General features: G+C 38.3%; 1 protein-coding gene across 1 annotated transcript; it reads left to right on the plus strand.

The window, feature by feature from the left end:
• Positions 1 to 34,243: 34,243 nt before the first annotated feature.
• On the plus strand, positions 34,244 to 50,144 carry LOC121944658 (LIM/homeobox protein Lhx2-like). The gene is given in 8 exon segments (XM_042488524.1): positions 34,244 to 34,443; positions 35,946 to 36,148; positions 37,567 to 37,937; positions 42,044 to 42,079; positions 42,082 to 42,137; positions 42,139 to 42,181; positions 42,184 to 42,248; positions 49,412 to 50,144. Coding segments are annotated over 8 exon segments (1,248 nt in total). The 5' UTR covers positions 34,244 to 34,260; the 3' UTR covers positions 49,703 to 50,144.
• The last annotated feature ends 21,945 nt before the right edge of the window (positions 50,145 to 72,089 follow it).

Genomic DNA, 72,089 nt, shown 5'->3' on the forward strand with positions numbered 1-72,089 from the left:
GCAAGGCCGCCTTCAAAAGGGAAGAAATGTGTGGCAAAAGCAAATTCAGCATCTATTGGAATAACAATAGAAGTGATTGGAGCTAACAATCCGAATCACTAGGCGCAGGGATTTGAAACATATGTCATGTTGTTGCGCATCAGTGATGAAAACTAATAACAGTATTCCCTGACTGCACTGTATGAGTGAGAGTCAGACACAAAGCCCTCGCAGAGTGCAGCCCCCCCCGCCACCCCTTATCCTGCAATGTCAGATATATCAGCAATGCTAATGCCCAGGCAGCATCCTGCGCTGCTCGCCCTGAACCACCGAAAAGACAACCATTTAGGCTTTAAAAGACACACATAAACAAAAAAGGAAGGAGGAGATGAAAAGAGAGGGGGGAAAAGGAAAGACAAGAGAGGGAGAGGAAGAAAGAATGAAGGGAGGACTGGGGGGTGGTGGGGGGGATGGGGCGAAAGAGGAAGTCAATTATGTATTCTGAACCTGGCCGATGTAGTCCTCGGGGATCTGCCTCCGCACCTCAGGATCTGTAAATAATTGACAGATAATATTAATTGGCTTTGGATTAGTGAGCAAGCTCAGTATCACACATTAATATTTGATCAGAGGATGATAGGGACCCTGGCAGGGGATCCGAAGGGGCAGCTGAGGCTGTTTTGTTGATTAGGCCAGAGACGGGAGGAGACAGAGGCAAGTGGTAGCAGCAACAGCAACAACAGCAGCTCCAGAAACAGAAACACACACACACACACACACACACACACACACACACACACAAACACACACAGAGGAAACACACAGCCGTGGTTTGATGCTCCCGTTAGCTCTAGGCTGCTAAACCTCCTACTGCCAGCAAACTGCCTGCTCCTTCTTTGCCACAAAGAATAAGGAAAGAGAAAGACAGAGAAGGACTTCCGGAGACATGCCATGATCGACGTATATTCTGCTTTGATTCAGATTTTCAGTTTTAGTGTCCCATAAATGCTGACTGAGAAGGTACCAGGCTACCAGAAAGTGGAGCAAATATTTTTGAAAATATTTTTGATTTATTGGGAATATTTGCTTTTGTCTTTTTATTATTTGTGTAATTTGCTCATAAATCAAGTCAAGTTAACTCACAATTACACATTTGTCTGGGAGGGCTTCTAAACTAGAGATGTACACATAAAATGTAATACAATTAAGGCCCAACTGCCCAACCACACATCTGTAAAAACAGACTGTTCTCATTCTGAAATCGTCGAATATCGGCGCTTGGTCATGATTTTCCCATCAGATTCTGACAAAAAAAAGCCATCCTTTCAGGGGCAGCATCAGTTGAAAACGCTGCGGGATGACGTTGGTTTGAAAATCTGCATATGTTCTAGGATGCTGCTACTGTCAACACAACCACATGGTGGGATGATGCTGCATGTGGTTATATTTATGCAACAAAAGCACATGGCAACCAATGCTGAGACATCAACAAATGCACATGCTGGCAGGGATGGTTAGGATTAGGCAAAAGAGGCACATGGTAACATGTAGGAAAAAAAAAAACTCACATTCAGATGGGAAGCAAACACTGGACTCTCTCATGAAAATCTGCCCTTCATGCACCCATGTGCTCCTTATTTTATGTAATTCCTGGCAGCGTTTCAAACTGACATTGTCCAGCGGTGTATCATGTGGCCGCATTCTCAACTGATGCTGACCGTCCAGGAATCATGCTGCTGTGGCAGGACATTTCATAACACAGTGACCAGTTCTGTCTGACCATGTTGACCAGTTGACGATGTCCAGCGGCATATTATACAGACGCAAAAGGTGGCTTTTAGTGTTGTGATCTTATGCTGAAAGCACTGCAAAAGTAACGGTATGAAAGCAGGCTGGAAGAACATATTAAGGTACTAGAATAGGGTAGGTAGTAAGAGTGGTGGATGGATCTAACAAACACCAGACATTCACCCAGGAGGCCATTGTTCGCTTCCCCTATAAGGTGTTTTTTCTAACGACGTGCTTTTCTTGCACCAGAAAAAAAATTAAACACAAGTTTTTTTTTACCTTTGTAAGTTTATTTTGAAAGAGACTGTATGCAACAGGCATAATTTGACATGCCGTCCCTGAATGTCAACAACAGACGTCCTCAGGATACCTTGTGCATCATTCACAGAAATCAAAAGTCCACTGAACAAGCAGCAAAACGTGACAAGCTTGGAGTATGAATATGTTGGAAAAACAGTTTAGCAGGGGTATTTAGAATTTCAGGGCACTGGGGTCTTAGCTTGGATCTGTGTGAGGGAGTCCAGGGGGATCTTCCTCTGTGACTTTTTTTTGATGAACAAGCTAAATTTTTGTCATGCACTATGGCATCTTATTTACCCTTAAAAGTGGTTTGTTTTTCTGTTTACTTTACAGATTTATTGTGAATTGTGATGTTAACAATATTAATGGATGTAAGTAGCCTAACTAGTATTACTGATAGAAACAGACTACTATACTTTACAACTGTTATCATTAAAAAATGCATGAGTTACAAAAATTGCAATTTGTGATATATTATTTTAAACACTTTAAATGCATGAATAAATGACATATTAGGGTTTGGGGGCTTTTTTTATTATAAGGCCATTTCCTTATTTTGAAATATCTTTAGCCCTTTAAAACCTAGATCAATATCAGTCCTCTTTTATTCAGATGCCTTTCACAATGAGTTCAACCTCTAAAACCTGAGAAAATTATTTTGGATTGATTTCTTCCAGCAACACAGGGAAAACAACTTGGCAAGAAATGTCCCACAAACTGCAAAAAAAATAGTAAAATGTGACAAGAAATTGATCTGAAAATTAGCTGGAAAAATTTTGAGAGAAAAAAATTTTCAGAAAACTTATAATTATAATAGTTATAGTTATAAGTTACTCATTTTTGTGGGGCATTTCCAATTTAAGGTGCTCATCACCCTCCACTGTTTTAGAAATGCCAATATGCTCAGATATCAAAGGATTAATTTATATACATATCTTGATCCTGGGCAATGAAAGAGACTGGCTAAACGTCCCTGCACTTTAGGAACAAAATTTAAAAAACTAAATGGATCAAATGACACTGAAAGGACAAATCTGTCAATAGTATAAGATCAAGGATTCTGTAATCAAAATGACATGAATGTGGAGAGAAATTTTCCAAAACATCTTGCAAAAAATCAGGCATTTTTGAAATCACGCCAAAGCATATATAAGAGACTTAAAATGAGCCATCCCCTACGGGCGGTAGAATGCACAGAGCCATGCAAACCTTATTTGAGTTGTAGAAATGAACAAAATGAAATAAGGCCTGAGCTTGAAGGTGCACAGTGTGTCCTGCAGCAGCAGCAGCGGCAGTAATACTCAGAGAGGGAAAAAACAAACAAGACAGATTTACGCAGCAAAACAAGCTGGCAGACATACACGCACAATTAAACTCATGGAAGCTAATTAAAGTGTTACTGGAAGCATGCAGCTAGAGTGTGACAACATAATGAAAGATTGAAGAGGGGAGGAGAGACACAGGACCCCCCCTCACCCCGCTTCCTTTCTCTGTGAAAACAATGCCACCTCTCCCTTTCTCCTCTCGCCTCCTCTCTCTCATCTACCATATGCTGCCATTTGTTTAGTCAAATCCCCTTTAAGCAGTGCAGATCTATGGCTCTGAGGCAGTGCTTCTCTACTACTTGGATCACTCTCCATAGACACATCGGCAACTCGTATCCCTCATGGCCATGTCACTCGGCCAGCTAGAAGAGTCTCCCGGGAGCGCCTTTTTATTGCTTTTCCACATCATTTGTCTGGCGATTACAGCTCGCATCCCCTGAGCCTGGGGAATAATCACAATATTTCAATTTAAAGATAGCAAGGGATAGAGAGAAGGGCTAGTTTTACTTGGAGATTGTTTCTGCACCATGCTGTGAAGAGGGCACCAATAGGACAAGTTATAGATCATCTGCTGACACAAATGACTGCTTAACATTAGCAGGAAACTGCACTGCCTGTCCACAAACATCCTCAGAATCGGCTTGATTTACCTGCCTGCAGGAGGTGTCTGTGATGCCTCTTAATAAATGTTTAACTAATGTTAGAATGTGAAAATCATTTGCAATATTTCCATGTTCTGTTACATAGATGTATATTTCTAATCAATATTACAATGAGTCACTTAAGTAGCTTATTCATTTATTAACTTCATTTCAATTTAATTTACCCATCCCAGTTTCATGTATAAATGATAACCACTATGTATTATATTGACAGTACATATTTGAATCATTTTGGTTTGTGTGCAATAATTAAATATATATACCACTTATCAGGGGTACTAATTACTAACCATGTACAAAGTACTAAAACAAAAACATTAGTCACCCAATCTGCAACTCTGAATCAGGTTTCTACCTTTTTTTTCCCCCGGTACAGGGGTTCTTTTTCGGGAGTTTTTCCTTGGGTGATGTGAGGGTCTAAGGGCAGAGGGATGTCATACACTGTAAAGCCCTCTGAGGCAAACCCTGTTTTGTGATAATGGGCTCTATAAATAAAATTGACATGACTTGACTTTTTTCACGTTCAAAAGTTTACATTTCTCTCAGTCCCTTTTGTTGTCTTCAGACCAAAGCAATGCAAACGTTCCACATGGTGAGATATCATCCAAAGTCAAGTCGAAGATACGAATAGATGCAAGTTTACACTGGGTGACGCAATGACATGATGGATGTGAAATAAGGACTTGGTCTGGCTGCGTTCCATGTGTATGCAAATGTTCCTTTTGCATGCACCCATTCATACATTACGTGTCACATTCGCCCATTCACACATACATACATTTGTTACTCAGTTTGTTTTTTAACTTTATACACAATCACACTGCAACTGCTGACAGCCATCAGAACTGCCAACCTCCCGATTAGTAAACAAACTAGCCCGTTCTCATTACGAGCTCATCAAATAGGTCCATTCTGTCCACCTGAAATGCAGCTGGATGGCGTCAGATGAGAGCACCGGAGGACAGAACCGATGGCGTTGTAATTACACCTCGGTGGATGGCCAGATAGAAGCAGGCATGTCCACATGATACGTGCATGGATGGTGTCACTTGAGAACGTGGCCAAATGGAACCAGCCACGTGTGTATAAATGCAGAAGGATGTTGTAAGGTAGAAACACTGCCGGTGACGTAATATAATGAGTGTTAGTGTGCTTCAGGGGTGGATGGTCAGGGAGGTGGATGGGTTTCACAAACCACGGACTTTAATGCGGAAGTTCGGAGTCTGCTTTGCGTGGGTTTTTTTTTTTCTACACCTTACCATATGCCTCTTTTGCCTAAACCCAACTGTCTGTGACTTTGTTCCATAATCCTAACCATTGTGGCGGTCCACGTTGGTTTCCATGTGCTCATGTTGTCTAAACATAAGGAACTGCTGCATTATCCCACCATGCAAATTTGTTGACATCAGAATAGCAGCATCCTAGACCGTAAACAGCTGATGCAGAAAGATACCTAAAACGTCATAGGTTGATGTGGAGGGTCCTGACAGAGCAGCACCATGTGACAAGTTCGGAGTGAGAATAGGCTGCGTGACTTTACCTGCCTAAATCTAACCTACGCGACTTTACATTCAATATGGAACTTTATATTAAATATGCAATGTTATTCATAAGGCACTAATTATTACTAATATCATACAACCCCTTTTATGAGCATATGTTGTCCCGATTACATGGTAATGAATTTTGGTGTATTACTTTTTATAAATATTTAAACCAATAGTGCATGACAACAGCCTGTTTAACATTACACGTAATGATGATATGTTCATTAATTTCTTCTTTTGCCATTTGAATATAATCCCTTGACATGACAGTATGAAGCTCAGTAAAAAAAACACAAAAAAAACAACAAAAAAAACAAGCAGCATGTGTCATAAGAAGCAGGTCACTTCTGTGGGTGAGGCTAAGTGATAATGAAATAAGAATAAGGTAGACGGTAGATTTATTAGTAATTTTTTAAACATATGGTATGAAGTGATCTGAAACAAAGTTAAAAGAAGATTGCATGATAAACTGATAATCTGAAGCTGTGATAAACATGATTTTATGCTGCTGAAGTTTCAGTGTAAGTGATGGCTGTCTTTTGCTATAAAGAGCCAAACAGTTACAAATGTCTAAGAAATTTAGGAACTCCCTGTGACCAGTTATTTCACTAAAAGTATTTCCATGATATGCTGTGCACTAATTGCCCATTGAAATGTTGCTTCTTTTTTTTATATGTGGCTCTTCAGACAAGTCCCTCCATTTGAGCAATGTCCCAGAAATATCTACAGGGCATTTAAATACTGTGCAACATTTTATTCACTTTGAAAATGTAGTTATTGTTGGTAATTTTTAATATCCATTTTGATTAAAAAACTGTTATGTTCTTGATAACTATAGCGTTACATAACTCATACGACTCACACTCACTAAAGGTACTGGACTTAATCATCTCCGAGGGCTGAACATTTCTAAGGTTGTGGTGACTGATGCTGCTGCCTCTAATCATTTGTGTGTTTTTATTGAGAGACAAAATGGTATATTTCACCTGTGAAACATTTATTCAGGTTTTCTGTTTCACATCATGCCTCTTTTGAGTCTGAGTCAATGAGCTTATACTTTACTTTTTACCATTTACTCCAACAATAATTAAGTTATTGAGCTCTTATTGGGTCAGTTATTTCCATGCTATTCATATGTTGAAAAAATCAGCAGGATGTCAGGTGGCTCAGACAGAGGGCTCAAACGATAATGCTCACTGTGCAGTATCCAATTTTATTTAGTAGATATATGATTTTAAATCTCTGAGCCCTACACCATGTTTGACCATTTTAGTTCACCTTCATTTATTGTGTAATAAAGCTTGTATAACCTTTACCCTGTTTTCAGGACAACCTGGGCTATGATAATATTTGTGCTGATCAATCAATTAATCAATCAATCTTTTTTTTTTTCAAATTTATATAGCAGCTTTCAAACAAATCAAATACAATTCAAAGTGCTTTACAGTTTGAGTGATGTCACCTGAATTAAAAACTAGTGATGGGACCAGAAAGACATAACAAAAACCAAATGAAAATTGAATATCACCAACTTTTACTGAAATAACACACACAGCAATACGGAAACTACACTTTTTTTGTCCCCTAAAATAGTTCTCCTGAGTGTTGGTACTCAGAAAGTTAAAAAAAAAAAAGAAACATTAAAATGAAAAGATAAAATCACATAATAAGCTATGTAATTTAAAAACAATTTCCATTTATTACAAAAAAAAGTCCAAACATCTTTTTCCCACTTTTTGTGTGTGCCATTACTTATGCCATTCTTCAAAGCAGTTTCTGCCTGCAATGAGACAGAGGGTCATGTCACAAGATCTGCACTATCAGGGGTTGAACTGAATGACCTAGAGCAGGCATGTCAAACTGGTCCACAGGGGGGCCGGTGTGGCTGCAGGTTTTTGTGCCAACCAACCAAGAGCACACAGTTTGACCAATCAACTGTCTGAAGACGGAGATCAGTTGATTAAATGAGTCAAGTCTGGTGTGCTGCTACTTGGTTGGAAACAAAACCTGCAGCCACACCGGCCCCCCTGTGGACCAGTTTGACATGCCTGACCTAGAGTAACTTTCCTGGAGTTCACACAGGAACTTCTGATTGGTCAAAAGACTCTTTGCAGAGCATTATGGGAAAACAAATATGGCCGTTAGCTTCAAAGCTAGTGATGATATATGACTGATTATGGATAAAATATGGACAAACGGACAATCAATATCAGATCTATGAGTATGGATGTATTGTACAAAGTTTCAGGCTGGACAGGGAAGCTTCTGTTAGCGCTACGATTGCACCTAGAGCGGCACTGGAATGGTACAGTCCAGCAGAAAAAAAAGGAGCTACAATTTAACGTTCAAACTTTATGAAATTAATTATAAAACATGAACATCTTTTTGTCGCATGCGACGAGCTCAGCTTCAGATTGACATAGATACAGTAAAATCTACCAGAAACACAAACTTTTTCTGAAAAAAGCCAACAATAACAAAACATTCCACTCAAATTACATAAACTTGCAACATACCACTCACATAACCACCTAACAAGCCAAACAGCACTTTGATTAAGAGCGTTCTTTTTACATTTGTACTTGATTGTTGCATCACAACTAGTTAAAAATGATGTCGATGTTTCAACTTAGTCCCTCTTCAGGCAGCATGGTCCCACTCAGCTTATTCATGAATCTGACCACTTTACTGCTGTGGAATATCATGAATACCTCTGTGAGCACTCTGGCCTTAAGTAGATGCTTTTGTTTTAGCCTTTCTTTCGTATAAAACCACACACAAAGCAGGAAATGTAATAATGTTGTGCACCAAATGTGTATGATATGTGTCTGTATGATTTTTTTTTCATTAAATGAATAAAGAGTTTGTGACTCAGACCAAGACTAAAATATTTGGATTGGGTTGTTATGCAATCTTAATGGAATACTTTGGGCACATAATGATTGTCTGTATATCTGACCTTGAGGTGTTTTATATTGTTTTAATGAAAGTGCATGTGTTTGTAAAGTACTGAGTGTACAACTGGATGGATAAGACTAAGGATTATACTGCACGAGTTGTGAGAGAGATTTTAAACAGATGCTATGATGAAGTTTGTTTGCCTCTTTTGGATTCTTCATTCGCCTTGAACGCTTGACACCAAAACAGTCTTGAATGGAAACAAACAGTGAATGGATATACAAATAGTTCATTTGTGGCTGAAGTTTTCTTCAACACAACATGATCGGTATGTGTATCTCTGCACAGGTGAGACATTCTGCCAATGGATCCATTTGTTGATCAGAGTTGCAGTTTTTATTGAGAAGCAATAATCTAAAGTGATTGGTTCAGGGTAAAAATAAGAGATAGCACAAAGAGATGAAAAGCAGACGTGAATAAGGCCAATCTCTTTTAGAGGGGATTGCTTGAGACTTGTACACGGACCCTGTAATCCCATTGCTCCATTTCATGGAGTTTTACCCAGAACAGCTTATCCCCAGCATCTAACCCCTCACATACTCCACTCGGTAAGATGGGAACCAGACTGAGGAAAAGCAAGGGACTGATGGGAAAGATCCTCAGGAGGGCTGGAAGGCTAAATCAAAAACTGAAAATATCAAATTGGATATGCTTAGGGGGGTGCTCCAATGGCCTGCTGACCTCAAGCTTTAAAATATATCAGGTTAAGGTGTGGTTATATTGTAACCCTAATTTATATATTTCCACAGAATTCAGAGTGACACTTTTAAGGTTCGCATTAGTATTATAATGTAGAACACATAAATATAGTGGAAATGTGACTTAAAAACGACTTAAGAAAGACGAATTATTCCTTTCAAACTTGACCTTGATTTCTCTCTCAAAAAAACAACAACAACAAAAAAAAAACACCAGAAGAAGGCAATGGAAATTAGCTACAAATACAAGAAAATTACCTGAAAATTAGCTTTTTAAAATAAAAAGGAAAAAGGAACAAGAAAGTAAAACACAAATAAACCAAGCAATGATCTGGGAAAAGTGCTTAAAATATATTTTTATTCTGTAAATAATTTTAAATATGTAATTATGGTACTCATTAGTATTGTATCCCTTGCTTTTCCCCCACATATTCTTCCCTCTACCCTTTCCCTAGCTTTAAAAACAAAGAAAAATCCCCAAATCCACTCATTTCCTACAATTTGTGAACATTTCTTTAAAAAATTACTAATTGCATTATCACCCATGTTTTTGAAAAAATCATAGCAATTTGCTCAGGGGTCAAAGTTTAAAGGCGTCTGAACGCAGCACAAGAAAAGTGATGTAGCTCCAGATTTCAAAGGGTTAATGGTCAACTTACCCGTTTAGGAATACACCATTGTTTTGTTGTTGTTGTTGTTGTTGTTGTTGTTGTTGTTGCTGTTTTATAATGAAATTATCTTCAATGTCTAAACAAAGGGAGTACAGCAATGGACATATGACAGCTAGGTACAGCACAGGAATCAGCCTTCCTGCCAAATTGTGTCACAATAAGTTGGTGCACTGTTTCAAATAAGGTAAAGGTTGAGGTAAGAAGAAAGATAAAGGAAAATTCATGACATGGTCCAGCTTTACAGCAGCCAGATAATGTTCGGTCTCTGAGGAGAGTTTGATGTCGAATCACCGTGATAACGTGAGCAACAAATCAGAATTGAAATGCGTAGAAATATCTTGCCTCTGGCAAAGAGCACAGCAGGGCATAATCCATCCGAGAGAGGTAAATGAAGAAGCTGTCAGAGAGGAGGACATAACTTTCTATCTGTCTTCATCCATCCACAGAGAGTGTGTGTGTGTGTGTGTGTGTGTGTGTGTGTGTGTGTGTGTGTATGTGTGTCTATGTCTGTGTGTGTGTGTGTGTGTGGAGGGGGTGTAAGTCCCTGGACCAGAGGGAGGGATGCTGCTGTGATCCAGTTGTAGCCTTTGATCCCTGGGATGACCCAAGCCACCGCCTGGACTCTGGAAATGAACACACCAGAGGCCTGTGGGACCGAATCCATCACTGCTCAGTCCTGCACCTAGCTCTGCTGTAGTGTGTACATGTGCATGCAGCAGCAGCACACACACACACACACACACACACACTCCTATACGCACACACACACACACACACACACACAGAAATTATTTGGAGCTAAAGCATATAAAATGGCACAGTTTGCAGGCCTGGCATCTAACTAATATGTAGTTCAGTGTGACAGGATATTAGAACTCCTGTATGGTACTGATATTCAGGCCTAATTCCATTTCTTGTTTCAGCCCTACTCTTGATTTTCAAGTGCCCCTGCCCCCTGGAACATATTTACACAGGCACCAACACATTCTCATCCTAAGTTATCACATTTTGCCACCTTGAAAAACCTGAAAAACCTCCATGTGGAGGGCCATGTAGCCCTTACATTTTGCCCAACCCCTCTATCTCAAAAAGAATCGGGACACCCTACCTTTAGACGTGAATGTGCAAAACGGAGGTAAGGGCTTAATCAGGGATACTCAACAGCAGCCCCATACTTTAGGATGTAACTCAGATTTTAGGACATTTCTAGGATTTTAGGATGTTTCTTAGATTTTGAAATTGGATTTCAGGACATTTCTAGGATTTCAGAACATTTTTAGGATTTTAAGACTTTCGGGGCTTGGCCAGGACCTCTGTCTGGGGGTGAGGGGGATCCTCCACTGGCACATTTTTTTGACCAACATGCTCTATTTTGTTTCTGTTTTGGCACCTAACAGTACAAAAACTATTCAGTTCAAATCACTTTATTTTTATTGTGAATTCGAAAATGGTTTGGGGACCACAGGGCACCCTTTTGGGGGCCACATTTGGCCATAATTTGAATATCAGTGTCAGGGGCAAGGGGTACATTGGGATTTATATTTTTAAACACATATGCTAATGAGCAGGTCACACACATGTGTGCTGTGCAATCACAATCTAAAAATACATGCACATAACCCACACATTGCACCCACAACATATAGTCATGAACACACATTGCACCAACATGCTAGGCACACACTTAATCACAAAGCCACCATTACTATCATGAGGAAAATCAAGTCTGATGCAGCAACAAGGAAAAAAAAAATAAACCTCCATGATGTGACAAATTAAAAGACATGCTGCGTTATAAATGAACAGAGGAAATTATGTCTCTCTTTCCAAAAGACGAGTGTTTGAGTGGTGCAGTTGGGAGTGCATGCTAAATCTCATTAGACAGAGCAATACCCAGAGCAAATTAAACCATTAGCCTCCGACATGTTTAAAGGAACACTTTAAGATCACTTCCTATTAAGGCTTGCCAGTAAACAGGCCTTTGAAATGGAGCCCTCAACTCGGAGCAGAGCAGTGTTGCAGACATCTGCCATACCCAGCCAAGCCCACAGTAAACTACAGGGGAATGCTTTCTGTGCTGCACATCGTTCTACATAACACTCCACATGCTTGTACAAGGGGGGAAACAAACCCTGGGGATTCATAGTCTCGTAGACGGCATAAAAACAACTTGTAGTAGTTTGATACTGATGTCTGCTGTGGGTTCCATGGAGTATATTATTAGATATACATTACATCTGCATTCATCTGTAGCCTTGGTGGCCTCATTCACATTGCAACCCTTAACCTTGGCAGTGTTAAGTGCCTTGTTGCACCCATTTACCAAATGGTTAAACTAATATTAACTGAATCAAACTTCAGTCATTGCATACCAAGCTTCGTTTTAATTTTAGGCCAATATTCTGACCAAGGTTCAGTTAATAAGCTAATATTATTTTTTTCCATCACCATCAACCCGTCGTCTTCATATCAAAGTTTTAAAAGGATTTGAGCATTCATCTGTACTTGTGGCATTTTGACACAGAAATACCATTACAGTGTAAACTCTGCCTGTAACACAAAGAGTAGGTTTCTGTAAATGACTTCCATCTGCTGAAGTTTGCATAATTCACAACGGAAATGGAGACACACCCCCTGAGGTTTACTGAGAGGAACCCACTGGGAGTAAACCCCTTAATCACCGTGTAAAAACACCATATTTTAGGTGCAGGGCCATTTTAAAATTGCTAACATTTCTTCAGAGCAATTTTAATACATTGCCTGTACTTGTTTTCAGCCCCTCTTGTTATTTGTGAAAATCGTTCTCAAAAGCAGGAAATGCTGATGCTAGCTTAACTGATAAATCCACTCATATAACATTGTGACATACAGTTTGAGACAAGTTTTTACTGAGGAAGATTTGCTTTGCTGGGAAAGGAAGTGTTTTAGCGAAATGGGTTCTTTGTTATAATTCTAAAGGAAAATTAGAAAAAATTGAATTGTTAGAAAAAACAAAACAATTTATTAAATGTTCAAAGAACGTTTTAGGGTGTGTATCCTTTTCATTCAGTCATTTTCCGTCACCACTTGTCCTCTCAAGGGTCGCAGGGGGTCTGGAGCCAAACCCAGCTGTCATCGGGCGGACGGCGGGGTACACCCTGGACAGGTCGCCAGACTATTGCAAGGCCAACACATATAGACAGACATCCTCTCACGCTTAGGGTGTGTATCATTTCAAATATTGTTCCTATAAGGTTAAACACTGACTAAGATGTAACATTCTAAATGCAACATTCTGGGGATGTTTTGGTGATGTTGAGCAGGCCCCCAGGAAGTGCGGCACACTCTGATGCAAAATTTACATAGTGGGTGAAAGTGGAACTACAGCGTCACGTGATGCACACTGGCCCAGAAAGACTTTTCCCCATTTGCTTAACATTAGGAAAAAGACCTCCTTAAATCACTGGATAATTTTTTTTGAGACATTTTGACTTTTCAGTATGCATTTTTTTATAGCCATTATTAAAAACATTAAGTCCTTAAGACGTAAAATGCGCCATTTTTCGAGTATAGAGATATATCTCCAGACATAAAATAAACGTGCATCGGACCCGTGGGACTCCACTGTATGCACGCACATGTAACTGTTGGAGTCCCTGACACAACACAGGCTTCGTGCTGGCCATAGTAATGGATATTTTTTATTACTAATTCATCATTTTTACCATTTTACAACACAACCATACACTGTTGGCTGTAAAGCTTGTAATATGGACGTCTTACCATGTCTGTATCAGAGACCGTATATACAGTCTGCCGTATGTATTCAAACAACCGGTTATCAGTGAGCAGCATGGAGCACTGGTGAGAGTTACTAAACGGTACTGAACATAGTATTCACTTAAAGGTGAGCTGTTTAATCATTCACAGGGCAATATTACAAGGCACCACCTTTTATTAACTTTTTTGTGAGCACAACACTTTTTGATTCTGTTAATCTGATTTCTCTGGTCGTGATTTCGATATGATGCCATGATAAGTTGTATGTATATGTGTGTGTTTGTGTTGTGTGTGTGTGTATGTGTATAGATTGATAGATATTATTATATATTATCACGTAAATATTAAAACCGACAGCACGGCTGTAGTTATACCGTTGATTAGTGGCTGTTGCTAATAAGTTAAGCTACTACAAGAGGAATGCTCGTCTACGAGCGCTGTTCGCTTCGAGCATTCGGGTCATCTGTGTGAGCGAGCCAGTGAGTCGGAGTCAGTGCTTGGGTACACTTGGCCGCAATCAGCTGCGTTCATCTGTCATTAATCACTTCTACGCATGCTCTATGGGCCAGTAGATCTGTGCATTTCACATTTTTCTAAACCCGGAAAAAGAGTTTTCTCTGCTTCATGCACCACTGAGCAGCTCTAATAGGAATGAACGAGGCCCCGCCCCCACGGCTGTAACCAGATTTATAATAGATCCATGATGTACAGAGGTGACAGATCCTAGAATGTTCTTTTCATAGAACATTCCCACAATGTTACATGAGAACAAAGGACAAACATTTTCAAAGCAACATTCAGAACATGTTATTGAGGACTGAGATTACAGACGTTTTTTTATGAAATTGAAATGTAATGTCATATGTTCACATAAAAAAAAAAATTATAGAGAATGTTCCCCTAACTTTAAGAATAACATTGTAGGAACTAGAAGAAAACTTGCTGCCGAAAATGTGTTGCATTGGTTGCATTGTACTGTTCTCAAAACGCTTTTAGAACCAAAGATAAGCTAGCTGGGTAGATGAATACCGAATTTTCAAAACAAACGTATGTCAGTAAAATACCTGTTTTTTTATGTTTATTTCCTTGTGCAACACAAGCAAGTGGTTAGGTTTAGAAAAAAAAAAACATCAAGCTGTTAAAAGTCCGGGGTTCAGCGGACCCATCCCACACCCTTTCTGCCAACCCTACAGAGATTTTCCAGCTCCTTCTATTACATTGGTGAGGGAAAGAAACTGACGCCACCCAGCAGAATATCATACTGGCAAATCACATGTAAACTGCATCACACACCATTGGATCATACCGCCATGACAGATGCTGTCTGACTGACCACCAATGTATCATACTGCCACAAAAGGTGGCTGTTGACATTGGTGTCTGACGCCAAAATCATTGACCAGGCAGTGGTAATTGAAAAGTTCAGAATAAGAACAGGCTGCGCTATGAGATGCAGAGGGCATTACAAAGTGTCTGTATTTGATGACCTGGGAGTTTATCCAAAGAAAAGTTGGGTGTTTTTTTTTTCTACTGAATTCAATGAGCACAGTGACCATTAGAGAAACTTCAGTTTAACATACATCCTGATAAACTTAAATTTTCAGCCACAGTGGTGGTCATATGATGTCACTGAAAAGAAATACCCTCAGAAACTATATGGCAGTTAAAGTTTCCTCAGTGTTTTAGCTGCATAGCATATCAGCAACTGTAAGTGAATTTCAAAATACTATGTGTTTATGTTATACTAAAAAAGGCTGTTAACATGTTTGAATTTAAGTGGTATTTACAGTACACATAACCATGTTTATGCGTCAGTAGTGTATCAGAAGCCTCTCAGAAATCTTTGAATTGACGGAATTGTGGAATATTAACTCATTGGATTTTTCCGCTTCCAGGGTTTGAATCTCTGACTGTCCAACATGTGTCGAGAGCAGAGTCAGTTCCTTAGTGTAGTGCTTGTGTACTCTGAGGTCTTGTGTGGTTTGGATTCAAGCGACAGTGGTTAGGCTCAAGGGATTTGCTGTCTACCATGGTGGAAGCCAGTTCCATGTGTTGAGAGCAGTTTTAATAGGGTGCTGGGGAGAAATAACACTGCTGAGAGGAGCGACCATAGGCTCTCTGCAGGAGGAGTGAGAGACAGTTGTGCCAGCCACTGGTCAGAATCACACACATTCACATTCCACTCTAACTGGATATTCCCTCAAAGTCCCCCTGAGGAGATTAACCACAACTGAGAGTTAACTCCTTCAACTCTGTTCAGCTACCTGGCTTTCACCAGCAGATCCCCGTTCCAACACCTTGGACAAGGCTCCTTCGAATTCTGTTACTTGATTTTTTGTGCTCAAATTGAAATGTTCCACCTTTATCACTTTGTGACTGTACAATCCCAAACTACACTGCACTATATTCTCAGCCAATTTTGAAGTCAGATGCCAATAGCTTTGGTAAGTCACCCTACTCATCAAACTATGACGCTCTACATACCCCTCTAGCGTCAGTTTTAGACACTGAGGTATACATGTCAGTTTCAGCTTGTTATACGAGAACACAGCTGGACGGAACCTGTCACATCTGTATGAAATGTGGCAGGACAGCATCAGGTTGAAATGCTGCCGGTAACAAAGAAATATAACAAGCACAAGAGTGCCTGTAGGGCGGGCAGGAGGGGCGGTGGACTGGTCCAACAAAATCTGGATTTCCATGCAGGGGTACAGTGTTTGCTTCCCATCTGAATGTGATTTTTTTGTCCTACAACTTTCAGTGTGCCTTCTTGCCCTAATCCTAACTATCTGTGCCAGCATGTGTTTGTTAATGTCCCGGCGTTAGTTGCCATGTGCTGATATCGCCCAAACATAACCACGTACAGCCTTATCCCACCATGTGCTTGTGTTGACATCATGGTAGCGGCATCCCAGAACGTGAAGAGCAGACGCAGATACCTAGAGCACTGCAAAGCGGCTACATGTGACGACTTGAGATGAGAACATGTTGGTGTAGGCAACAAAGTATTGCATTAGGTTTAGAAAAAAGAGCATGGTTTGTTTTGTCACATGCCATGTGACAAAAAGCACATACACACGACAACAAATGTCATGTAGTTAAAAAAAAAAACCCTCAGCACTGACTTGGTTACACTGGGGACACCAACAGCAGTCTCCTGGATAAAAGTTCTGCTTGTTTGAGCCAGACATCTCACCTCCCTCCTGCTCCTCATGCACTTGTGTTGCTTTTATACTGTGTCAGTTGCTCAGAGCATCCAATAATGATGTGGCCTGATATGTTTCATACATGCCTCTAAGTTTCACAAGCAGTATTTGATGAGATCAGAGTGAGAGAGGTCTGGTCTTGCTGATGTTGATGGCAATGGCAATGGCATGCTGGTCATTTCCTTAAAATAACTGGCTGGAGAAGGCATAGAGGGGGCTGAAGAAGCCTGTGAGAATGGCTAGTGCACAAGAAAAAGTAACTGTGCACAGAAGATTAAAATATAGAAGTGTTGGCATGCTGGTGAGTACCAGCAGAGGGAAATCACCAAAACTACATTTCCTAGGCTACACTGTTATTAATTGCTCCAATAATTAACTTCAGTTTTGCCCCATGAAGTCATTTGAATTTATCTCTTGGCTGTATTTAAATTCTCTCTCTTACTCTCTTGGTTTTTTGCCCCACCTTTAAGTGTGACTATTTAAATGGTTAAACCAAATTACGATTACAATTAGTTACAAATTACAATAAGTTTACTTGTCATACAAGATATCTTGTTTAAAGCATACAAAGACCAAAAAAAGAACATTGCAGTCCCAGGGAATGCAAGTGGGGCATTCATTTTATTTCTTATTATAATTTCACACAAATTTCATTTTGAAAAATTGTTTTAAGAAATAATGTCCATCATGTCAGACTACTACAAGTAACCAGGCAGTTATTGAATTTTCACAAAGCAAATTCTGGCTCTATATGTTGGTGTAAGCCTTGTATCAACTCAGAGTCTGACATCTTTTTATTATTCTCCCTGAGTTAATCTTTGACATAAATTTTTATATCCATTCTCCTGCTAATCAAGCCTGGATTCTGTTGGATCAACTGCCAATACAGAGACAAAAGTCTCATTTACAAACTTGAGTGTTTACACCTTATTTTGGCTGGAGTGCAGTCCGGGCCAGTCCTATGATCTGTCACTAAGTCAGCTGCTCTTTTTGTACATATTTTCTTTAAAAAAAAACAAACTTTAAAATCAATCAAGTCTTTGTCTTCTGTGTGTGTCGAGCACTGTGATTGGCTGTTTAACTAACAAACAGCAAATAAGCACAATTTGCCAAAAAAAGAAAAACTAAACTGAAAACTGTGCTGTTGTGGTCATTACTGAACATCCACATGCAATAGTTTTGCCAGCATGTAAAAGCCATATCAGCATTTATATGTGTGGATGTCTCAGCTGTCAGCATGGCGGCAACATGTAACCTGCTGCAAGTCCCCAACGGACAATATCTATTTGCAGTATATGACCCATACAAGGGCTGAGCTCCTGAAGGCCAGAACGGATGCTGATATTTTTGAGTTAGAGCTGATGATAATTAATAATTTCAGCTCATAGTCAGTATCTGCATATCTGACTGTTTTTCTGACGGAAGGAACTCTAAGGAATCAAAATCCCCCCAGGAGTCACAGTTTTTTACCTCCAAATTGTATTCTTGTCAGTTTGGGAAGATCAATTTATTATTCAATGCATATTCATAAATTCACTAATCGGGCAATATCTTATAAGGGTGCAAAAGTAGCGTATAATCAAAAGAATGGTCAATCCCTAACCAGTACTATTCCTATTTCCTGTATCTAAGATGGTCATTCAAGCAACCCCCAAAACATACTCACATGCACACACTTGCATGTTGTGTTAGTCCTCCAGGCTTGAACTCTGGCTGTCTCAGAATTAACCACTTCCTCTGTGGTAGCAATAAAAAAAAACACAGCCATGAGTGTTGCAGGCACTGGATGGGTCGACCCAGCCCCCCATCTAAGTGCGCTGAAAGTTCTGCGTCCTTGAGATCCAACTTTCAAGCATCAAACACACAGAAAAGTCATACTAATTGATGGTGCATCTGATTAAAATGAGTGGCTAATGAGAATCGAGCCAGGAAGAATGTGAGAGAATCAGTGTTCAAGCTCAACTTTTAACCTTTCTGTCGGAGGGCGAACCACTTTGATGTTCCTTGGTCTTTTCATCAGGCCCGTTTTTGGTTATGAAAAAGGCATTTTCAAAGTACAAAGGCGAAGCTCACATTTGTAATTTGTCTCCTCTTCAGGAACAAATGGTCATCAGAAACCTAGTTTTTTTTTCAGCCCCTGTGAACTATGCAGAGGGGGACTATAAATAAACCTGCAAAATGAGAGGTGAGGGGGCTGAGGGCTGTGCTGTCAATCCATGCAGTAGATTGGGAGGTTCGGATCTGCAGCCGTTCTGCCTGGAGTCTTACACCCAGAGCAACTACACTGTGATCACACCCTCTACAGACTTAGAGGCTCTCGCCTAGTTAGTGGGAGTGGGAGTGGGAATTGGTGAGGGGTTGTAGGAGTTGTGCATGTGTGTGTGTGTGTGTGTGTGTGTCTCACAGGGGGTGCGAAGGGGAGTGCAGGCGATACTTGGATGGAAATAAAGGTCGAAATCCTTGACTGCGAAAACTGTCATAGCGGGGGACATGTGCAGAGCCTGTTTGCCTAATAACCTGGGTCTTGTAAAAATATGAATGTGGAGTCCTCTGGAGCATATAATTTAACACCCCTATGCCATGGGAGATGAGTGAGAATTGAAGCGAGTACACCTTGACAAAGGCTATTCTCTTGGTTTCACACCAGCAGAGCAGTACCATGCAGGGTGCTGCTGCTGCAGCTCGGCCTGGCACAGCAACCAGCCTATATAAATCAAAGCTGCACAAAAAAAGTCCCATTCATGCAAAGTCGCTCTACTTATACACCTCTTACCTTCATTCCTAAAACAGCGAAACATGATATAGAGTGCAACACACATCACTTAGGCTTGGGCGGTATGTAATATTTCATTCCTTCAAACCTTTCTGGAAGGGTAGACAGTATAAGACAATATAAGTGTGTGGCAATAATACCAACTACCCCTGACCTTCTTTCAGCTTTTCTGACTAATAAATACACATTAGAAACCCACACAATGTTGAAAAGTAATATTATCACACCAGTTTTACTTATTAAACAGAGAAAAACAACAGCACACCTTTTGGATTCAGCTTTCTCTCGCTCACAGAGAAAGTTTAATTGCCTCATTACTCATCATAACACTCACTTCATTCAACAGAAACAAAATGAAACTCACCCAAACTGTCTTGGTTAGTTGGTTAACTCTTGTTAGTAATCTAGTTAGTGTGTCCACTGTTCCAATAATCAGCAGTTCAAGTTTGGTCAAAATAAATCCTTATTTCATCAAGTTAGATGTTGCTCTCTCTGTCTGCCTGCTGCCCGCTGGCTGTTTACAGTACTACAACTTCTCCCTCCACCACTAGGTGTTGCTGTGTTTCAGCTCAGCTGCCTGTTCCACCAGGAGACTGCAGACTGAGCTCTGATGGTGCATGCTGTGCACTACATACAGTGAGTTTAACAGAAAGAGGAGCACCTGTATTTATGACATTGAAAAACATACCTGTGGGATTTCTTAATACCCTGGCATACTGTAATACTGTGAAACTGGACCAAGCCTCTGTAATTTAACATGGTATCACAAAATTTCCCAAAGTGAGTGCAGTCTCAGTATGTAGTGGTGATTGTACTTCTTGACCATGAATTGGACTTATTGACAGGACCAAGACCTGGACATTGCACTTGGGGGCAGATAAAAGTGGAGTCATCACTGGATAACTCTCTTGAGAAGACACCCCAGTGATATTTGAACATATAGGCAATCAAATAAACCAGCATGTATTACCTATGGCTCTGCATAGGGATCTGATTTAAATATAAAAACACTTTAAGTCCAACAGAATTAGAATTAAATATTATTGCCACTTTGCAGTGGACTTTCTCATCTACATATTATGCTCTAGGTATCCATCTGCATCTGCTCTGTACGTTCTGAGATGGCCTACCGTCATGTCAGCACAAGCACATGGTGGGATGATGCTTCATGTGGTTATGTTTCAGCAACAAAAACACAAAGCAACCAATTCTTGGACATCAATAAACTCACATGCTGGCACTGATGGTTAGGATTAGGGGACAGAGGCATATGATAAGGTGTGAGAAAAAAAACATCACATTCAGACTGGAAGCGAACACCTGACTCCGAAATGAAAGTCTGTGGTTCGTTGGATCCATCCACAGCCCCTCCTGACCACCCAGAGGCACACTCACACTCCTTATATTACATCATATCCAGCAGGATTTGAACCTGATGCTGTCCTGTCGTGTTCCATGCAGACACAACAGGTTCCATCCAGCCACACTTTCAAATGACGCCGTCCATTTGTTTATCATGCAGACATGGCGGGTGCTGTCCATCCATCCACCAGCATATAATAACACTGTAACTGATTCTGTTTGGCCACATTCTCACCTGACACATCCAGTGGTCTTTTATGCCAACGTGAGAGATGGCTTTTTGGGGTTGCGATCTTACATCAAAAACATTGTCAAAGCAGTGGTATGTTACAATTTTGGAATGAGAGCAGGCTGTGTTATTCTACATCAGGACACACATTTAGAAAACACTGGATTTTGGTAACGTAGCAAAACAATTTCAGACTTTAACAAACAAAATATCAACATAATCTGACACCCAACATCACAAACACATATCAAAGTGACGTTGGTGGCCAGCTTGGAAAGAAGGATACACAGGATGCAAATGTTTAAAGGATTTATATGAGTACTTTATAACTAATAATATTTCTGTAATACAAGGTGCAAGGTAGTTTTATGAGTTGTTTTTTAAAAGTAGTTTAAAAAACAAAATTAAAATTTGTCCTTAAATCCTGGTACATTATTTGGAGTCGAAGGAGGAGTTTAGTAGTGTTTCAGCCTGGGGAAAGAAGAATAGAGCTTTTTCTTTCAATATCAATAAGACATTCAGAAAAAGAGAAGTTATTTATTGAAATGCAAACATAATGCATAAATGTTTCTCTGACTTTATACTGCAAAATTTTTTTCATTAAATTCAGTAAAGATTATTTTAGTGGTCTTGAAGCCACCATCTAAAGGCCAATGATGAAACTACTGCACTTTTTAAATGATTCCAAGCTTTTACTTGAATCTCACTTTGGTGTTAAGATTTCAGACTTTTTGTGAATTCTTCATTTTATTTAAAACCATTGTGCCTGTTTCACAAACTTCCATTTGATGGGGGCCAATGTTTTTTGTCAACATGCAATCAGTAGGACTGCAAAACTGTATGGACATTGTTGAAAAGCAAATACAGGCCGAGCTACAGAGCAGCACGACCCATTCTCATTCATAGGGTCCACTGGGCACAACGTTCTTGACTGGCTCAATCTCAAGTCATTCACAGCGTTCAGTCATGGGGCTTTGGAGGACTTCTGCTGCTGAAATGGAATGAAAAACAAGAGTGCTGCTTTTCTTTTGTCTCCTTTTTCTCATTGGCAGTACCAGCGCTCTGTCCTGCATCTGTGAGCTGGATTAGGTCCGCAAGATGGAGGTTGCATTATGTCCTGAGGAGGCTTTACTGTAAGGTTCGCCACCAGTCCTCTCTCCCTCTGTCTCTCCCCACTTCATGTACCATATAACTCAAAAGCGGCTAAATCTTTGTTAACATGGAAACTATGAACTCACAGGGAGTTAATCAGAGTTAGTGCAAGGCTGGTCATTTCCATGTGAATTGGCTGCGGCTGTATACCAGGCCTCTTTATGTCATTCACTCCACAGTGCCTTGGGCTTCTCTATCTATCTGTCTATCTGTCTGTCTATCTATCGCCAACAATAATTATTCTGCTTTTTCAGTTTCTGGCTATAATAAATTCCATAATGTTTTTATTATAGCTGGCCGTGGTTTGAAAGGCATGTTTTTTTTTTTTTGTTTGTTTTTTTTTTAACAATTACAAGATATCAGATATTTTAATGTAAGAAAAATGGCAAAACACAAAATCAAATAACCAAAAGTTTTTAAAAATCACAAAAAAATTTAAACTAATTTAAAAAAATCACCAAAAATTTTAATAGAAAAAAAATCACCCAAATTTTAAATAAAAGAAAATCACCCAAATTTTAAAAGAAAAAACATCACTAAAAGTTTTTAAAAAATAAACATAAAAAAAAAAAAAAAAAAAGGTGCGGATTTCTCATTTCTTCTTACAGGGGTCCAGGCTGAGCACCAGCTGTCCTCAAACGTCCCTGATAGCGATATGAGTTGACTGAGTTTAAAATCTCCTTTAATTTGATTTTTCATATCAAACTGTTAAACTTTCTCCTCCAGCTTGGCCACTTTTCATAGCTACTGCACATCAGATGTTTGCTACAATATATTGCTGTAAAAGGGCAGACTCTTACAAAAGAACATTTGAATTTTTCAGTTTTGTCAGAACTGATACAAATCGAGCTGTGTTTAACATCCCTTCTTAAAGCGAAACTTCCTTCCTTCTCTTTCTATATGGTCTGAATTGGAAAGGTTATTGAGAGGGGGAGGAGAGAGGATGTTAAAGAAGAGAGTAAATCTGATGTGGAAATGTAGACTTAGTAGGATTTATCCATTTTAGAAAAGACCTTTTCACTTGTTTTGTTGGTTTATCCCCTAAACCCCGTCTCACCCCCCTGCCTAAAAGCTTTTGACATCTTCATCTTGTTCACAGTGGGCAGGCTTTGTTTGCTCTGCTTGAAAAAGCGGATGGGGCTCAGCCCTCCCTTCTCTGTGGCACAAGTGTAGGACTTTGCCATGGCAAGGGGGGGATTTCTCTTTCCTCCTGCCCCCTCCTTTTCCACATAACTACAATATGGTCATTGTCTGCCAGTGAATAATGTGGCCACTCGGGCAGCATGGACTGCTCCTCGGGCTTTGACTGTGAACCAGCTCTTTTCTTCAGCGTGAAAGGACTCTAATCCATGTAAATATAAGACTCTGAGTACAGCTTGGCCACAGTGGGGAGAGCGAGAGGGAGGAATGGAGGGGAGGGTCAGCAATTTAACCTTTGACCTAACAAATAAGAGGCATGTAAGTTTTAGAATTGCTCTCCAAAGAGGGGCTCCTGTGGCAGAATGAGCTTCTTTTGTAATCCTTGCAGCGCGGGGCTGATTGACAGGAGCTGGGCTGGGAGCATGGCGCGGCACAAAACCAGCAGAAAAACACAAGCACAACACTGCGATGAGAAAGAAGGCAAACGGACAATGCTAATTATTGATCTCCAATCCAGGGTAAAACCTTTTAATCTCATCAATTTGAAGGACTGAAAACAACAGTTTTTGTGAAAGAATTTCTGACAGTCTAAGAGAAAACTTAACTTTGTTTGACTAAGATATTTCTCTTTACTCAGCTACACAGCACATGATGCTGCCTCCTTATCTTTATCAACAGCCATTAAAGCCATAAAGCACAATACTGATCAGATGCACAGAGTTTATGTGAGGCTGGTTTAGAGTCAGCTGAAGCGTCATCACTGAAAGATGACTTCAACAACCTCTTTGAACAGGCCTGTTAGATATACAGAATAGTACAGTACACTGAGCTCATACTGACAGCTCTGTGTCTGATACACTCACTGTTTGAGTCTTCCTCTTGAGTCTTCCTCTTGTTTCTCTAATTACAATCTACGCTTACTATTATTCATGTTTTTTTACAAACCTGCTGAATAATGCACTCAAATTTTGGATTAGTTGTAGCACACACATATATCAATATCAGGTAGATGGGATTTTACTTTTTTCACAGAATAAAATGTGAGAAGTGCCTTGAAAGCCTTGTGGCTAAAATAGAGACATATAACTGATTCAAATCAGACCTTTAATACATGCTAATATTATCTGTCTCCATCTCTGTTGTCCACCATCAAATAAAGGCAAAAATAAAAAAAAAAAACAACAACAAAAAAAAAAACCTAATCATAAAAGCAGAACAAAATATGAAATATGAAATAAATATTTTTTTAAAATGCATATAAATCTGTATAAATACATTTTTGGTCATTAATCATTCAGTAATTTTGACACTAACCAGTTAACTCAATTCATTTTTGGCACCAAATGTGTATAATATTATTTCATTTCTTCCTAAAGTGCTTCCTCCCTCTGTGTTCTCCATTCCAACAAACCGCTTCAGAGTTTGCTGTTAAAACTTATTTTGATAACGAGTGGTGAAATATAACTAAGCACTCCAGTGACCTTCCACCACTTTAAGCACAAATACTTTTATACCACAACTCCACCACATTTCAGAATAACACTGTGCTTTTAATTCCATTTTATTTGTTTAGCATCCTTACAATTAATCTGCAGATTTAGATTTGATAGATAAAACATACTGGTTTCTAAAATAAAATGTATTATTGCTGTACTCAACAGTATTTAAAGTGGCAAAAATCAGGACAAATATGCTGCTGCTAACATGTTAATACATCAGAAATAACAATCAAATAACGCATTGGTAAAAATTTTCCATGTAAGGACCTGTGTTTACTGAAGTACAAGATCTCAATGGTTTTTCCACCACTATATGCAATATTACACTCCTGTCCAGAGGGGTTAACAATTTAGCTGGCTAATAATCACAGGCAGTCACTGTCTCCTCACTTCACCAGAATTAATATTAAATTGTTTTTTCTATGAAAAATGTAAATTTACTGGGTATTTTTTTTTCAAAATTTTCAATATAAAAAAAATGTCAAAATGAGAATTTTGTGGCTTACTCCATGATATCATTTTTAAGGAGGACTGTTGACCTTTAACCTGTATTGTTTCAACCTTTAATCCAGAATTCCAGTTTTCTTATTTTTAATATCTCAAATCAGTCTTTTTTTCTTCTTCATATGGATGTGATATTTATTCCTAAAACAGACACACTTCGGCACAGTGTGGAGTCGTGCAGTTTAGTGTCTTTTCACAGCCTTTTGGCCCAAATTTGCTGACAAATCTTAATATCTGTAAATAATTCATTCATTACCTCAGTAACATTTTACTGTCGTATTCCAGCACTATGTCAGTGTGAGCGTATCCTGCCTCGGTGTACGCAGTGACTCTAGGTGTATGTTGTGCCGAAAAGTGTAGAATAAAGAAGCATCAGGGCATTTTAACTGCGAGCGCATGTGTTCTTTACTGCTGCCCTCCTCCGTTCACCGCTCTCCCCTCCTGCCATTACTCTGACTACCCGTAATTTGGGACAGGTCATTACGTTGGTATTCCTGTTGGGTCGTCCCCCACATCACTGTCTGTGTATTTTTGGGTCCTTTCAGTCATTGGTGTTTTTCCACAGCACTTCCTGGAGATCAGCTGTCAATCAAACAATATTGTGACATCTTTTGCCTTAACTTAGCAAAGTTCGGAGCTAACTACATGTGTTCAGTTACATTTAGAATTCCCGGGTTCCTCCTCACGCCTCCTTCTCTCCTTTGTTAAGCGCATACAGATTTGAGTGCTGTCCAGTGAAGTGTCTGGGATGTCTCCCTCTAGGAAACACATACTCCTCAGCAAACATTTTGTCAATTTAAAGAACAGAAGGGTTTAAAGGCAGAGGGTTGAGAGTTTTACATGAAACGCTCAGGTTTTACCTCATATTTGTTGTTTTTAAATTAAGGTATGTATGAAGAAAAGAGAGGAATTTGAGTAATATTTCTAGGCATTTATTTTCTGTAGGATTGACTGTTGAGTGGAAGGATGCTGCAACATCAGGAGCAAGTGTTCTAATGCTCTCTTGTCTCCTTCACTTCCCTCCCTTCCTCACTTCCCTCCCTTCCTCACTTCCCTCCCTTCCTCTCTCACTTCCTGCAAATGACTTCCTATCAGGAGAGAGAAGATAGAAAAGGCTGGACAGGAAACAAGCAAAAAAAAAAAAAAAACAAATCTGGGTTCAGGCTGACTCATTATTGTATAGAGCCATGTTTTCCAAACTTGTGGCTTGTGGCCACCACTAGACATAAATGTGTGCTTGCAACCTTGTGTCACTAGTTAGATATGGCTAAGTTAAAGAATAACTTTCCAGACTCTTATTTATATTATTTATTTCTGTAATTTCAGAGGCCCACAAACCACACTGTAGCAAATTGCTCTAATAAAACATTTAATATGTTAAAATACTGTAAATCCTGATGCTTTTTGGAGTCAGTATTACCGCTGTAAAAATATTAACCAAATTCTAACAGGTATGTACAGTTGTTGTTTTTTCCAAATTATAATTAAATACTGGAAATCCTGATGCTTTTTATGGGCAATATTGCTTTTTTAACTTCACATTCTACTGTAGAATACTGTAATAAATTTAATGTTGACATACTTTTGAAGTAATTTATGGTAGCAACACTTTACAATAATGGTAGGATGCTGGCAACTACATGTCATTCAGCAGAAATCTACACTGTAACAAACTGCTGTAACAAATATGACCAAGTCCTAACAGTAATGGACAAATCTTGATGCGTTTTGGAGCCAATATTGCTCTTTTAACCTCACATTTACTGTAGAATACTGTAATAAATAAAATAGTAATATACCGTTGAAGTAATTTTAGAAGGTAGAAGAAGGTAGACGGTAGATTTATTTGTCATTTTTCTTAAATATAGTTTATTAAAAAAATGAAATTGAAATTAGTACTTAAATCCTGCTCCATTATTTACAATATATTTACAGTATTGATACTGTGAAATAACAGTAGGATGCTGGCAACTATGGCTACCAGTAGTTAATGAAAAAAAGCTCTTAGTACGTAAAGCAAACACAGAAAAAACACTGACATATATGTATATATTTTATGGGAATCCAGTGCCTTCATCAGATAATCAACAGCAGCAAAATAACAGGAAGTGATGGAAAAGAGAAAGAAAATGAGATGCAACAAGAGTCCCTGCCAGACATGAAGCGGGGATGCTCATGGATGGTGCCTGAACCCTTAAATCACAGGGGCTCAGGGATCTAAATATAGACGGTGCAGGCAGTACGGTTGCACTGGGGCCCATAAGGTGGGGTGGGAGGGTGAAGGGGGGGCCTTAAAACCTTTAACAACATGTATTCTAAGAACTATCCAAAAATTATCAGAATCTTGAATTGTAGCCATTTACAATATCTTCCTTTGAAAAGGAAAACCCACTTCTGTCAGGTGTTTTTTTTAATAGTCAGTAGTAATCTATAACAAAATAAGATGCTTATTTTTGTCAGACACAATAAAAACAAACAATCAAATTAAACAAAAAAATTCTTATTTTCTATGGCATTGTGTCATACAGATGTGCAATGATGATTGCTGGGTGATATGCATGTTGAGATTGTACAATGTCAAGTCTCTATTTGATCATGTGACAAAACGATACGTGCACAATATCATGGACTATAGGGCCCATCATGCCAGTGTCCACTGGGGCCCATCATAATTATCTTATGCCACTGCAGGGGCTCACAGAGATATGATTTTATTGCAGAACAGCAGTGAAAGATTAAAATATGGTTTGTTTTGAATAAAACAATAACACTGTAACAAATGTTCCTGTAAAATTACGGTAAACTACTGGCAGCTGTAGTTGCCAGCATCCTACTGTTACTTTACAGTTACTGTTAATAACTTTAACAGTAAATTACTATTTTATTTGTTACAGTATTTTACAGTAGAAAATTAGATATCCATTATAATATTGGCTCCAAAAACCATCAAGATTCACAGTGTTTTATTGTATTTTTTGGGGGAAAAAAACAACCTGTACATCACTGTTAGAATTGGCCGTATTTCAATTTTGTTTAGATTTCTGTTGAATAGCATGTGTATCCTGGCATCCTACTATTATTTTACAGTGTCAATACCATAAATTACTTAAACTTTATATTGTCATTAACTTTATTACAGTATTTACCAGTAGAATATGAGGTTTACGGTGTAATACTGGTTCTAAAAAAGCATCACGATTTAGAGTGTTTTACTCTATAAAACTATATAGTATTTGGCTGTGTTTTTACAGCACTTTGTTATAGTGGGAGTCCACTTAAAATGAGATGTGTTTTGAATCTCTGAAAAAAATCAATAAAATATGGAGTTATTTGATTTATAGATTTCATGTTTTTGGTGACCTCCTTCCATGCATCTTGTGACCCTTTAGGGGGTCCCGAGCCGCAAGTTGTGGACCACCGGCATAGAGAGTTTAAAAGTCTTTTGTTTGGATGAGACTGTATGTGATGTGCACACAGTGTACTCCCAGAAGACAACGCGCTCCGCGAATGAGGCTGACATGTGAGAGGCTCAGGTGTGCTGCGTGTCTGTACAGCGCAACGCGCGCTGTTTACGCTCCTGTGTGATTCCTCCGCGCGTCAAACGTGTGTGTATACAGGCGGGCGGACGGTTGGTGCACGCACAGTGATTAGGTGATCCGCTTTCCCCTCCTTTCATGTGTTTTTAGTCTCCTCTGCTTTGTTCCCTTTCTTAATTACAGCCGAGCTCTCCTCAGAGAGCGCGTAACCCGCTCCCCACTTCCACAGCAGCATCCCATTAAAGCCACGCACCCGATGCCTCCCCTCTACCTTTATGCAGAATACAATTAAAAAACAGGGAGAGATCAAAAAGATGCCAGGAGCCTGACGAGGGTGATGTTTTTCTGAGAAATGCAGATTTGTCTTATTGATGGCTGCCCCGTTTGGAAATCATTACGGGACGCGAGTAATCGAGCTGCATCAGCATTTTAGTCGTCGACAAGCAACAACACCACCCCCTAACACACACACACACACACACACACACACACACACACACACACGCACACATTCACGCACACACACACAGAGGGGCATATGCTTTCAACAAAGTATCTGAGTCTTTCACACTGTTAGTTTATTAGTGTTTATTGGGATTAGTGCTCTCTAAACCTGTTAAATTTTCCCAATTAAACAGCTTTCAACCTGAACCTCATATAAGGTCATACTTTTTAATAGTAGGCTACTCTTATGAAATATCACAACTATTATGATATTAACAATCATGTTTGGTCAGTCAGAGCTGACATAAGGGTGGCTTTCCTCCCTTCTCTCTCTGTTCTCATTAGTCTCACTCCATGTCCTCAAACTGTTACATGTGAGGAGTCTTGTTGTCACCTTGACAGGAGGAAAGTTTTGTCAGAAACGCTGATATTTTCTTTATAATTTTGGTATTAAAGTTAACAAACACATTCTTAGAACACAAAAATCGACTGATAAATAATATCCTGCAAGTCATTTTGGATTGTGATTGGAGCTGCTTGGACACTGAGGGGAATACTTTTTTCCCTAATCAAATTGAGTTGACTTACTACCTATATATATATATATATATAAATGTGTGTGTGTGTGTGTGTGTGTGTGTGTGTGTGTATAAAGTGTTGTGGAGAGGGCTAAAATGCAGAGTACGACAAGTGACAGAAAATGGACTAAATCAAATGATAGGAAAATATCTAAAATATAAATAATTAATATAGTGGTTTTATTGCTGGTGGTGTCCGGTCAAATTTTTCTTGGGGGATTCATTCATCCAAAGTCCTGGTTACAGCCCGTAAAGTTTTGTCCCTATAGTCGGGCATTTACATGTAGCCCTCCAGAGTTATTAAAATATCAAGATTCAAACACCATAAACCACAGTGGAAGGCACAATAAAATACATAAACCACAGCAGTATACCAACATACATAATTCACAACACATAATGTATGTGATGGTTGGTATTTTTAAATTGAGAAACAGAAATGTCTGTTTATGGCATCACCAGTCAAATTAAAACACTTATAGTTGATGAAGATTCTCAGTCATCCAGGTCATTGTTTTCTGAGTGTTCTATCATAGGCAGCTGGACTCTCATCCAGAGACTTCATCACCTCTGAACTGAAGGAGCCTCTTGGATGAGAGGCGAAACGTCATAAAGAAACTCAACAAAGTTCAGCTGCCCACAACATATTTCATAGTTTTTACGCAAAAAATTAATAAATAAACATCCAGAGATAAACCTTACCATGGTATAAACAACATGACAAAACCTCTGACAGTAGGTATATAATTATGCCATCATCAGGACTCCTTCCGCAGCCATCGTGAAATAACCTGCAAATTCATACCAAAAGTGGAGTTTTCTTGAATTCATTCAACCAAACCTCTTGGATAAAAGTTACAATTCTACTAATGACAAATATTCAGAGGAATGAGCTCATATGCTGTTGCTGAATTCATAATCAGTATTAGTTTCATGTGTTGGAATAATCTGAATGGATCTTGGATCAGTTGTTTCAGTCTGTCGCATGGAGCCTGGAGAGCAGAGGAGCTGAAATCCAATCCTGAAGTCTCAATGAGGTTTTGTAAAACACTTTGTGTTACAGTGAGTGGTACAGAAAGGGATGGGAGTATGTAAAGCATAAATGATGCTTTCCTGACAGCAGACTGGTGAGTGGTGTTAGTGTCTTTTGATTCTCTGTCCTGCATCTTTTTATCTCCCAGCGCTGAAGATGTGAGTCTGCTCCCATGTTAAAAAAAAGTGTGTGTGTGTGTGTGTGTGTGTGTGTGTGTATGTGAGAGAGAGAGAGAGATGGGGGGGCGCGATGTGTTGGCTGCACTGTAATTAATTCAGTTTTACCTTTTTAAATAAATGTACCATAGATGAATTAAATATTGGACTATCTGAACCAGCGCGGCTCTGCCTTAACACTCTTGATACCGCTGTTAATTATCATATTGTGAGGTTTCTCCTCCTCTGCTGTGAATATTGTGAACACAGATTAGTGAGGATATTCAAACATATAGCTCGTGCAGACCTCGGCCTGCATTTACATAAATCAGCTCTAAATTCTGTGTAAACGTGTTCTTCTTCGACTCAAATCAAACCAGAGGAACAAGCCAGTCTGGCTCTTCTGATACAAATACATACAAACTGATATTTTTTCCCTCTTAATCTCACACTACCACCTAATATCACATTTCATACACGCCCGCAGACATGCCCGCTGCCGCTATGTTTAATGTATAACCCCAGTCTTATAGCAGAGCGAAAACGCAGATGATAAATATGCATGTATTCAATTAAGGGTATTACAGAGGAGCTGATTTGCATACGGATTTAGGATCTTAACATCATATTTGTGCTATAAAACTTCACAATAGCCTAAACGCAAACTGTTAGGCGCGGGAGGGGGGCAGGACAGGTATTTGTGAAAGCAGCGAAGAAAAGAAAGAGAATTAGAAATATCAAGGAAACAGAACAAAAAACATATTTTGGTATTGTTTAAGCGCATAAATTCCCTGCTTTAACGTGCTTCTTGTATATAAAAAGTCAGGAGGTTGAATGGCTGGATGGATTCCGTTTTTAATCATTTAACTAACTGCTTGAATTGACTTCAGTTCAAAAACAACAAAAGCCGGAGCGCTGATGTGATAACGTGTAATTTTCTCCCACACCGCTGTAACTACCGTCTTTTGTGCGAGATCAAACCTCTTCTCCGGTCCTCAAACACGTCCTCTGATGACGAAGTCCACTTTTCCCCCTCCCAATTAAGAGCAGAGAGCTAATTAGAATGAGCGGATCCGGGATCAGTTGAGGCTCACGCTGCAGCCCCCGCTGCTGAACCAAACCGCTTGCTCTGTCTGTGCTGGAAATACAAGACAGGAGCCGCTGGCTTACAAATGATATCAAATGACAGAGTGGAGTTCACCAGATGAAGCTCTTTTTGCTGGATAAATAAATAAATAAAAACAATCAATCACGCTTAAATGCAGAGATGACAGCGAGTGGTGCCAAAATGATTTTTACGCATTAAAACAAAGTAGAAAGTTACCACTAATACTAATACACACTTTCCGCTCTGTTCCATAAAATTCTCTGTTTATTTTTGGAGCTTGATATTCTCTTGTCTTGATTTGGTTTTAATATGTCTGAAGAAAGGTAAAATTCAATGACATTTTAAGGGCCTTTGGATCAAATTGTTTTGGAAGCTAAAATGAAGCTTTTCTATTTAAGTTATATGTGGAATATGAGAACCTAAAATTAAGATTCAGTTTCATGAAAAAAAATTGTTTTTAATGGGCTGTTTTGATTGTTTGTCCTTTTATAAAACAAATACAACAAAAGTCGAAGTCAAATTAAAAAAAAAAAAACAACGACAACGTGTTTCTGCTTTATTTTCTGTCTGTTTGCGAGAGTTGAAGTTCTGTGCAGAGCCTTTTGGTGCCATGGGGAGGCTGTGAGCAGCAACAGTGTGGGACCCTATCTGTGCGTCACTTGAGTAAAGGTCCCAGCAGAGCTCCTCAGTACGCACAGACAGCTCCAGCACCTCCGCAGACTAAGCTCCTGCTCTTACTCCTCTCCTCTTTCTCTAAAACTGACCTCTTTTTTTTATATCGCAGCTGCGGACACCCTGTTGGCCGGTGGTCCGTGCGTAAAGCAGGCTGCTGCTTTCACAGACCGGTCGGTAAAAGTATAGCCAAGCAGTTCGGTGACGGCGGAACAGCCAATGAACATAAATGGTGCGTCGTGACGCAACAGGGCCCCGTTGATAAGGAGCGGAGGGTCCAACCGGGACCTGAGAAGGAGGAACGGCGGTTTTGGGGGGCCAGCAAACACTCGCCTATCATCAGTCAACGTAGAGCCAACTCCTCCTCTTCTGCTGTTACGCACATGTATGCAGCCTATTTGGCAAAAGACAAACATTAAGCAAACAGACTACTGTAAAGGAAAACTGCTTCTCCCAGACGACCGGCGGGATTTTATAAAGCAAAGCTGCTGTTTTCCCATTTTCTCTGAAACGCAAAAGTAGTTTGAGCGACACAAATCAGCTGCTAAAGCATCAACTTGGACTGTTGAACCCGGAGGAGGGAGGAAGCCGCTCTCACAGACTCCCTGTCAGCTTTTTTGGACATATCTTTTTTGTTCTTTCTGACTGTGTGATGCATTAGCAGGCTGCTGGCCGGCGTTGGCACTGCCAGTTTCACAGAGTTACTTATTGTTCTGCAGAAAAAAAGGGAGAGAAATTCGCCAATACCTCGCAGGCTGTCGAAATTCTGAAATATTACTCCTGGCGAGGAGGAGGCATCGGTGCTGAGACTCAATGCAGCGGGGCTTCCATAGTTGGTATGTTTATTCATCGTAAATGGAAAAGAAAATATAGAACGACCGATTGGTAATAAGACAGAAATACCAGCGTATACCTGAGAGAAAATTTCAGTCAGAGAAGTGAAATATGCGCGCTTATTTATGAATTAATCATAGCTTATTAATAATGAGAGCTGCAGAGATTCGGATGACGGTTTCCATTGGCAGATGAGACGTAGTGTGGAGAACACGTGTCCAATTTTTCCCTCATATTTTTTCCTCCCTGATCTGGATTTCTCACTTCTCACGGCAAGAAACGAACACCTTTTTTTTTTTTTTTTTTTTAATAAAGCGTGAATTTTGAGTGAGCCGGGTTTTGCCTCTGATGGACATCTTGGCTTGCAGATCCGAAGAGAACAGTTATAACATCCTCCCCTCTGCGGCAACGATGCTTTTCCATGGCCTCCCTGGAGGCGACGTGCACGGTGTGGTGGAAGAAATGGACCGGAGAGGAAAGAGCGAGTCAGCAGCCATCAGCTCGGCTATCGATATGGGGGAATCAGAGACGGTAGGAGAGATTCATTCGGCCCTCTCGGCTCGTTAGCGCAGGCAGCATGGCAGCCTGGAAGCATGTGACAGTGGCTGCACTCTCACTGCTCTCAGCACTTTGATTCAGTTCGGAACGATTTTTACTGTCAATGCACAGTGAAAAAAACAAAACATCCAACAAATATATCATTTGAATTTTGAAGCTGCTTTTAAACGCCTCTCAAGCTTCCTTTAAAAGGCCTGAACATTGTGATTTCTGCAGCCATAGTCTCATCCAAAAGTTATTTTAGTCCCAGAGAAGCCTCAACTAAACGGACACAAGACAGTACATTTTAAAAGACACAAAATCATAACATTCATTTAAAAAAAATTGCATTCATTTTCCTTAAATGTGCGTTTTGTTGTGTGTCACAACAGCGAATATTCAACGATTCACAAGCCAAACTAAAATCTATTTTTTGTGCAGGCAAATTAGCACAAACATTTACAGCAAAACATAGTCCGACGTTTATTAATTTGCAAAACGCGTTAGATTCTGTTTTTAGTTTTTATTTGAGAAAAAATGTACAAATGTAACGATAAGCAAGTCCTGCAATAATTCTTAAATTCACTGCAATGGAAATAAAACGAGAGAAAACCAAATCTTTATTTAATTCAGCTTTCGTTTTCATTTGAAGCTTATTTTCGGAGAGCATGCGCGTGCGTGTGCGTGCACGTGTGTATGTGCCAATTTTGCAGGCCTCCCAGAAATAACATTTAAAGACAGTTCTGTATCACAAACCTTTCTTTGTTATTGCAGCTTCAGTTAAAATAGTTAACATTTTTGAGAAATTTAAAGTACATATATCACTGATATCCTGCACTAAAAATAATAATATTTCCGTCAGACCATACACAGCGTGTTAGGAGCTCTTTATTGTAACTGTATAAAATTAATGTTATTATTATGTTTTGTAATGTGCTGCTGTAGGATGGCACTATGATAAATATTACAATGGCCTTATCTTATAGTCTCCAGCGGTAACAGAATAATTCACATTCACTTCTTTAGACTATTTTAGCCTATAACTATAACGAAAATATTCCTATTATTTATTTTCTTTTTTTTATTTCTTACATGGTGGTCGTGGCAGTGTTTCCATTTTCTTTTTGTGTTGCATTTAATATCATTATAATATTATTCTATTCGTGTTTAGCTTTTTTTATGGTTGTTGAGACGAAAATACTTTTTTTATAATATTCCGTTAAATAGTTCCAAAGTTCTCCCATATGTGAGTGTTGGCTGTGGTTCGTTTTGGTGACTGAGGCTGGACTGGACGACAGTTTTATAATATTCCAGACATAAAGCGAACAGAGCAGTTTTGTGATTTGTTGTTATTTTGCAGAATTTAATTTCCCTCTCGCGTGTCAGCATGCTGACTGTGGCTTTTAGGATGTCACACACAATCCTTGCATTTGTTTTTCTTCCACCATCATGTTCTGACGCTGTGTCCTCGTGCCTCTCTCCATGTTGACCTGCAGTCCATGCCGTGTATGACCAGCGAGCGCGTGGCTCTGTGCGCGGGCTGCGGCAGAAAGATCGCGGACCGCTACTACCTGCTGGCTGTGGACAAACAGTGGCACATGCGCTGCCTCAAGTGCTGCGAGTGCAAACTCAACCTGGAGTCCGAGCTCACCTGCTTCAGCAAGGACGGCAGCATCTACTGCAAGGAGGACTACTATAGGTAGGAGGGCGCGTGCAGGGCCTCGAGCTCCACAGTTTATTCAAAGTGTCCAGGATGAGACAGGAGTTATGGATTCATAGAGCTGAATTCTAAATTGATTAATTCTTCTTTTTCAAATTAAATTCAAAATTTAACACTTTAAATGACAAGAGATGGGAAAAAAATGGATTAATGCCAGTGCAAAACCCTTCTGTAAAATTACTTTTCTTGAAATGTCATTTTTTAAAGACTGATTTTCATTTTTTCTTTTTGTCAACTTTTACCCCGATCATTTCTAAAACAAAAACAAAAAAATAAAAACAAAAAGCTGATGCTGCCATTCTTTATTCGTTTTTTTTTTTTTTTTGCACTGGCGATTGTTAGCCTATTTGCTGCAATCATTCACTACTTCCATTTTAGACCCAAATATTTTCATCCCATGCCATTATAATTCACTCTCTTCTTCTGTAGAAGATACAGGCTGAGATAGAAAGGATCCACAGCATTCTGTCTGTGGTGCTCACACCACAGACAGAATGCTGTGCTAAAACCCTCATAATCAAACAGCGACTTTTAGGTCTAGCAGCTCTCCAGGGGAGTGTAACCCCCACCCACCCCTCACCATCCCTCCAATCACTGACAGGGGAGCTCTGGGAAACATCGGCTCTTTTAAATGACTTGTTCTTATTAGAAACTCGAAAATGACATTTTTTGTCAGGTTATCTTCAAAAACAATCGGCGCACCTGGCTAATGTGTAAAAAAAACCAAAACCATTAAACTTAAGTTGCTGTTACTGAAAATAATCTTGGAAACTAATTGCCTTGAAAAAGAAAAGTCAATATCACTATAAATACGAGGCATGCCTGTTAAGTCAACTTGAAATTTATGTCTTTCTAATTTTGTGAAGTTTTTGCTAAATGGCACGGTTTTTTTTAAGTGTCAGCAACTTCACGAAACAAAATTAGTCTGACTTAACTGGTAGTGACAAAAAGGATTTTGGCAGTGATAAAGTTAAGTGATCTGTGAGTTCTGTTTTGTTAATATGTTTAAGAAAATACAAATATGAATGGCCAGTTTGCAAACAGCATAATGCAGATACATAGGCCTTTTAAGTTGTTACAACTTTAAGTAAAGGTAACATTTAGAGAGACATTTAGGCTAGAAGTTCACATAAATTAAGACCAAAAGTTATATTTACTTACATTTTCAAGGTAGTCAGTCTTCTAGATTTTTGAAAAGTTAAGTCATCTTGTCAGATTTTACAACGTAATGTGAAGATTCACGTGAACTCACCTCATTAGTGCCCAGGAAAAGTTTTGGTGTGCGTAAAAATTGGAGTGCTTTGCGCCACATATATTTTACCCGTCCTGCCCCGCGCTAGCAGCAGGCCCGCAGGCTCCGCGTGCAGCCGCTGATGAGGTTTCTGTGTTGTCCGCAGAAGATTTTCGGTGCAGAGATGCGCTCGGTGCCACCTGGGGATCTCAGCCTCGGAGATGGTGATGCGGGCCCGAGACCTGGTCTACCACCTCAACTGCTTCACGTGCACCACCTGCAGCAAGATGCTGACCACCGGGGACCACTTTGGCATGAAGGACAGTCTGGTGTACTGTCGGCTGCACTTTGAGACTCTCATCCAGGGAGAATATCAGACACATTTTAACCACGCGGACGTGGTCCCGCACAAAGGCCTGGGCCCGGCCAACACGCTCGGACTATCCTACTTCAACGGCGTGGGGACAGTGCAGAAAGGCCGGCCCAGGAAGAGGAAAAGCCCCGGACCGGGGGCCGAGCTGGCTGCTTATAATGCAGGTAAGAAAAAAAAAAATGTTATAAAAACATTCAAACACAGACATGTTTACCTACTGACAATGATAGCGTTTAAAATGTTGACAGTATTTAAAATAATTTTTTAAAAATTTATATAATATTAAATATATATATATATATATATATATATATATATATATTGTGTGTGTGTGTGTGTGTGTGTGTGTGTATACATAATTAATGTACATTTTGTGCTTTATGCTGGTTTGCTGCTGATTTTACCTCAAAAATAGAAAAGTTAATATTTTAAAAATGTATTAAAAAAATGTATATCTCATGTGTAAACAGGAGGGAAAAAATGAGAAATTGTGGGAAAAATCTCCGCTGCCTTTGATAAACTAAATCTCAGTCAGTGTTGTAATGAACCACCAGCTTGAGCTGATTAAGACCGACAGGCTTCATTAATGAAAAATCTTTGTACCATTTCTTTAGGGGCTTATATTGCGTGTGTGCTCTGCTCGGTAATGACTTTATCATAACTCCATCATTGAAAACTTTACTGCATTTCTTTTCTTCCCTGCGGTTTCATATGCCTATAATATTTCTACAGGGACTTTATAATAGTAGGCCTAGTTTTAAAACACATCGTGGTGTCACTATAATATATAAAACATCCCTAAAGAGACTTATAGTGCTAAATACTGAGTTTATTGCATTGCTTATTATTTTCTCAAAGTTACAGCTATGGTATTCCTGCTGGAAGTTTCTTGGGCTTTTTTTGTGTCCAGACTGGATCTTTCACATTATGATAGTCAGTGCAGTTTGCATTGAGCGAAGGATTCCTATCAGAAACAAAAGCCGCGTGAACATTTTGCATGAATAAGCCTGAATACCAACTGATATACAGAAAGCGAGAAGCATGCAGGCCAGGTCTGAGGCCAGGCGGGAGGAAATGAAAGCTAACTTGGAGAAAGAACAGTGAAGTGAAGTATGCTGTCAGATGGGAGAAAAAAGGGATTTGCAATGGAAGAATTGTCAATAAAAGTCAGGCCTCTAGCTAAGGACACTCAGTCCAGTTACTCAGTTACTTTTTTAGTTAAATTTTAAGCTCCAGTGTGTCATAAATCTAGCTTGAACTTTTCATACCGCTTCATGTAGATTTCATTAGGTCCAAGCAGTCTTAACAGTTCTTAAACGTCCATGTTAGTTGAGATTTTTCGGAACAATAATAGTGGAAACAATCACTTTTCGTCGTTGGTGGTTTGTCGTCTTGTTCAGTTTAGTCCATCTGTTCTAAAAAAGACTTTTGATGTTCTGGCTTTTGCTTTCGCTCTTTTCCACTTGTCAGACTTCATAGACATCTACAGACCCTAACACCGCCACACACAAAAACACACACACACACACACACCCCATTGGGGCCTTTCTGCAGTGGGGCTGGACCAGACTGGGTGTGTACTGGAGAGATCAATGTGAGCACAACTCCCTGGCTGGTATTATTTCCACTTATTTCTGTTTCTTTGACATTAGTTAATTAATTTTCCAATTGTTGACATAAAAAACTTGATAAAAAACGAAACAAACAGACAGTTTTGAATCTCATTTCTTTCTTTCTTTCTTACTTTTTTTTTTTATAAAGGTCAGTACGTTAAGTTGAAATGAGCTGCAACAAGTGAAATAATTATATTCCTACCATGAGCTTCTTTCTTTTATTCCCACCCAGGGTTGCAGAGGCTTAACTGTCTCAGAAAATTCTGCACTTTGACGTTATCACAGAATTATTATGAAAGCATTTGAGCATTTCATTTGGTTGAACAAATTTTTTTATTATTATAATTGAAACCTGAAACTATTTTTTTTTAATGGAGCTATGTGTAAAATGTCTCCCTTTTGAACGTTTCTAAATAAACATGAGAGGCTTGGTCCAGTTAAATTTTTCATGACCATAGATAAGCAAATGTACATGGTATAACTGTGAATTTTAATACCACGGTGTACCTTAAAACCGGTATACCGCTGCAACGCTATTCCCACCCAGATCAAATGATTCTTTTTTGAAAAAGATGCTCCTACTTTTCATTTCATCATCATTAGAATTCACAGCACACACAAGGGCCCACTAAAAACAAGTCAAATGATTTCACCTTTTACTGATGCACTGAGAAAATACAGAAAAATGAAGAACTTAAGATTTCATCATGATGATACAAGGGAGAAAGGTGTAGGATAATTTCAGAGTAAAATATTCTTATTCTGAGGAGAAAAAAAATCAGTTTTTGTTCATTGTGGTATTTAGTTAACACACAAAAGAAAATGAATTTCAATGAGAGTCAGGAGTGAAGAGGCAGTGCGCCCTCTTCTGTTTCCATGCAGAAACAACATCCCAGCTTCACCTGAGCAACCACACAACAACATGTGTCGACCTGGAGCATCTCTGAGACACACAAATACAGCCAGGTGAGATGTTGTGTTTGAGCATGAAGAGACGAGCAGCAAACAGGCTGCTTTTTTGTTAAAATGCTGCAGCATATGCTTTGGCCAGAAAGCAGCATTTGTTCTGCCTGGTGTGTATGGGCTAATTAAGTGAAGTGTTATTCTGATGGTTTTCACTCACTTCATATTCATCATTTGCGTTCTGATATTGAACACGAACTGTTATGCATGCAGCAACACTTTCAATATTGCCAAGAAATTTGCAGGCTGGGACACATACATGTGTGTTGTTGTTGTGTGTGTGTTTTTTCTGAAGCCAGGCTAACACCTCCTCCCAGGATAGGAAGACACAGAGACAGACAGAGACAGAGACAGACAGACAGACAGAGAGACGAGGTGCAGAGAGGAGGATGTTTTGCAGCTGGAGGAAACAGCTGTCAGGTCACAGCGTATCGCTGGATCAGATTAATTTTATGGATTGAAATGAAGAGAAGACATCCCGGCTGAAATTACAGCATTTTCTAATGTGAAAAATCAAGAACAAAAAAAGGCCAGAATTTTTGCCTCAATCACCTGAAAACTTCTTTCTCTTTTTCTTTCTTTCTTTTCTTCTTTCTTCATTTATGATTTTTCCCCTCCTTAAGCTCCAAATGAGATATTTTACCCTTAATATATATCTTGCTAATGCATATAGCTTTTGAGCAACTTTAGAGTTATGTTTTGCCCATAAGCAACATTTGTGGACATTTATTGAGTTGTTGGGAGATGAATTAATTTTTTTGATGGTGTATTAACTCCTGAAAAAATATATGTTATAACTCAAAAAGTTTGTGCCCAGGCTGCCTTGAAATTTGAAGTTGGCTGAATATGAGAAGGTAAGTTGAGGTCATATTGTCATGATTCGACTTGTCTTATCAAATTGAGTCAATTCACAAATGTAAGTCCAAACTGCCTTGAATTGTTTAGTTGACTGAACTTGAGAAGACAAGACAAATCATTACAAAATGTCCTTAACTTCTCCTCTCAAATTCAGTCAACTTCAAATTTTAAGGCAGCCTGGACACAAACTTTATCAAGTTCAAATAGTTTCTTTTTATGGTCTTATATATGAATAATAAGTCCACTCACGAGGTTTGTAATGCAGAATAATAAGTTGACTGAATTAATGAAGTTGAATTATTACGGAAATTATCTCAACTCGTCTTCTCACACTCAGTCAACTTAAATTTGTCAGGTAGCTGAAACTTTTTGAAGTTAAAACAAATAGTTTCTTGTTACAGTTTAATGGAAAAGTAATTATTCTCCTTATCATATTTTTACCCATATCTTCCTCACTTTAGCAAGAAAAAGATTTAAAAGGAGCTCAGGCGTGCTGCATATGAGGACGCAATGTTCTAACGCTGGTCACTGGATGCTAGCCTTTTTTTTAACGTTAAAACACTGTTTCTTTTTCCCGTGTAAGTGAGAAAAGCAGAACAACATTTCTATTTAATGCATTTGCCTGCATTCTCAACAACTGAATTCTATCTGATTGCCTGTAAATTTTGGGACCTAAATATGGGGTCTGAAAAAGAACGCAACTCCTACAGTGTTCAGTGCAAACAGCCGATATGAAGCGAAGAACTAAAGCGATCTAGATGATAATGTTTAGTGACTGGATGAGAGTCCCCTCTCTCTAACCAGCTCCTCTCTCCTGTTCCCCGTTGGCCCCACAGCGCTGAGCTGTAACGAGAACGACGGCGAGTCCATGGACGGGACTCCCAGTACAGCTCCAGTCAGAAGACCAAGCGCATGCGGACATCCTTCAAGCAACCACCAGCTGAGGACCATGAAGTCCTACTTCGCCATCAACCACAACCAGATGCAAAGGACCTCAAGCAGCTCGCCCAGAAGACCGGCTTGACCAAACGGGTCTTGCAGGTAACCAGAGCAGCCTCTCATTTCAGATGACACTAGTTTGTTTCCTTTAGGAGACGGAGATAAATGCCAACAGTGGTGTAGGAATTTCACTGGTTCCCAATACAAATCAACCTGCTTCCAAGTGTAAAATATATGAAGTGAGGCTTTCCTCAAAGAAGCCAAATCAGCTGCTTTATTTGAAGACAGTGCTGTTTTTCATTGTAGTGGAATTCTTGGAAGATTTTCAGGAAACTGCAAACAACCTGAACAATATGAGGAATCATGCTTTCTTTATTTAAAGTTAAAGCACAATGAATTAAAAAAAAAAAAAAAAAAATCATTTAAAAAGCTGCATTGAAAAGAAGCAGTTTCTAATTCCCTCACTGAAAAACAAACTGAAAAGTCAGTGTGTTTTCATATTGCATGATTACCTGGAAATGAAAAGAAAGCCACAAAAAAAAAAAAAACAAAAAAAAAAAAAACATAATCTATTTCAGTGGATGGTGTGATGTTATGGTGAGGACTGAGGGATGAAAAACAAAAAGCTCTGTAGTTACACACCAAGAAAGAGGAAGCACAACAGAGCGTTTGATTTCCACAAAAGACAACAGCAAATTATCTGGGGGACTGCGAGGAAGAAAAATGAGACAAAAAGGTTTCTGAATCAAAATTTTTTTTTTCTGAGAAGGGGGGTAAAAAAAATCATCCCGCTGCTTTAATTAACGCTTGCAGAAAACAAAGCAGTCGTTTTGCTTTGATGCGTTGGAGTTTTCATGCCTGTTATTCCAGCTGAAGCGCTTCTCCCTGCGCTTGTTTCCCATGGCTCCGTCATGATTCCAGCGCTAACACGCTCCAACACTCGGCTCAGCACAGAGCGCCGCCTCACTCACTCACCATGTCTCACATCCTTCTGGGAAAAAAAAAATAGAGCAAAGATTAAATGCAGAAAAAAATATGCACTGCAAAATCTGACAAGTTGATCTTACTTCAAATAATCTTGTAAACCGATTGAAAAAGGAAAGTAAATATAACTATAACTATATAACTAATCTTAACCCTCTCTGGTTCCGTGTAGCCTCAAGGTAACGTAATCATTTTTTGCTGTTTACACTCACATAATGCATCCTCATCTATGTTGCAGTACTTTAAATAAATGTGCCAGGGCCCCAAAAAAACATTGGCATGGTTTATATTGTAATCTGACTTTCTAGAGGTCATGTTGATTCCCTTTGCGGGGGCCTACTTGCACAGTTCAGCTCCAATTCTCCTCAAAAATGGTCAGAACACGTCTTCTTCTTCTGTCATTTCACTATCTGGAAAAAACTGATTCACAATTAAAAAGCAACGCCGTACATTAATAAAAACCTACCCTGTTTCCTTTAATTCTATTTACCTGATTAGATTAAGGTGTGTATGATGAATATTGGGGCAGAAATTGGGAATATTCATGTTTAAAAAAAGTTACTTTTCATTTTATAAAATTGAACAAAATTGGGTAGGATTTGATAAGTGTTCACTTCCTCTTACTCCTTTTTGGACAGGAAGTACGACATTTGTTTACTCAATATGTCCAATGGGCTTCAGGTGTTGTTTTTCTTGCTTATATTTTATTTTGTTCTCCTATTATATTTTGGCGTTTTCGAAATAAAGATCTAACTAATTAACTTAAGTCTATTTCATGATAAAAAAACCCAAAACATTACAGCTATTTTTTTAATCAACTGTCATTATCATGTGTACCATAGAGGGTTAATTTATGTTTAATTTTTATCTTAAGTATTAAGTTAACGTAAAAATTTAGTTGTATTTACTACATTTTGTGAAGTTGTTGCAACTTAAAAATGACAAGTAAAATTACCTTGTTCTTTTAAAGTGTTTTGCTGATTCAGTCAAACAAGTTAGTCTGACTTAACTTCATGACAAACTGGATTTGGCCAGTGATGACATTAGGAGATCTGTGAGTTCTGTTTTAACATGTTTAAGAATATATGACTGATACAAATATAGCACTGTAAACTTGGTTTACTGATGGTTTACTGAAGTAAAAAATAGACTGATTGATTGAATAAAACTTATCCTTTTTAAGTTGCAACAACGTCACAAAATTAGTTAAATATAACTAAATTGGTCTCGCTGCCTGATTTTAAAGCTCTCCATAAGTAAAGGGTAAATGATTCAGTTTGTGCTTGTCATTGTGCGCAGATGTTTTAATATTTCTACATGTTACAGTATACTCCCGTATGTTTTTATTATGGCTATGGTTTTTAACTTTTTCTTATACTGTCATCTTGGCCAGGCCACCCTTTAAATCGTTTAGGTCAACAGGACTTACCTGGTTAATTATGTGTTAAATAAAATAAAATAAAAATAAAAATAAGATTTTTTTTTTTCAGTTGGTATAAAGTACACAAGTCAAGCGTGATAGTTATATTTAATCACATTTTTCAAGGCAATGGGCATCCTAGATTTGTTTTTAAAGTCAAATTAACTTGTCAGAATTTACAGTGTTTAAATTTAAATCTAAAAAAAGATTATCACCAGGGTCACTGCGGAACAGGATGCTTGCTCCAAAAATTGGGATGCAGGGCTTTAGCAACATGAGGAAGATGGCATTCATTCATCGCCATTTCAAATATGATAATAATGACTTAAATCATAGCAGCTTTTATCCCTATACACACTATAGATTATTATTATATTACAAAGTCATTGGAAACAGGAAGACAAGGCTCTTTATTTTCATATGCAAACATAAAAGAAAATTTGTTTTTTTTCCTGTGGCTGCCACTGGCCCTTTCTCTATGACTCACCATAAAGTAAAGGCTTTTAGAACTTGTGCACTCAGTAGAGGAGTGTTGTGTTTTTGAGTGTTCTTTTATCCTTGACTCCAGTAGAGCATCTGCAAACAGACTTTTAACAGACAAGAGGAGATGCTCACTGGTGTGGGCACGTATTGAGTGAATCGAAGGGGGGGTGGTTGGGGGTGTTGGGGGGGGTGGGGGGGGGGCAGTTTTGGTGGAGATAATGCGGTTCCGCCTGGGATTTTGCAAAATCAAGATGTTTCAAGGATCATATCATTATTTATTTTTTGCAGGTTAGCACTTATGCTGCAAAATCCATCAAGTCCCCTATACTAAACGACTACGTTTTCCTCTCATTGCCTTTACAGGTTTCTCCCATAAGCATTTTCTGATCTGATGTCTCTATCAGCAGGATGGCATCATTTTCAGTGCCTTTTAAAATGGCACTGAAAAAATAAACTATTCATTTAAAAACAGTTAGTGTGCAAGCTGCCCTAAATTTTTAAGTTGACTGAATTTGAAAAGACAAGTTGATTCAATGCAAGTTTATTTTTACAGTGTGTTACAAAAATGGCTTAAATGACTGGTGGTCATCTGTTACAGTTAGGGTGAAGGTTTGGTTTAGGTAAAATACATCTTGGTTTTAAATAGGAAATACACACTAAACAAAAGTTTAAATGCAGCACTATTGTTTTGGCTGCTATTTTATTGAGCATGTCTCTTTTTCTCAGATGATGTGGGTGTGGCATATCAAAAATGCTGATTAAGCAGCATTATTACTCCACAGGTGTACCTTGGGATAGTCACAATAAAAGGGAACTCTAACAAACCGTTACATCTTGGAAAATGTATTTATTAGGATTTCACATGACTAGCACTTTGCATTTTTTGGTCCAAAAAAAGCCCAAAGAATCAGACAATCAGAACTTTTAAATTATGTTAGAAAAAGTCAAATTATTGAGTTTGTTTGACCAATACTCAACTTTTCAAATACATGTAAACTTGTTAATCCAACTGAAATCGTACTAAGTTGAATTTCTCAAAGTTGGACTAACATACCAAAATAATGTGGTTGGAGGTCAATTTACTCTTTCATGCATACTCCTCAACTGGACTTGAACTGGCGTAGTTGTCCTGCACATGCTCCATAGTCCCCACGCCGGGCTTTGACACACTAAATAACAGCATAAATTCAAAGAAGAAAGCTGATGCTTTAACAGCAATAATGAGAGCAGTGAGACCGAACCAGAACAGTAAAGTCATTGGCCAGAAAACCAAAACAATGAGCTAAAAGATGCCAAAAAGCTCTAGTCACAGAGGCATATGAGCCATCTTAAATTAAGCAACATTACATCACAGGGTGAGCTTTAACGTCATTTGAACACAATGATGTGGTCAGGACTGAGGCATTTGCGCCGAGGTCCGCAAGCATCACTGAAAAGCACAACTAAGATATCTGCGAACAAAAAAAAAAAAAAAAATCCATATACAGGTTTAGCTATTATATCCACAAACTTTATCTGTATTTATAAGCTAGTTGCTCCGTGTCACTGGCACAGCTGATGGAGAATGCCTGAGGACAAATATTTCCAATAACTCAAGAGCATGGTAAAGTCCCAAAGTCAAAATTAATGAAAAAAAGAGAGATAATTTCCAAAATTCACAACATGTTGTTATCTAATGAAATATACTGCTTCATTCTGCTTCTTGGTGGTGTTTAGTCTTTCAGAAACAAGGTTTTCATTGCGGTCCCAATCACTTAGCCTATATTTTTTATCATGCCTTATGCTGGACTGAGGAGTTTTTGCAGTGAAGTTTGCTATTTTGTGTTTATTTACACAAATGTCACTTTTTGTCAGTGTTTATAATATGTCTGTTCAGAACATGGTGGTTTATCCTGTTTTTTTTTGTCATCTTTGTGTTAGTTTGTAGTTTACACCATCAGTGAGTTGACTGTTACTTTTCATTTGGTCAGTTGTATTTTCATTTAGATTGTTTTCTTATTTTGATGTAGTAAAATTGATGTTCATTGATACTGTTCTAAAATGCCCCTTGTCTCCTGCCTGAAATGGTATGATAGTCATATGATTTCTTCAAGAGCAGTGATTCACATATGGCGGAGTAATTCTATGAATGATGAGGAAGGTGTGCTGTCATGCAAATTTGAGCACATTCTAATGGACCTGTGGACCAATTAGATTGCTTGGTCGGAGATACTTGTTGTACAATATTGATTCGTGCAGCTTTAGGGTTAAGAATTGATGGGGTCATGGATAAAAGTTACCAATGTTCACTGTAAACAGTGATCTTGGTAAAGTTGGACTCATCCATCCACCCCACCCCCAGGCTTTTAGGGTATTTTGAGGGTAAAGATACATTTGAACAAACAAAAGTCATTTTTTTTTTATCTTTACCTCTCAGCTGACCACTCCCCAACACAAACCATAGAGTCTGACTCCAATACAAATTCTACTCGGACAATATAATGTATTGCACCGTATTGCACCATATTGCACCATATTGCACTGTACCGCACCGTACCGCACCGCACTGTACTGCACCGCACCGCACCGCACCGCACCGTACCGCACCGCACCGCACCGTACCGCACCGTATTGTATCGATCTCTGAATGTGCTGTTTCCACCTCCCGGGCAGTCATACAGGAGCTGTCCATTTATTTATTTTTTTTTACCACAGCATCAAGATTATATCACAGGGACTTGAAACATGCTTGAGCTCCAGTAGGTGATCCATCAGAGTGTCACTGATATTATTGTTGTGTGGTGATGAAGCTGTAAGTGCGGATTGGGTTAAGAAGCCTGCATTGTGTTACCATTTGCAAAAACCCACAAGAATAAAAGCAGACATTATGGTCTCTGTCTATATTGTGACAATCTCAATTTCCAGAGTTTTTGATCTGTTTGAAAATGGACTGAAAAAAATGCAGTATGAATGAGAAAATGGTTGGCAGTTTTTTCAAAATGCTTGTAGATACGAGACTTAAATATGCGGAAGCACAGGTGTGGTCAGTTAACCCTTTAACACCTTGATCCGCATCAGTTTTCTGCAGATGTTTTTCCACAAGCATTTAAACCTCTGAAACTTGAGAAAACTGGTTTGATTTCTTTCAAAAACATGAGAAAAACATAATGAGCAACTTGACAAGAAATGTCCCACAAAATTTGGCAATGAAATGATGTAAACATTGGCTGAGATGGATTATTAGATCATCAATAAGAAAATTTTGCATTTCTTGTCAAGCTGCTTGTTGCCCTCTTATGTTTTTGAAAGAAATCGAGCACATTGGCTCAGGTTTTGAATGGTTAAAGTATGAAACAAAGCAGATGGGGTTGTGGTATTTGTATGTTGGGACCTGTTTAAATGGTCTGTTAAACAAAAGTAGACTCTTTACTTGTACTTACTCATGCAGATAGTTTTGGAATGTATTTGTCCAAGTTTTGAGATTTTTATTACGTCCACCCCATTGCAAAGAAGGTGAGTGGGATTTTGTTTTTGGTTCCTCATAGCACTGAAAAATGACATTGACATAATCAACACCAACATGTAATCCACACACCTTGCAGTGGAGAGTTATCATTTAAATGACTTGTGTTCTGTGGCTTATCTGGAGCAACAGGGATACTAATTCTGGAAAGAGATACTACTGCACTATTAGCTGAGCTACTGCACAATTGTTTCACTGTAATTATTTATTACTGTGAGCTACAGAAATAGTAGAGACATATCTCACAACCTGGACTAATAAAACAAAAGCTACCTGCATTGCCAGATATCACTAGGGTAGTTCATATGTAATATGGGTGAACTGACCCTTTAAGAACCCCCGTAGATTCTTCCATATAGTATCTAAAATAATATCAGAAATTTCTAGGATATCATGAAGTGTGGAAATCTGTGGTGGAAAGTTCCATTAACCATTTGAAACCTGGGCAAATTGGCTTTATTTCTTTCAAAAACATGGGAAAAAGGCAAAAGGTAACTTTAGGATAAATGACCCCAAAAATTAGCAAGGAAAAAGACAGTAACAAGTACGAGACAATATCTTAAAATTGGAAAAAAACAAAACAAGGAAATGACATGGGGAAAAAATGCTTTATTATCTTTTAATGATGATTTTAAATAAATTTCTCTGTTTTTCTCTATTTTTTCCTTAGCTTGTTTTTTTGTTTTTTTTAAAAACAATTTTCTAAATCCACCAATGTCTTGCAATTTGTGGGACATCTCTTGCCAAATTGGTCATTGCCTTTTTTTTCGTGTTTTAAAAGAAATCAAATCAATTTGCTCTGGGTTCAAAGGGTTAAGCTTCAGTTCACTTTAGCGGATAATTCTTCTAATTGATTTATTTTTTTTATTCTCGCAGGTCTGGTTTCAAAACGCTCGGGCCAAGTTCAGGAGGAACCTGCTGCGGCAGGAGAGCACCGGGGTGGACAAGGCATCCGACGGCTCCACACTGCAGGGCGGGACGCCGTCGGGCCCTGCCTCGGAGATCTCTAATGCCTCCATGAGCCCCTCCAGCACCCCTACTACCCTGACAGACTTGACCAACCCCACCATGCCCACCGTCACCTCCGTGCTCACCTCGGTGCCAGGCGGCATGGATGTCCACGAGTGCCGGAGTCCATCACAGACCACGCTGACCAGCCTGTTCTGATGGACGGAGTCCTTCACCACTGCCTCACCTCGACCCCCTGCCCTCTCACCTCTGTTCCACCTTACTGGATCTAAAGCTGAGCACTGTTGACCCCTTCGAACTTTAAGCGGATTAGAAAGAGAAGGTAACGGAAACATTAAAAAAAAAAAAGATTTCATTTTGCTCTGAGCCTATTAGAGACTATTTGCATAGTGAGGCGGCCAAGCCTTACAGATGGAACAGTTGTTGTTATTTTGATGTTGTTGTCTTGTCGAGAACTGAGGAGAATTGATTTGCATTTCTCAATGTTTACAGAAAGAGACTGCGGGAAAAAAGAAACTGCTTAATTTTTAATTAATTCATTTTTTCCAGCACAGTATTTATGTTGTTGTACAAGAGTCACTGTTAGGATTGTACAAAAATCTTTTTTTGAAAATCTGAGATTAAACACAGGTTACAATACCCTCCGACTACCATGTGCCTTACACTCCATTTTATCTCAGCTGCTGTTCTCAGTAGTTGACCACCATCTGACACCAGTGATTTAGACCTCTGAGGCTTGTGTGTGGGTGTGTGTTACGGTTCGCTTTCTTTTGTGTGTGTGTATTTTACGTACAGTGATACACATTCTGCATCACTTTCATTACAAATGTTCCATTTAGTTATTTAACCTGATGAGACTTGTTTTACCTTAAAAATGTTAGTGTCCGAGCTGTTTTAAAATTTCAAGAATTTGAGAAGCTGAATCATTACAGAAATTACCTCTACTCAACAAGTCTGTCCGTTCTGGAGGAGGGATCCCTCCTCAGTTGCTCTTCCTTTTCTTCCATTTCTACCATTTTTCCCCCGTTACAGGGTTAAGAACAGAGGGATTTTGGATGTTGTAAAGCCCTCTGAGGCAAACTGTGTTTTGTGATAATGGACTTTATAAATAAAATTGAATTGAATTGAACTTGTCTTCTCAAATTTAGTCAACTTAAAATTTTAAGGCAGCCTGGACACTACATTTTTTTAAGTTTAAATTCTTTCTTTTCATGTTGTTATGTATTAAGAATAAGTCCACTCACAAGGTATGAAATGCAAAATAATAAGCTGACTGATTTTGAGAAGCTGAATCACTACAGAAATTACCTCAACTTGTCTTCTCACATTTTGTCAAATTAAAATTGTGAGGCAGCCAACACACTAACCTTATTAAGTTAAAACATAAAAGTAGTTTTGTCTGATGGAAAACTAAGAATTATCCTTGTGTGTTTACCTATAGAGAATCCTCTTCTTCGCTTCGGAAAAGAGAAAGAAAAAAAGAAACAGAGCTCAGATGTGCTGTATATGAGGACGCAATGTTCCAACACTGATCATTCTGTCAGTTTAACACAGACTGGAAGAAAAAAAAAACAGTTTTAACTTAAATTACTTAAATCTTACATTTAACATGAATTTGTCTTCTAATGCAGTTTTTAAGCGATTCTAGCCATATGTGTTAAATTTTACTGATAAGGCTCCTGTATTTGGCTTATGGTAAGCCAACAATGATGCAGTGTTTGTGTCAAATGATCCAGTTTTAGTTTGTATGAAAATGTATCACATGAATAAGCCAAACTGTATGTGCATGAAAATGTCCCTTTAGTAACCCTAATCCACTGCAAAATGAACCATTTGTTTCGGCTTTAAAATATTAGTGTTCAAGCTGCCATAAAATGCAAAAAAAGTTGACTGAATTTCAGAAGTTGTATCATTACAGAAATTACCTCAACTTACCTCTTCATACACTCAGACACGCTAACTTTTTCAGTTAAATAGTTTCTTTTAACAGGTGTTTTGGAAAACATTTTTTTCTGTTTTTACCTCCAAGAATCCTCCTCGCTTTGGCAAAACAAAACAAAAAAGAGCTCATATGTGCTGTATATAAGGATGCAGTGATCCAACAGCGGCCGTTCTGTTAGTTTACCACAGGTCAAATAGAGAACTGTGACATTTTAACAAAAACGGTTGGGCTCACCACATTATTTCAGATATGTCACATAAATCTGAGACTTTTAACATGCACTGGGACCAAATGCCAATTTTTTTAGACATTCTCTGTGTTAACTTTCAGTGATAAGGCTCCCGTACATTACACCAACAATATACAGTGCCCTGATTTAGTTTATTTCAGAACATATCACATTGAAATAAGCCTAACTGCACTGTTCTTTGCTATGCAGAAAAAAAGTCACTTTAGATAAATTGTTTAAAGAAACTAAAAACTTTAAACTTTAAAATGTTAGTGTACAGGTTGTCTTACATCTTTTTTAAAAAAAATGTTATAAATAAATTTTATTAATTTTCAGAGTGCACGACAACAACAAAAGACAACAAAAAACAGCAGAACAAGATTATGTCAAGACAGCACCAAGATCAAGACTCATATTTCACAACATAGGTTGCAAAACTAGTGTGACACACACACACACACACACACACACACACAAGAGATCAACAGCATTCTGGTATTATTCCATTAGTTTTAGTAAAAACATCAACAACAAAAACAACCTTACATCTTTAAGTTGACTTAATTTACAGGAGACAAGTTGATTCATTTTTCAAACCAGGTCAAATGTAAGGCAGCATGGACACTAACTGTTTTTAATGTTAAAACAATCAGTTTCTTTTTACAGTGATATAATATGAAACGTTGTTTAATGAGGTGTATCTGCTATGAGAGTGCAATGCCATTATTTATGTCCCTTAAGAAAAAGTCAACGGTTTCATTGCTATCAACATTATACAAGATTCAAGTAAATCTTGATCATTAGGAGTGAAAATAAGCAGACTTTCCTCACATTAATGGCAGGTTTTCTTAGAGGAATGCTGAGTTAAAATGGTTTGTTCAGGTGGATATTTTTGTAGAAAACATAGTGTGAATGGGAGGAGAGCTGCTGCTGCTGCTGCTGCTGCACACTGAGCAGTTGCACAGCACCGTAATGATCCTCGCTCAGCTCATCTCGCTGCGTGTTCTGCTGCTGCACAGTCCCCTACACATCCCTGTTGTCCTCACATCTGGGAGAAATATCAACACCACCAACTAGACTTTTCTTTTTAAAGATAATTTGTACCTGTGCAAGCGTTCTTCATCGACTGATGTGTGCACACAGTCCAGTCTCCATTTTCATTTTGTCTTTTTTTAAACTAATTTTCACATAATTGTTTTGTACTATTTACTAATTTTTTGCTCATTTTTGGGTAATTTCTTCTTTTGTTGCTCCTTGCCTTTTTCCATTGTTTTTGAAAGAAATCAAGCCAATTTGCTCAGGTTTCAAAGGGTTAAATAATGATGATCTGTGTCCATTTCCTCTTTTTTCTGTTTCTTTGGCTTTTTCCTCCCTTTTCAGCAACTTTTGAAGAGTTATGTGATGCGATACAGCTCTTATAGCTCCTGCTGCATCATGAGGGAGCCAGTTCCTACTGACAAGCACATAACCATAGCTAGCCATATGTGACCTAGAAAAGACAAAAAAGTGTTTCCATTGCAGTTTTGCAAAATATGGCTTTTTCAAATCACCTGAAATACCACCTCATGTGACCGTACAATTTTTTTTTGTGATAAATGTGAGTGTTCTTTTTTGTTTGTTTTTGTATTTTATATTCACAATTTCAATTTGTGAATTTGAGGGTTAATGGAAACCCGCCTACAGTGGAAGAATGCTTCAGAGTGAGTATAACTAGTTTTCAGTACAGCATTAAAGTAATCCTCCGAACATAATACAGTATATAGGCTGACATAATAAAAAAAAAACACAATGTTCTGACATAATAATCTATCAGTGCACGAGGCAGGAACTTGTTAGCAAGTCTCTCTTAATCCCACTCTAATAATAAGTTCAGATGCACTTTTCAACCAACTGCACTTTACAGTTTTGGATAATTTGATGCTAACTGAAGCTGAAGGAGACATCAAGTCAGGCATGAGCGACTCTCTGTCCCTGTTAGGGCGTCCATTGTCTTATAATCTGCCAGTGCTCTGGATGGTCAGTGAAAGGTCATCTGGGAAATGTATGGACACACTATCAATGAAAAAAGTAGCCAAAGCTGATTTAGGTAAGTGGCTACACCAGATTCATTCAGATTTATTTATTTATTTTTTAAGTTAGGGAAACATTTATAGAGAACTATATTTGAATAAATTATTTTTATCAAATGATTACAACTTAAACATTTTTTTTTCAGGTCATGTCCCCTTTTTAAAACTTCTTCTTTTTTTGTTTGTTTGTTTGTTTGTTTGGTTGTTAATTCTTTGTTTTGTTTTTTTGTGTGCTAATTTTTAGGGTTTTTTTCTGTAAAGTTGACTGATTTCTTGATGATTTTTGGGTAATTTCTTCTTAAGTTTGAGACAGGGTTGAAATATTAATGTTCATAGTTCTTGTGCAGACCTGGTGGGAGCTCTGCAGGCGAACCCCTCTTGAAAACAAGAGCAAACTGGCTTGATTTCTTTCAAAATAAATAAATAAATAAACAAACAAAATGGAAAGAGGGCAGTGACCCAAAAAATAACCCCCCAAATGAGCAAAAACTGATAACAAGTCAGATCTACAAGAAATTCACCTGAAAATTAGCACCAAATGAAAAGTAAAAAAACAAAAAACACACAAACACAAAATGCCTTTTTAAAAAGCATTAAATAGTGTTGAAATGTGATAATATTGATAAATATAAATATAGCCTATTTTGTGTAACATAAATTTCATTATATTATTTCAAAAAAATAATAGTTTTTATTTCCCCCTTTTATAGGGATAATTTTCCAATGGTTCTCTCTCACCCTTTCTCTATCTCTCTCTCTCTCTCTCAGCTCTTTTTCAGGTCTTTTTTTTAATCCTTTTACTGATTCTTGCCAAGTTGCTAATTGTCTCTATTCCCATGTATTTGAAAGAAATCAAACCAATTTTCTCTGGTTTCAAAGGTTAAAATGCATGTGAAAGGTGTCTGACAAGAAAACTGATGACCCAGGTTTCAAAGGGTTAAAAATCAAATCAAAAAATGAAATGGACTCCCTATCACATTCATTCCAGACAGTGAAACATGTCAATGTCATGCATCACAATAGAAGGCGTGTGTGTGTGTGTGTGTGAGTGAGTGACCTGCTTTCTGTCCATATTATGTTTAATTATCCCATTTCATGAGCACCATTTCATCCAAGCCCTTTCACCAAATGTAGCACTTAAAAAAAGAAGAAGCAAAAGAAAAACTCAACTCTTCCAATCACTTAAAATAAGCATCTGTGGTGAAGCTGAGAGTGATAGTAGCTGACAGCCTTTCCCAAAAGTGTAATCATACAAAAAAAAAAAAAAAAATCTGTTTTCATGACCAGCTTTTCCTCAGTCTGCTGGAGCAGAATGTTGCACTTTTCCCATGGCTCCAACAGCGTTGACTGGAGCTGATCATAAAGGTAGGAAGATTTTCCACTTAAAAATATCACTTTACAATCCACTCCAAGGCGGAAGTTTAACAGGGAGGTGGTGAGTGGGAGGTGGAGGGAGAGGTCTGGAGAATTGCAGTCTTTACACTTTGTAAGCAAAACATGAATTATGAAAAACAGACCTAACTTTCCCTGCAGTGCATAATTAGAAATGGGTGTACATAAAACCCCTTGCAGCATACACACTGGGTAATTACCTCTGCGATGGTGTGAGGAGTTTGAGGACGTGACCACTGACAAAACAAACTGCATGCGACTAAATCTGTGCACCGTTTGTGCGGAACATCTCTACAGGTCTGCCTGCATGTTCACTAAACAAGAATCTGAAGCGTGTGTATGTTTGGAGCCGTCCCTCCAGAAAATCAATCAGGTCAAACAAACATATGGATGTGTTGGCAGAGCTCGCCTCAAACTGCATGTCTGTGCGATATAAGGACAAAACATAGTTCAGGCTATAAATTCTCAGTGTTGAAAAAAAAGAAAACATATTTGGCCACCTGCTTCATGTTAATGTGTGATGTGAATTTGATCCAGTAATTACAGGGAAAGGAAGAGCCTTGGCAAGCAGCACAGAGAAATAACACAACAGGCTCATAACTGAACATTTACTGTGTGTTAATGGATGCTCATGTTTTTATTTTCCCAGAAATTGTTATTCTAAGGACAATAAACTGTCTATGAAGGATTTTCTAGGGCAGACGGGGAGGTTCCAACAGTTTTACTGAGCCGAAACTTTAGTCTCAGAATCAGCTCAACACTTTTAACTGTTTCTAACTTGTCTGTCAGTTTAGTATAAGATGAGATGCAGCCATCACTCCTGATTTGACCTTTCACTCTTTATTGTTAAAATGAAGAATATACAGATAAAATAGAAGATATGACTTTTAGAGGATCATACCAGTGTACTGGTGGTAATCATACCGACAGAGGTCCTAGACCAGCCCCTCAGGTCCTAAAATTCTGGAAATGTCCTAAAATCCTAGAAACATCCCAAAATCAAAGACATGTCCTAAAATCCTAAAAACTCTCTAAATTCAACAAAATGTCCTATAATTCTGGAAATGTCCTAAAATCATAGAAACATCGCCAAAACAAAGAAATGTCCTACTATCCTAGAAACTCTATAAAATTTGTGAAATGTCCTAAAATCAGAGAAACATCCTATAATCCTAGAAACATGTATGGGGCTGCTGTGACTGGCCCTTGTTCTCCTGTCATTTTGCAAAAGTGGCCCCCAAGCAAAGCAAGTAGAGTTTCTCTGCTCTAAATCATTAAATGATTACAATCAATGTTACAAAACATGTTTTTGTGTCTTTAAATCCCATGAAAACTGCCTAACTTATAATAAGTTGATCTAGGGCTGAAACTGATCAGTTCATGAATCGATCTTTAGAAAAATGATCAACAACTTTAAATAATTTTTCTTGTGAAAATCTCTTCGGACCTATAGGACAAAGTTGAAAGACAGAATAACACATATAATTTTGGTGGTGTAATCAGATTTGTTGTACTATTAAAGAAATGAACAATAGGTAACTGTTAGTTGCTAGAGTTACTAGCTTGAGTGACTTCATTGCATTATTAAAAATCTCAACAATGGTTTTAAATTTGATTACATTAAAAGCACAATGAAAATCAGTGTAATACATAAACCCTTTAACCTTAATATTAGCAAGATTTGAGTTAACAATTGAAGAAAAAAAAGTAAAAAAAAAAGAACAGTTAAAAAAAACATCCGAAAAAAGCTAAAATCAAATAAATAAGAATAATAAATAAAAATAGTAATACATATAGCACATTTTTTCCTAATTTAAAGGTTTTTTTTTTTGTTAAAGGAATAGAACTTTTTTTTTCATATCTGGAAAGTTTAAATGCTTGAAAGGTGTCAAAACACAGCTCGAGAAAACTGATGTCAATCCAAATTTCAAATAGTTAACTAACTGAAGTAAGTCTAAAATTGATTGTCAAACCTTGCAAATTAAGTCAAATTACTGCAAACATACATTTGAAATTAAAAATTCAAAAATCCATTTGTTATGGGGCGTTGGGTGGCTCAGTGGATAAAGCAGGCGCTCCATATATGAGGGCCGTGTCCTTGCTGCAGCGGCCGCTGGCTCGAATCTGGCTTGCAGCCCTTTGCTGCATGTCTTCCCCTCTCTCTCCCCCTTCACACTAGCAATCTCCTGTCCTATCTAATAAAGGCAAAAATGCCCCAAAAAATCTTTTTTGAAAAAATCCATTTGTTATGATAGGATTTTGAAAATGATTTGCAGTCATGTAAAATACATGTAAATTATGCAGAAACACTCACATGGTGCTTTGAAGCTGTATCATTAAAAAAAGATATGAACAAAAACACCTACACGTTTTTTAGGAGCAAAAAGCCAATGCAAGCTAATGATAAATAACCAAATAATAACAAATGTTATCATCAGCCATTACAACATCACTCTAGGTCATAATTTCATAAATTGACTCTCCTAACTGGCTACTGGTCTTTTTGCAGTCAATCTTCTGTGTAGGATTTATTTGATTCACTGTGGAATTGGAGCCACATTCACATTTGCATTTCAGGCAATTAGCTGGCACACTTCTGCTGAGTGACGCACAACCACTTACAGCTACTTACAGAATCGCAGAAGAGGCTTAAATTCCTGGATCACCAACATTACAAGCAACCAACAGTAAGTAGTGCAAGGGTCAACGTCACACACACACACACACACACACACACACACACACACACACACACACACACACACACACACACACACACACACACACACACATATGCAGCTCTCCAGCCTGTCCTGATTCAGGGCCTCCTCTCCTAGCGTTCCCAGAGGAGTGGGTGCCAGGCAGGCTCTGTGCCGAGGGCTTTTAGGTCTCATGTTAGGTGTCTGAGCCAGGATCTGCAGAGGACGCCAAATACGTTGGCCAGATGTACCCACACACTCATATAAAATGGTGTGATGAAGGTTTTAATAGAGAGAGGCCAGTCTTAACAACGCATGACAGGCAATATAGAAACACTGGGCCCTGTAAAGTTTAATATGCATGAACTGTGCCAAATCTCTGCGCTAGAGCAGCCCTCTAAATACTTTTCTTTGAACTGGGGGGGGATCCAAACATTACAGACATGCCAGAAACATGTTATTAATCACTACAAAATCAATAACAAAATAATATAACAAAATCTTACTCCAATTAGGCCAAATCTAGGTATATACCTGGGTGGCCTGCTGACCATTTCCTAATTAACTATTTAAAATAATAAAAAAATATATAAAAAGGGTGCATTAAAGTGCATAAAAAGCATCAAAATATATCCAAAGGGTTACCACCTGACAGAGGTTCGGACTAAACCCCGAATAACTTAACATCCTAGAAATGCTCCTGAGCACACCTGATCTATGCTGGGATGCACACTTGCCTTGTTACTTATTTTGTATCACGAATATCAGTAATGTCTTTTTTATTGTCTGGCCCCTGGCCTCTACTCATTTTGCAAAAGAGGCCCCAGAGTATTCCTGGTTTATGGGATACTTTTGATATTCAAAAGGTCAAAATATTTTTCCAGACTTAACAGTGACATTACATTGCATTGCACCTATATCACATTATGAAAATAAGTTCATGTTGCTCCAACATGTTTTAATGGATTTTATTCAAATTCATGGAATATTCCAAGACTAATATAAGACAGATTTCTTTCTTATGAAGCATTTGCAATTTAATCTAATTAACACCATACTGCTATACTATGGCTATTTATCAGTTCAGTTAGGGATGGTACAGCAATTGTTACGAGGGTATGGGGGGTATAACAGAAGAGAAAGAGTATTTTATTTAAGTCTCCCCCTGTGATGTATTTAGTGGTTGCAGCAATATCTAATCATCATAGTAACACAATTTAAAGCTTTTTTTTTTGCACTGTGGTTCATAAGGGTGTATTTTGCCACACAGATGACGTCAATCCTGTTTATTTATTAGGGTTTCACTATGCCTATTAGGGCTGGGTATCAGTTCTTCATACCTGCAAGGCAGTGATACTCAACTTATGGCCTGCGGACCATATCTGGGTGCCGGGTGGCCCTCCAACCATTTTCTAATTCACAATAAAAAATAAAAAAAAAAGCGATTCACTCAGTTGTTTCTGTACTGTTAGTAAACAAAAGGTGCCTGAGTGCATAAAAAGCAAAATAGAGCAGTGGAGGATCCCCCACATCCCCCGACAGAGGTCCTCACTAAGCTCTCAGTGTCCTAAAATCCAACAAGTGTGCTAAAATCCTATGCATTAGAACAATAAATCCTACCCACTACAATCACTACTATGTTTGGGGTAGTCCAATGAGATAAGGGCCTTTCTGGTCACCAAAGAAGGGCAATTTCATTTGTGTCTCTTATTGCTTATTGTCTTATTTTGTCTTAAATCGGAAGGCAAAAAATTCATCATCTTTTAAACAATGTATTCAAGATGTGATGTCACTGGTAGTACTAGAAAAAGTCAGATATATGTATGTATTTATGTATGTATGCATTTATTATTATTATTATTATTATTATCATCATCATTATTTTCTGTCCCATCTTCTTATTTTGGTTATTTGTGTAAACCTGGATGGTTTACACTATGTAATCTGTGTAAATGACAATCAAGTATATACAGTACATGTATTCACTGTTCTCACGTGAGTGAGAAGAGAGAGGGGGAGAGAGAGAAAGAATATTAAAATACTTGTCTCTCTCTTTCCTTTTTATTAACATTTTTTTATTTTCAGTTTGTTTTTCTGTCACCTTTAACCTCTTTCTTGCAATTTGCTTATTGCCTTTCTCCATGTGCTTGAAGAGAATTAAACCTTTTTGTTCAGGTTTCAAAGGTTTAAATACTCTTGAAAGGCATCTGAGCACAATGATGTCCATCCAGGTTTCAAAGGGTTAAGGCGCCTCATTGTTGTTTAGTTTATATTAATTTAGGTCATAATATAACATACTTTACAGTCCTTACGCACCCTGGTGAGTCCACCTGGTCATCTTCATTTGACATATTTAATGAAAAAACACTAATGTTCATACAAAAGATGTAATGAGAGTGTTCCTGTGTATTCAGGCTGATCAGATCAGACGAGGCTATGCTGAGGTGAGGTTATACTGTGTGGTGTATCTGATGAGCGATGGACAACACTGCTGCTTTCGGAGAGATTCAGCTGGACGTTAAAGGGGAGGGGTGAGACGGGGGAGGAGAACTTGAATATAATATATAATGAAAATGAGCTGGGTTCCAATCCGCGTTCCCTTGGTCATTATGTGGCCATTTAGGCCGACTTTAGCCCCTTGCCTCTCACCCTGAGGGCCTCTCCATCTCTGGGCTAACAGCTAATTAGCATGAGGAGGCTCAGCTAATGCAAGGATGGCTCTCCCTCTGATCACATTCACTCAATGGCTGAGGACGCATGGAGAGATGAAATTAGAGTGATTAATTAGGCTTTGACACTCCGCCAAAGGTTCTCAATTTAGTGCTGTCACATCAATAAAAAAGGCATCTCCTCAACCGTACGCCGAGATGACCTAAAGGAAAACGACGTGGGGGTATTACCAACAATTAAAACTAATTAGTGGGAGCAACCTTCCGATGGGAAGACATACATAAACATGACAGAGCACAGGAAGTGAGACCAAAGTAGCCTGCTGAAGCCACCATATCTTTCTCTAGCTTACACTGGAACTAAACAAGATGTCACTGTTTTAACTCGACTCTAGTTTTGTACATTGGTTAATGTGGTTTTCACTCATTTGTGGTTAGTTTTAATCCATGTGTTGTACTGTTGTTTTATAAACCACTGCACCCCATTGCATCTCTCTAAACCTCAAGTCGACATGTTGCCGCTTTACAGCAACATGCTTTGCAGGTATCCCTCTGCATCTGCTGGTGACTCTCCCGGGATGCTGCTAACGTGATGTCAGCACAACATGGTGAGATGATGCAGCACGTGCTTATGTTTAGTCAACACAAGCACATGGCAACCAACGCCTGGACATCAGCAAAAGCATGTGCTGGCACACATGGTTAGGATTTGGCAAAACAGGCAAATGGTAAGGAGTAGAAATGAAACAACACATTCAGTTGGGAAGCAAACACTGGAATCCCACATGAAAGTCTATGGTTTGTTTGATTCATCCACTGCCCATTCGCCCAAAAGGGACCTTTGTGCTCCTTATATTATGTCGTTACCAGTAGCGTTTCAACCCGATGTTGTCCAGCAGCATATGGTATGGACGCAACAGGTTTCGTTCAGTTGGTTTCTTAACTGACGCTGCCAGTCTGTGTATCTTGCTGCTGTGGCAGGTGGTGTCCGGCTCTTCGGCAGCCGCAAATGGTTCTATCCAGCTGAGTTCTCAGCTGATGAAGTCCAGCAGCGTATTATGCAGACGCGAAGAGTTGTTTTGGACGTCGGGATCTACCACATACTATGTCATCTTCTTAAAATAATTCAAGAGACTTTTGGTTTCACACTGGACGAGAACACCATTCTACTGGATCAAAGTCCTGTGTTTGTTTAATCCTTCCGCCTCACAAATTTGCAAATCCTAGGATAGTGAAAGAATGGCCTACCTTAGTTTTATTGACTCACCCTGACCTTCTTACCCTAACCCTAACTTTGCCTATCTCAAAGCAAAAACTCCAACTAACGAAGGCAATGAGCACTAGCCACTCACAGGGAAAGTATGGTGGGTCATTCCTTTGCTAGCCTAGGATTTGTAAATTTGCATCCACCTCCCCTCACTCCTTCAACCCTGTAAGCAGACTTTGTTGCTCTAGATAGATAGAAAAATGGATAGACAACCATTCATGTCCACACTCAGACCTACAGCCACTTTAAAGTCACCAATTAACTTGCATACATGTATGTTTGGACGTTGGGAGGAAGCCCGAAGAACCTGGAGAAAACCCTAAATGACACAGGGAAAACATACAAACTCCAGCCACAGGAGTTCTTGTTGTTTGAACGAAGCATTGTGAATGCTGATCTGCATGACAGCTTTGAAGGCTGTCGTATCTGCTCCTCCATCAATAGACAAACAACAATAAACCTTGGATTTGTAATGGGGAATATCTTCTTCATCACTAACAGAGTCAGTTATCAAGCTTTTGCCAAATCCAGACAAGAGAACGTCAATTTTTTTTTTGTGTACACTGGGAAACTCTGCAAGTGCATCCTCTGGTTCTTGTTTATTTGTTGTTATCGACTCTATTTCTGCTATAACTTTACCTTGCCTCTGTGTTTACTCTGATAATTTGTGTTTTTGCTTGTTGCTTTGGCAGCTGTGATCAAGCTTGCATTTTACATCATTAACTACAATGCAGTTCCTGATTGGCTGCTTGCATGATCAACTATGGCAGATCCCTGATTGGCCTAGATTGGATTGTAATTTCTGAAATGTGATTGGGGCAGCAGTGAGTCTAGACCAATATAGACAGTGAAACAAAATGTTATGTGTGTTAGGCTATGTGTTTCTTGCCTCACCAAGCTTATTTTTTGGGATTTCACCATGTTCACAGATCTCAACAATTATATAATCAACCTTACAGCTAGGGGTGAGCAATATATAGAATGTACTTGATGTATTGTGGCTTGTTTGACATGCAATATATAAAATGACTGTATTGCGAACATCGAATATGAATTGTCACATGGCTTTTGTGAGCCACCGGCCTTTTGGTTGTCTCACTCACTCCTAAGGCTCTTTGTCTCTCACAGACACACACACACAAAGCAGGGCTTCTGCAGAGCTCCAGACCGTGACTTTTTTTTCGTATTCTGCAATTTACTATAAATATAGAAACTAGAGAGCTGTTAGTTTGTTTCCAGCTTACAGAGATGAGGTATGTTGGCGTAATATGAATTCATTTTCATAATGCAATATAGGTGCAATGCAATGCAATTTCACTGTTCAGTACTATAGTAACAAGAGTATGTAAACATATTTTGACCCTTTTAATACCAAAAGTATCCCGTATATCAGAGGTAGTGTGAGCAGGTGAGGCATGTGTTTGTATCTGCAGAGCTCTGATCATGACTATTTTGTCACATTTTACAACCATAGAGCACCAGTGCGACTTATATATTAGTAATCGATGAACTGGAGAGCTGTTAGTTTGTTGCCGCTCACAGTGAATAAATCCTCATGGTTAAAGGCACCGCAGTATCTGTTGAACTGTGTGCTAACATCCAACTGTTGACCAGAAGCTTCAAGTCGACAGCAAAAAATAGACACTTCCGGCATGAGATGAGCAATGTCCTTCAAAATAAAAGCACTATCTGTCCTTCTTTGATTTATTTAATTTTAAAAATATTGAGATATATATTGTGTGTTGCGATATAGCCTTAAATATTGCAATATTGTTCTAAAACCATAGGGCCCAGCCTTACTTACAGCAAACACACATCACCTTGAAATAGTCTCTTTTATTAGCAGTATTAATTTAGAAAAATATGAGTATCAACACTCATCAATGAGCACACTATCTGATGTATTTTATTCACATTAATAAGATATTGGCATGAGTAATTTTCCCATTTTGGACATCACACAGAATAAGGGAAAAGCTAACTTTACAACTGACAAGGGTTGTCTGGATTTGGGATTTCCCTTGACAGTGGTTTAGCTACGACTAAAACTCTCTACAGCCAGTGTTTTCACTCAAACACTGCTTTATTTTTTTTCATTTTGCAGCTTGATCATATTCATTTAATACCCTCGCAGCTTAAAACAAAATCTAAACATCCCACAGATCTCAGCTGTCCTCACCTTGACAGACAAGGAGGAGAGCTCATTTAATCCAATCCAGCCATTACCATGTCGACGGGAAAGGAGTGCCTTGAACAACCAGAGAAGAAACACTGCTTCATTATCCTCCTTCCCAGCTGACAAATCCTCCCTGAATGGAGCAGAATGTAAAAGTTTTCCTGGGACACGCCGGGCTCCTGCTCTATTTAGATATACAGTGAAGTGCTGTCAGGGCGACGCGCGTAAGGTTTGGGGATCTGCACTTAGCATGGCGGTGCGCCGAGCTGGGTGGGGAGCTGCAGGGCTCTCCCTGCGGGTGTCGGTGTGAGTGCAGCACAGGCAGCTGTCAGCAGAGCGGTGGCATTTCCTGGTCTGACGCTGACAGAGGCTGTCTGCAGGCAGTAGGAGCACAGCCAGACTGACACCCTGTTTATTCACAGATGACATCTGGGCCGGGGATGGATGTCACTGGCATTTTGATTCACCTAGCAATGTGAAAACTTCCCTGAAACACTGTGTGATGAAGTCTTTGTAGAGTACACATAACCAGAATAATTGAGGAGCTCCATTGTGTGTGGGCCCCATCATCCCCACTACCCGGCTGTGCAAGGAGCTAGCATGGAAGTAACACGCATGCACACACACACACACACACACACACACACACACACACACACACACAAACACATTTTTTCACATCGTTCCACCTACACATAAAGTGTAAAATCTGTCCCAGATTTGCTGCCCCAAAAACACAAAGTGGAATCCAAATTTTTTTCAACAAATGCTTTAGATACCATAAATGTAACATATCCTGAAAATGAAATATCCCCAGACCCACATGGCCTGTCTAACAGCTTTCAGTGTCTGACATAATGATCATGCCAATGAGAATCTGCATGATATAAAGACATACTGTATTATTACTTTTACCTGCTACTTTGGACAACATTCTATACAATGACCTCATAATACTTTTTTGAACACACACACACACACACACACACACACACACATATATATATATACATATTTATAATTGTATGTCATATTCATCCTATTTTGGCCAATGTGCTAAACTGTGACATTTTATGCTATTTTGGATGACATACTGTACAATGGTTTTTTTCATGCTATTTTGGACTATGTACTATAATATGACATTTTTATTCTATTTTGGACACCAGACTATACTATGACATTTTAATACTATTTTAAACAGCATACTATACCATAACTGTTACTTTGGATACCATCGTACACTCTGGATTTTAAGCTACACAATGCTATACTATGAGTTTTTATGCTATTTTAGACTTCATACTATGACTGTTTATAACTTTTTTTGATGACATTCTATAATATGGAATATTTATGCTTATTTTGATGACGTACTATAATATGACTTTCACTGTTAGTTTTGACAACATGCTATACTATGACTGATTATGGTATTTTGACAGCATACTTTACCATGACTTTTTTATGCTATTATGGATGACATATTGTAAGATGACATGACAAGTGTTTCATGGCACTTGGAACGCCATAGTTCACTATGACTGCGATTTTGGACAAAATACTGCATTAGGACTTTTTTAGGCTATATTGAATAGTTATCTAAAATTTTACAATTTTATGATGATTTTGGATGGCATACTATACTATGACTTCTTTATACGATTTCGGACAATATACTATTCTATGACATTTATTCTATTTCAGACGTGATACTATATTATAACATTTTAATGCTATTTTGGACAACATACTATAATATGACTTTTTTATACTTTTTTTAATATATTGGAAAACATACAATACTATATTTATATTTATGCTATTTTTAATGCCCTTGACTTTTTAATGCGATTTCAGACGAAATACTGTATAATGACTTTTTAAGCTATTTTGGACAAGATACTATGAAACATCATATTCATGCTATTTTTATGCCAGACTACACCTTTTTGACTATTTTGGACAACATCTTTAATAAATCATATTTATGCTATTTTGGACACCGGATTATACTATGACACTTTTATGCTACTGTAGATGATGGACAATACTATGACTTTTTTAAATGATATTATGGGCGACATGCTATACTTTTATAATTGCTACTACTAAATGCTACTTTTTATAATTTTTTAGTAACATATTATACTATGACATGTGTGAGTTTTTGAGCAAAATACTACACTACAACATTTTTATTTTTTTTACTGTTCGAGCATCAAAGTATATTATGACATTTTTATGATTTTTTTCAGTGATTTTTTAAATGATTTTTGATTGTCATACTGTACTATGACATTTTAAGCGACTAGCAACTTACTATACTATGAGGTTTTCTTCTAGTCTTAAGCAACATAATATACTTTTAAATGTTTATGTTTGTTTGAGCGAAAAGATAAACTATGATGCTTTTTCTGAGTTTTTGAGCAACGTAATGATATACTAAAATAATGATATTTTTATGATTTTTTTGAGTGACATACTATACTACCATGTTTTTATGTTTCCCGCAACATACCATACTGTGACATTTTAATGATAGTTTGATGAGATATTACACTCAGCAAGTTTAAGTTTTTTAAGCAACATACTATAGTATGACATTTTTATGATTTTCTACCAATACCAGATTTTTTTTTTTTTTTTTAGTTTTTTCAGTTTTTGACCAACTTACTATACTATGTTGTTTTTTGAGTTTTTCAGAAACATACCATACTATGAGATTTTTCTGATTTTTTTAAAGCCATAATATACAATTAAAGCTGCAAGCAGCAATGAAAGGGCCCTCACACCCTCCACGTATGTCGGGGTACTGATGACTCCAGCTTAAGCGGTCGTTCATTTCTGTGGAAGTCGGATAATGCATGCAGAGAGTTTGATGAAAACATACCTGTCTTGCAAGGCTTACTTCCTGTTGCCAGTAGGTGGCACTATTACAACTATTGAATAATGTCATACCATCATCAACCTATGAAGTTTCAGGCACAATGTACAATGTACACCAAAGTTACAACAATTTCCTGTTTTATGGCAAAATGTCAAAATTATACACCACGCCACGGGAAAACCTTAAAAGTTTTGCGTAGCCCTTTGATTACTTCTCAACACCAAGGGATTAAGATTGGACACACCAAATTTGAAACTGGCCATTGGGGCTACATGTTAGGGGGCACTGTGGAGTCATTTTGCCATGCCTGTTTCCGAAACCACCAAAATATGAAATTTTTCACCAGGTTGGATGTGCATACCAAGTTTCATGAGTTTTTGAGCATGTTTAGACCTCCAAAAGTGTGATTCATTTGGCAGAAAAATAATAATTTCTTGAAATACAAGAGGCCTCGCACAGTTCGTGGTCTGGCTCTAATTACGTTTATTAGAGTTATTGAGTGACAGACCATACTATGACATTTTTTTTAAATTTTAGGCAACATATTGAATGATATCGTTTTTATCATTTTTGTCATTTTCTGAGCGACATCTTACAGTGTCAAGTTTTTATGATGTTTTGAGCAACATACCAAACTATGATATTTTTATGATTTTTTTAAACAACATACTACACTGTGCAATTTTTATGATTTTTTAAAACATCATACTACACTATGACATTTTTATGATGTTTTTAACATACTACACTATGACATTTTTGAGCAACATAGCCTACTACACTATGTGTTTTTATAATTTTTTGCATGACATACCATACTATGATGTTATTTATTATTTTTTGAGCCACAAACTATACTTTGATGTTTGTATATCTGAAAAATGACATGTTATTAGTATGACATTTGTGAGTTTTTCAGCGACACACTACTATGACATCTTTATACAGTAGTTTTTCGAGCAACAATCCATACTATGTCATTTAATGATTTCTAAATGCTAAATGTTTTTATGACTGTTTGGGTGACAAAGTAAACTGACGTTTTTAGGTTATTTTGAGTACCATAGTATGTTATGACATTTGTTTGTTTTTAGCAACAAACTTGCTATGACATTTTTCGCCATTTTAATGCATTTTTGGACGACATACTGTACTATGACTTTTTATGCACTTTTGAATGACATACCATTCTATGGCATTTTTACGCATTTTTGTCATAGTTGACTGTAATGCTTACATGCATTTTTTTTTACAACATACTATATTATTACATTTTTATGGATTTTTGGACAACATATGACATGTTTATGCATTTTTGGACGACATACAATCTTAATATATATTTCTACATTTTTGGACAACATACTATACTATGAAATTTTCATGCATTTTTGGACAACATACTATACTTTGACATGTTTTTGCATTTTTGGAAGACATACTGTCTTATGGTATTTTTTTTGCATTTTTGAACGACATACTATGCTACTACTTGGAAGGTCAGTGGTTCAATCTTAGGCTCCTCCAGGCAACATGTCCAAGTGTCCTTGGGCAAAATACCGAACCCCAAATTGCTCCCAATGCCACGTCATCAGAGTGTGCATGCGTGTGAATGGTAACGGAGTAGCAGGTGACCCCTTGTATGGTAGTCTTGGCCACCAGTGTGTAAATGTGTGTGTGAATGGGTGAATGTGACATGCAGTGTGAAAGCACTTTGAGTGGTCAAAAGGTACAGTCAGTTTTCCACTTTACCATAGTATATTATGACGTTTTTACGCATTTTTGGACTACAAACTAGAGTATGGATTTTATTTCCATTATGGACCCACGTACTATACTATGATGTTTTTATGCCAATTTGGACGATGCACTATAGCATGGTGATTTTATTCATATTTGAACAACACACTATAGTATAACCTTTTTATGCATTTTTGGATGACATACTATACTATGACATTTTTATGCATTTTTGGACAACATACTGTAGTGTTCTATGACATTTTAATGCATTTTTAAACAACATGCTACACTATCAGATTTTTATTCAGTTTTGGACAACATACTATACTATGACATTTTTATTCATTTTTGAACGACATGTTAGAGTATGACATTTTATGCATTTTGGAACCACATACCATACTATCACATTTTTATATATTTTTGGACGACATGCTAGAGTATGACATTTTATGCATTTTGGAACCACATACCATACTATCACATTTTTATGATTTCTGGACGACATACTATACAATGAAACTTGGAGGACATACTATATTATAACGGTTTCATGCCATTTTGGACACTGTGTCATGCTATGATATACTATACTATGGCATTTATGTGCATTTTTTGAATGACATACTATACTATGGCATTTTTATGTCATTAGAAATATTGTATGTAATAGAAAACACTCTATAAATTTTCATTGTTATGCTGACGATACGCAATTGTGTCTATCTATGAAACCAGATTAAACTGATCAGCTATCTAGACTACAAACATGTCTTAAGGACGTAAAAGCCTGGATGAGCCCGTAATTTCTTGATATTGAATTCAGACAAAACTGAAGTTACTGTTCTTGGCCCCAAAAACCTCAGAAACTCTTGTTCTAACAATGTAATTTCTCTAGATGGCATTACCTTGGCCTCTAGCACAACTGTAAGGAACCTCAGAGTTTTATTTGATCAAGATCTATCTTTTTCCTCCCATATAAAACAAACTTCAAGGACAGCTTTCTTTCAGTTGCGTAACATCGCAAAAATTAGACATATCCTCTCCCAAACAGATGCTGAAAAATTAGTACATGCATTTGTCACCTCTAGGCTGGATTATTGTAATTCCCTATTATTTGGTTGCCCCAACAAATCACTTAGGTCTCTCCAACTGGTGCAGAACGCTGATGCTCGTGTTCTAACGGAAACCAAGAAAAGGGATCATATTTCTTCTGTTTTAGCTTTGTTGCACTGGCTCCCTGTGAAATCCAGGATTGAATTTACAAAGCTCTAAATGGTCAGGCTCCATCCTATCTGTCACAGCTCATAGTTTCTTACCAACCCTCAAGATCACTGTGCTCTGAAAATGCAGGATTATGTGTGGTTCCCAAAGTTTCCAAATGTAGGATAGGAACCAGAGCCTTCAGCTACCACGCTCCTCTCTTATGGAACCATCTTCCAGTTTCGGTTAGGGAGGCAGACACCGTTTCCACTTTTAAGGGTAGACTTAAGACTTTCCTCTTTGATAAAGTTTATAATTAGGGCTGGCTAAGGTTGCCCGGACCAGCCCATAGTTAGGCTGACATAGGTTTAACCTGCTGGGGGACTTTCTATAGGGGTCAGAGAGCAATGGGACTAACACTACTCTCTGAGCTTTATATTTAAGCCATAATAGCTGATTAGTGACCCTAATTTCATTAGTGTGTATATTCCTGGATCGCAAGTTTCTTGTGCTCAGTTAAAATCCCCTTCTGTGTGAGGAGGGGAAGGTGGCAGAACTTTTGGCCCAAACCGGCGGGGGTGGTTTTGAGTCCATTCAGACCTGCCACTCTGGCTCTGCTTCCTCTTTCTTTCTTTTCTATTACTGCTCTCTGACATTCATATTTAAGTCGTAATTGCTGATCAATGACTCTAGGATCCTCACTGAGTGCTTATCCTTTCTACTGCTCACCACCTTGGGTCTGTTGAACTGCACTACGCTAATCCTGTTGCCTCTCCGGAGCATTCCTGCTCCCTTGTTTCCTAGCTTTCCTGTGTCCTGGCCGCAACCCTGGCTGTGCCTGATGGTGGTGATATCTATGCTGGTGCTGTGGCCCTGCCTTTGGTTGTGCTCGTGCTGTGGCTGCACTGATACTGTACCCCCCGCTCGCCCTGATCGTGGTCTTGCTCCTGGCTGCGCCGATGCCGTTATTGTGCCTTTCGACACCACCCTATCAATATATGCATGAGACTCTTATCAACACCCCCAATATATTCAGAGTGCATGTGATAATTTCACACCTATCGTTATTATATATATGACAAGCATCTGTTTACGTTTACTCTCCCCCTCTCCTCCTCTCTCTCTTTCGCTTTCCTTTTTGCCATGATTGTATTTCATTTGTGTTTTTTACGACATATATTGCACGTCTGTCCGTCCTGGAAGAGGGATCCCTTGTCATCCTCTACCGCTCTTCCTGAGGTTTCTTCCTTTTTTTTCCCTGTTTCAGGAGTTCTTTTTGGGAGTTTTTCCTTGGGTGATGTGAGGGTCTAAGGGCAGAGGGATGTCGTACACTGTAAAGCCCTCTGAGGCAAACCATGTTTTGTGATAATGGGCTCTATAAATAAAATTGACTTGACTTGACTTATGCAGTTTTTAGAAGACATACGACACTATGACATTTTTATGCATTTTTTGACAACATACTACACAATAACTTTTTTTCTACATTATTCAACTACGTACTATACAGTGATGTGTTCATGTAATTTTGTACGACAAACAATCTTATGATATTTTTATGTATTTTTGATTAACATAATATACTATGATATTTTTATGCATTTTTGGACAACATACTATACTTTTATGTTTTTATACACTTTTGAAAGACATACTACACTATCATAGTTCATGCATTTTTGATTATACTAAACTGTGAGATTTTTATGCATTTTTCGACGACATACTACCCAATATATTTTTTATGCATTTTTTAACTACATACTATAAGATGACATGATATGGCATTTTTGGACGACGTACAATCTTATAATATTCTTATGCATTTTTGATCAACATACAATACTTTCACATTCTTAAGTGTTTTTGAAAGACATATTACACTATGATATTTTCATACATTTTTGGATGGCATACTATCCTATGATATGTTTATGCATTTTTGGACAACATACAGTACTATGACGTTTTTTAATGCATTTTTCATTGCATACTATAATAGGGCCTATTAATGAATTTTTGGACAACATACTATACTATGATATTTTTATGCATTTGTGAATAACATACTTTACTGTGACTTTTGTACGCATTTTTGGATAACATTGTATACTTTGACATTCTTATGCATTTTTGGACAATATTCTACACTTTTACGTTTTTATGCACTTTTGAACGACATACTACACTTTCATATTTCATGCATTTTGATCATTATACTATACTATGACTTTTGTATGCATTTTTGGATGACATACTATACCGTAACATTTTTATGCATTTTTCAACTACATACTATATGATGA

This window comes from Plectropomus leopardus, chromosome 6 (assembly GCF_008729295.1).
Source record: "Plectropomus leopardus isolate mb chromosome 6, YSFRI_Pleo_2.0, whole genome shotgun sequence".
Taxonomy (NCBI): Eukaryota; Metazoa; Chordata; class Actinopteri; order Perciformes; family Serranidae; genus Plectropomus; species Plectropomus leopardus.